The 72,089-nt window shown below is 32.2% G+C and overlaps 1 protein-coding gene and 3 long non-coding RNA genes across 7 annotated transcripts; all 4 read right to left on the reverse strand.

Annotated features, from left to right (window-relative positions):
• Positions 1 to 2,399: 2,399 nt before the first annotated feature.
• Positions 2,400 to 3,515, reverse strand: LOC126888161 (uncharacterized). The gene is made up of 3 exons (XR_007699431.1): positions 3,303 to 3,515; positions 2,749 to 3,205; positions 2,400 to 2,525 (listed from the first exon to the last, which is right to left on the reverse strand). It is a non-coding gene; the product is annotated as an uncharacterized LOC126888161 (long non-coding RNA).
• A 12,921-nt stretch (positions 3,516 to 16,436) lies between these two features.
• Positions 16,437 to 53,958, reverse strand: LOC126888152 (uncharacterized protein K02A2.6-like). 4 transcript variants are annotated; one of them, XM_050656155.1, is made up of 3 exons: positions 27,908 to 28,253; positions 22,844 to 22,977; positions 16,437 to 22,283 (listed from the first exon to the last, which is right to left on the reverse strand). In XM_050656155.1, exon 3 carries the CDS (start codon positions 20,625 to 20,627, stop codon positions 16,602 to 16,604), a length of 4,026 nt encoding a protein of 1,341 aa, XP_050512112.1. In that variant the 5' UTR covers positions 20,628 to 22,283; positions 22,844 to 22,977; positions 27,908 to 28,253; the 3' UTR covers positions 16,437 to 16,601. The 4 variants fall into 4 exon arrangements, with proteins under 4 accessions (XP_050512112.1, XP_050512110.1, XP_050512113.1 ...); XM_050656153.1 differs by having other exon boundaries at positions 22,844 to 22,938; positions 27,908 to 28,247; XM_050656156.1 differs by lacking the exons at positions 22,844 to 22,977; positions 27,908 to 28,253 and adding an exon at positions 53,629 to 53,958 and having other exon boundaries at positions 16,437 to 21,951.
• Positions 53,959 to 56,987: 3,029 nt separating this feature from the next.
• LOC126888162 (uncharacterized) lies at positions 56,988 to 58,152 on the reverse strand. The gene is made up of 2 exons (XR_007699432.1): positions 57,946 to 58,152; positions 56,988 to 57,797 (listed from the first exon to the last, which is right to left on the reverse strand). It is a non-coding gene; the product is annotated as an uncharacterized LOC126888162 (long non-coding RNA).
• A 2,011-nt stretch (positions 58,153 to 60,163) lies between these two features.
• LOC126888164 (uncharacterized) lies at positions 60,164 to 60,546 on the reverse strand. The gene is made up of 2 exons (XR_007699434.1): positions 60,500 to 60,546; positions 60,164 to 60,425 (listed from the first exon to the last, which is right to left on the reverse strand). It is a non-coding gene; the product is annotated as an uncharacterized LOC126888164 (long non-coding RNA).
• Between the last annotated feature and the right edge of the window lie 11,543 nt (positions 60,547 to 72,089).

A 72,089-nucleotide genomic window follows, 5' to 3' on the forward strand; every position in this document is an offset into this window, starting at 1 on the left:
ATCATGACAGTAATTCAAATATATGGCAGTAATAAATCATTTTCAGAGAATTATGGAGTTCGCAGTTTACAGATTAGGACGATGATATGTCTGGTTTCATACAGATATATAAACGTAAATAAATCTAATATTTAAAACCAATTTATCCAAAAGACACTAATACTGTTATCCATTATATTTCTTAATGGTGAATAAATAAAATAAAGGCATACCTTTCCGACAATAATATGGAAATCAGGAAATCATTAGGGGAAGTGCGGGTATTGCCGCCCACTTAAGCAATTTACTGAATTATTCAAAAACTACAGGTCTTGATAAAAACTGTCAACTGTCAAAATACAGTCAGTTTATCTACTTCTAATTATTTAAGCCTTAAAGTATTCATTTATTTTATTTTGCGGAGTATGACATTTATTTTCACAAACCTACACTTGGGCGGAATTATCAGACTATGCGGGTAATAGCGCCCACTGATGGTATAATACCGCCCAGGGTTTACATTGTATAAAAATCAAACACAAAATAATTATTTACGCACAAACAACATCTATATATTTTTTATATAAAAAAACATTCAAAAAAATACTTAAGTAAAAAAACATTTCAAACTACACTCTATTTGCAATAATCGCATATAAAACTTTTGTGATTATCTTAACCACTACATTCTTTATGCGCCCATTTATGGCAAACTCCGCATCTGTACCACATTTCCGATTTTCCATATTCGCCACAATAGATGCACTCTTCTTCTACGTCGCTGCTGGGATCATCGGAACTGTGGTCATTGCAAATCTCCATTTCATCGTGTAGGGATGAACCGCTTGAAGAACTATCATCGAAGACTTTCCTCGTAACACGTTTAATTTTTTTATTAACGTGTTTTACATTTTTTGAAAGTTTTTGCTTTTCTTTCTTTTGTATTTTTCTATTTTCTTTTTGCTCCAGTTCTATTTTTTCTGGAGTTGCCGTCAAAATCTTTGAAATGTCTAATTTTCTACCCCTCTTTTTTAATTTATTTTCAGTTATGACACACAACGGTGTCATTTCTTCAATCGATATATCTCCTTGTCTTTCATTTGTAATTCCTGATTTTGATGTTGAAGGAGTGACATATGCATGAGCTTCGTTGGCTTTTGATGTACTTGGAATAACATTAGGTTCATTTGTTTCCAAGACTGCATCTTTTGAAGGCACTCGATTTGTTTCAGAGGTACAGGGAGTAAGTTCAGTTTCAGGAAGTTGTAGTTCAACAGCGGGAATATTAGAAAGGGTAGAAGGCAAAAAATCTTCGTCCGTGAAAATATTTGGTCTATATGGAACAATACCGCTTATTTCAAAGCCTTTTTGAGCTTTTTCCATGGTAGCTACACGAACGAATGCTCGATTCAAAATTTCAGATACATCAAATGGTGTTATTTTTTTGTGAACATATCGTCTCATATAGAGTGAACATTCATTTGAATAGGCAGATTTTAGCGGCCCAAAAAATGTCAAATCTAGTGGCTGTAGCTTATTGGACGTGTGGGGCGGAAACGATAACATAATGATCCCATTTTCACGGCAAAATTCATAAGCAGCTAAAGAACAATGACTGCTGTGATTATCTAGCAACAGCAATGCTGGGTTGTCGTTCGAAGTAGATGCGTGTTTATTAAAATGTTTAAGCCAAATCAAGAATAATTCTACAGTCATCCAGCCTTTGGCCGAGCATTCATATATGGCACCTACCGGTCCATTGCGTTTAAGCTGTTCCGACATTCGGATTCTAGGATAAATAAACATCGGAGGTATATATATCCCTGATGCACTTACTGAGCAGCACAGAGTTATATTTCGACCTCTCTCCCAACTTACAGCTTTTCCCAGTTGTTTGACACCTTTTGGAGCTACAATTTTGGATGGAACCTGCACCGTGGTAATGCCTGTCTCGTCAACATTAAATATGCGGCAGGCTTGAAAGTTATATTTTGTTAAAACTATATTTAAATTTTTGAAAAAAAGGCCTACACTTTCAGCATTAAAACCCGAAATTCTCCCTAAACTGGTTGCCTCGGGTTTCCTCAAACTAAGATTTGGATGCCGTTTTAAGAAAGCTTGAAGCCAGTCTTTACCGGCCATTTTTTTGTCATCGTTGAAGCAGTGTTTGATATTATTTTTAACCGCAAACTCGTAGACGATTTTTCGTAAATCAGTGGCCGTTAGACCATAGAACATCTTTGCCAAATAGATGCAGCGATCAGCCACTCGCTTTTCTTGTTCAGTGGAAAATATAGGATGACGACCTAGTTGTGCTGCACAAGCATTGTTTGTATTTAACCTATCTTTTAATGTAGAATATGGGATACCTGAAAAAAGAACATTAGAAAATGGATTAAAAAATGAAGATCATATATTACCAAACTCTCTTGCACTTTGCATTTTCCCCTTTCCGCTTCTAACTGCATTTATAGCTTCCTGAAGCTGTTCTGCGCTCCATGTTGCCTTTTTCCGCGAATTCATCATTGTCTTTGGCATTCTTAATCCTAAATTAAAAATGTATAAATCAATGTATAATACCGCCCACTGGAGGGTAATGCCGCCCAAGTTGGGCGAAATTACCCGCCATCGCCATATTTCAAACAAAACAATTGTTAATCGTTATTTCTCAAAATATTGAAAGAAACTGTTTCGATTCATATATATAAGAGGACCGGTTACTAATTAATAAAAAAATCAATAAATTAAGTATAAAAATAAGTTACTCACAAATTATTTTCGAGCTCCTAAAAATTATAGTGGCACCACACAAAACACGTTGACTTCTCTGAAACAACTAAATATGCTTATGGCCGGCGACCTTGTTGCACGGTTCTCTCAGTAGTATCGTGGCGTCATTTCGATGTTGCCAAAGTTACTATTTCTCTATATTTAAGATATTTTATAGAGTGGGCGGTATTTGCCGCTGGGCGGTAATACCCGCAGTTCCCCTAACAATTTTTACTCCATTCAAAACAAATCCAGCTGTAAAATATTTATGTGCCTGAAGGCTTTTGTATGCTTTCATCTGCTGCTTAGAGTAGCAACTGTGACATATCAGACTCCACCAGATATGTATAAATATCTATAATAGTAACTTGATGGACTGCACTTTACTGTAAAATCCAATTCTGACTGAATTGCGTATGGATCTAAATCCCCAATTATTTTCAGCTTCAATAAATATCTAGAACAATAAAAGAAATAATGTTATTGCTTGCAAAATTCATCATTATTGATAAATATCGGGGCAAAATGAACAGTAAAAAAAATGTTTCGCCTACCTTTCTCGCAACATCTGGAGTTTCCAATAATAATTTCCTTAAATAATCAGTTTGCATTGTGGTAAAGTTTATAAAGTTCACAAAAACAGGAAACGAAATCCAAATGAATCCAAAATACGACGATAAACAATGAAAAATCATTGAAAAATAGATGCAAACATAACCTCTTTGTTAGTTTGTGTGCCAACCAGAGGTCACGTGGTTTGGATTGCCTAATTCTCATAGAACTGTCACAACTTTGACCTTGTGGAAGCCAAGGAGCCAAAATATTTTATAATTTCTAGACGCGAGTCACTCAGGGTTACCAGACCTAGGGAATTTTCCCTAAACCTAGGGAATTTTGAGCCAGCTTAGGGAAAAAGGGAATTTTATTCAACTCTATGAAAAATCTAGGGAACTCTTAATATTTGTAAGACGATTTTAAAAAATCTGTTTGATTTTATAAGCTTTATAAAATTGCACATATATTATCTACATGAAAATCGTTTTATTCGCGAATTCGGGGAATCCCAGCGATGCGTCAAAATTTAGAAGTGAAGAGAATATGACAGATATCGATTTTTACAATTATCGATTATTCCCCATTTGTTATCAAGGGCAAACAAACATCAATAAAGTTATGTTATAAATTTATAATTAATCAGGGTTTCTGATTTCTGGGTTGTAGGATTAAATTATTATCCATAATATATTATAAAATCCACGAAGAGATTTCTCTGGGATAGGGTTCTACCATTAACCATAAAAATATTACTAGATTATTAGATAACCATAAATGTTCGATTTTTGATTTGGTGTGTCGCTTGTCAACAATAATCGATTCGAATCGATCAGTGTTTTGATCATTTTTAATTTGAACCATTTCGAACATTTTACAGTTTGGGAGTACAATGCTAGAAGTGTACTATATTTTCCGTACAATGCTAGGATTGTCCAATTTCGGGCTTTGCTCGTAACATATACAAAAAATTACTGGGTCTACTCGCGGAGGACATCCTAAAATTACCCAGAGGCAGTACGCCTGCGCATTAGCTGTTCAGATGAAAAAAGTCGACCTTATCCAATGCCCAGTTTTGTAATGCGCATGCGTATATTGAAAATATATAGGGAATTCTAGGGTAAAAATGGTTGTCAAGTTGTTAGGGAAATCTAGGGAAATTTTGACAAAAATTCTAGGGAATGTTTAAACTACTTTATTTAATGGGTTATAAGTTAAACAATCATAGTATTGAGTAAACTTATATATTTTTATAAAACTTACTAAACATCTTACATACAATAAATCATACAAGTGACAACCATGTTGACTGGCTTGAAGTTAGCCATGTCATGTCTAGCACGCAGCCCCTTGCTACGCTGTTACACAGCTATATATATTAAACACCTTCCCCCTAAGATCGATATCTATAAGGGGTCTTTATATTACGACCAACTCTCGTCTTATAACTGTTAGAAGTCTCAATATTTGGGTTGACTTTATGACTCAATGTAGGTACTGATTTTACATTTGGGCTTGGGCAACTAATGGTTTTATTAACACTATCATTTACGTTAATGTGAGTGGTATCTTTATGAACACTTTGTGACTGAATATCAGGGTACAACTCGGGTTCTAAAATGAGTTCTTTTTCAAGTGTTGTGGTGTATGAATGTTTCATTTGGTGTGAATTCCGTCTAATAATTTTATTGTTATCTTCTTTTTTCACCCAATATGATCTAGGTTCATTGGCCTTTTCTAACACAATTGCTTTACGCCAATAATTATCTTTTGAACTTCTTATTACTACCCTATCTCCCTTTCTAAACTCTACTGGTTTTCTTCGTGCTGTCTTATCATAACGTACTTGTAATTTCTCTTTTTCTTTGCATAAATTCTTATATACTTGTTTCTGGATTGTAGGTTCTAATTTATTAGCTGTAGTTGGTAATTGTCCTCTCAGGATCCTGCTCTGTAAAATTTGAGCTGGAGATGCATCAAGATTTATTATGCAGGTATTATTATATTCCATCACCAAATCTCTAAAATCAACATTTTCCTCATTACTCTTTCTTAAAATTTGTTTGCTTATATTGACTGCTTTTTCTGCAAGTCCATTACTCTGGTGGTAATGTGGAGTGCATGTCATAATTGTAATGTCTTTTTCTCTATAATAATTTTTACATTTTACCGAAGTAAATGGTAGATTATCTGCAATTAAAATTTCTGGATATCCAAATCTACTAAAAGTATCTTGAAATGAGTTGATTACTGAACTGGAGGTTTTATCTTTTAATATTGAAATGTCCAACCAATGCGAAAAATAGTCTACAATTACTAAATATGCTTTTGAACCATACTCTAAAATGTCTGTACCAACTTTATTGAATCTTAGTCTGGGAATGTCATGAGGCATCATTGGTTCTTTAAAATTATTTGGTCTGTATTTCTCACATATCCTGCATTTTTTTATATAGTTTGTCACATCATCATTAAGTCCTGGCCAATAATATATACTCCTGGCTTTGTTTATAGTTTTACTGACTCCTATATGGCCTTTGTGAAGCAATTTTATCATGTCAAGCCTAAGTTTTTTCGGAATAATTATTTTGTCATCAATAAATGCGATGCCAGCTTCAAAATACAGTGAATCTCTTATACCATAGTACTTTTTACACACTTGAGGAACATTTTTTTCTTTTGGCCACCCATTATAATAAAAATCAAAAATTACTGCTAATGCCTCATCCTGGCTAGTAGCTAGTCTTAACTCAGATTGCTTTTCCTGGCTCATAGGTAAATGTTTACTCACTGAGTGGACCATTTCAAACATTTCTGGGTCATGTGTCTCTATATTTAAACTGGACCTAGATAGCATATCAGCAAAATGTATGTCTTTCCCAGGAACAAAATATACATTTAATCTGTACTTGAGAAGTTTAAGCCTTAAACGTTGGAGTCTAACTGATCCAATTTTGGAAATTGGCTTCTTCATAATGGAGATTATAGGTTTGTGATCTGATTGAACGTCAACATCAAAATTATAAATAAAATTGTGAAATTTTTGAGTAGCATAATAAATTGCCAATAGTTCCTTCTCAGTCTGACTATAATTTATTTCACTATCATTCATATTTCGTGATGCACAAGCTACTAATTTTAAAATAGAATCATATTTCTGGAACATACAAACACCTAAACCATTTTTAGATGCATCACATTGTAAAATAATTTTTTGATTAGGATCATAAGGGACTAACGCTGGTGATTTACAAATTATGTTCTTTAAATTATCAAAACATTTTTGATGTGACGGGAGCCACACCCATTCTACATTATTTTTAAGTAATTGACAAAGAGGTTGAATATGTTCAGCCATGTTCGGAATGTACCGTCTAACGTAATTAAATGCGCCCAAAATTCTTTGTAATTCTACTTTACTATTTGGTTTTTCAAGTTTACAAAGTGATTCCACTCTGTCAGGATCTATTTGCATCCCTTTATGTGAAAAAACTTGACCCATAAATCTGACCTCTTCTTGACAATATTGAAATTTGTCCCCATTAAACTTTGCTCCTACTTCTTTAGCCCTTTCTAACACTTTTTTAACAGTTGTATCATGTTCTTCTTTTGTTGTTCCCATAACAATCATATCATCATGACAAATCAATAAATTCTCTATACCTTTAAATTTATCTTCTACTACTTCTTGAAACAGATCTTGGGAATTTGATAATCCATATGGCAATACTTTATATCTGAAAATTCCATAAGAAGTTGCAAAACAGCATTTCCATGATGATGTCTCGTCAAGTTCTAAATGATGATACCCTTCAGAGAGATCAAATACAGAAAATATCTTTTTACCTATCATTTGTGCACAAACATCTTCCAATTTATGTACTACTCTTGGTTTGCGGACTATTTGTTTGTTTAGATCTAATGGGTCTAAGCATAAACGTAACTTACCATTTTGCTTTTCCACAATAACAATGCGGTTTATGCTTGCCCTGGGGTCAATTTCGTTAACTTTGACAATTGCCCCTCTTTTTGTCAACCTATCTAATTCATTTTTTAAATTATCTCTAATTGCGACAGGTACATTTACAGGTGGGTAACTTACTGGCTCAAAATTGTCTACTGTAGTGATCCTATGTTTACCACAAAATTTACCATGACCTCTAAAAACTTCAGGGTTAAGGTTTATAAATTTATCCCTTTCTGCTAATTCTAAAGTACCACAACTCTCAATATTGTTGATCCGTTTAACTAACCCCAAATCAATACATAATTTACCACTTAAAAGAACTCGAGTTGCCCCATTAATAATTGTAAAATCCTCGTAAACATACTTATTTTTATGTTTACAAAATAAATTTACGACACCCATTGTTTTAGCCTGAGTACCCTCAAACCCTTTCAGTACATAATGATTATCCCTAATTTTAAATTGTTTATCAATTTTCTTAAAAATTTTTAATGGAATTATACTTACATCTGCACCTGTGTCAAGTTTTACTTTAATTCTCTTGTTTTCAATTTCTATAATTTCATCCCAAATATTTTGACTACTTACATTTTGGTATACTTTATTGACATTTCCTACAAAACTATCAGCTGATCCATCACTGCTATCTTCATCTATGACATCAATATTCTTCACTCTACACGACTTTGCAAAATGGTTTAAAAGCCCACATTTCTTACATTTCTTTCCATACGCTGGACATTCTCTGGCCCCATGAGTTGATTGACATCTTTTACACTTGAATTTTTCATTGGTATTCGCTTTACTTCTAGAGTTATTATAATTTCTATGGCCCTGGTACCTATCTTTACGAACTTCTCCTATGTCTACATCTTTTCTTTCGGTATGAAATTTCAAATTTTGGTTCTTACTTTGTTCACTAGTTCTACAAAATTCGATGGCTTTTTGTAGGGTAAGTTTGTCCACTCTCAATAGAGCTTCTCTAGTAACTGGATCTCTGATGCCCATTAATATTTTATCTCTCAGAGCTTTATCTTCGGCTGTTTGTTCTGGATCAATTTCATTATAATTACATGTTCGAATCAAATGTCTACAACTAGTAAGAAACTGCTCAAACGACTCTCCTTCTTTCTGGACCCTCATGATAAAATTGTATCTTTCAAATGATTCATTCATCCTTGGATTAACATACTTATCGATTAGTGATATCATCAAGTCATACTTGTTATTTTCGGCTTCTGGGATCTCGAATGTGGACATAATTTTGGCAGACTCAGCCCCAATTATATTTCTTAAAATTGACATTTTCATTTTATCTGCTGACTGGTCTTGTCCCGTTGCTAGTAAATAATCTTCGAAACTAGTCTTCCAGAACTTCCATTCGCTTGCAGCATTTTGATCCTGCAGGTCAAAATCTGGTGGTAATTTTACATTTATTCCCATCACTGCCATTGTAGGTTATGTATGGTACCTCGTGTACAAGTTGCTATAAATTTAGCTTTTCGACTGTAAACTGTAACCCAACTAGCTGTTTGACTGCGCCATGTTTAAACTACTTTATTTAATGGGTTATAAGTTAAACAATCATAGTATTGAGTAAACTTATATATTTTTATAAAACTTACTAAACATCTTACATACAATAAATCATACAAGTGACAACCATGTTGACTGGCTTGAAGTTAGCCATGTCATGTCTAGCACGCAGCCCCTTGCTACGCTGTTACACAGCTATATATATTAAACAGGGAATTTGTTGAATACCCAGTAAAAATAAGCAACGGCAAATCTAGGGGATTTTTGTTATTGTATGATGTAGTTGGAAACAATGTTATATAAGCGTCAGATGTCAACCGTAAGCAAAAATAAGTGTCAAAGAAAAATAAATGTTGATTTTGATGTTTAAGTTATTTGTAGAATTATTGAGTTTTCTTTTAAAATAAAACTGACTAGAAGTACTTCGGTGTTTAATTAACATCCACGCAATTCTGCAAAACATCAGGTTATGGGCCCAGATCACGTGTTTCGTGAGTATTTCGCCAGTAAAAAAGTCAGTGTTGAAGAGCCTGTGTCGGTAGTTTGCCGCGGCCAACGAAAATAAAAAAAAAGAAAAGCTGAAAAAAAGGTGAAAAAGAAGCTCGAGTATATATACATAAAAAAAGAAAAACATAAATCCGAAAAATGGAAAATTCATCGGCTGCGTTGAAACTTAGTGGTGGTGACAACTGGGTAGCCTGGAAATTTCAAACAAGGGTAGTGCTAAAAAGCCGTGGTTATTATGACATAGTAATAGGAAAGTCTGTGAGACCGAGCACTACTGGAGATGACCAAAAGAAATGGGATGCTAGTGATTCAAAAGCACAAGAATTTATAGTAACCAGAATAGAGCAAGGCCCTATGACACACATTTTATCCTGTGAGACCTCGAAAGATATGTGGACAAAGTTGAAGTCTGTCTACGACAAAGAGTCAGAGGTGAGCATTCATTTAATGCAACAAAAGTTTTTTCTCTTGGAGTTTTCATCAGGTAAAAATGTTGCCTCATTCATATCACAGCTTGAAGAGATAAAAAATAAGCTAAAGCAAGCTGGTGAAGAGCTGTCCGATAAAATGATCATGACAAAAATACTTATGGCATTGCCAGAGGAATATAAGCATTTTCGATCCGCATGGGAATCCGTACCATCTGATAAACAAACCCTAGATGAACTTACATCAAGACTACTTATCGAAGAAGAAAGAAGTAAGTCAGCACAGGGCAGCACAGCATTGGCGATGAAAAGTGATACAAGCAGGGAATTTAAAGGGCAAAAGAAAACCAGATTAAAGTGCCATTTTTGTGGCAGAGGTGGCCATATTGCGAAAAATTGCTTTTTCAAGAAGAAAGAGAGAGATAATAATAGCCAGAAAGACATAAAAGTATGCAGTCAATGTAAAAGACGAGGACACAACTTACAAGAGTGTTGGTTTAATAAAAATAAAAATGAAAAACAACAGACAAGCAGAGAAGAAAATAAAATTGACAGTAATGCATTCATGGTATATACTGGGAGTAAGAAAAATAAAAATGAATGGTGCTTGGACACAGGAGCTAGCGAACATATGTGCTGGAATCAAGATCTGTTTGAAGAATTGATAGAGATAAGCTATAAAAAACAAGTAAAAGTCGGAAATGGAGAAAAATTACCAGTTAAAGGTATTGGAAAAATAACTCTATGGGCATTTAATGGTAAGAAATTTATAAAGTCAACCCTGTCAGATGTATTATTTGTGCCAGATTTACAATTTAATTTATTCTCAGCCGGATGTGCCTTAGATAAAGGTTATAAGATGTTTTCAAACAATGAAAAATGTGAATTTTATAATGACAAAGGAGAAATAAGAGCATTGGCAACACGGGATAACAAATTATACAAAATGTTATTCTCACAAGAACAAAACACTGAAACCTTTGCAAATATTTTAATTTCGGAACGCACCCCTAACGAAAACTTGTCTGACGGTCAAGTTCAAGAAAACAGCTGTTTAGTAGATGTATTTTTATCAGAGTGTAATTCTGCAAAAACAACAGAAAGTTTGAGAGTTTGGCACTGCAGACTAGCACATCAAAATACTACATATGTGAGAAACTTTTTAAGGCAAAATAACATTGATTTTATAGACGAAAAATTCGTGTGTGAACAGTGTTTAACAGGTAAACAACACAGAATACCATTCAAGTTAAGTGAATCAAGAGCAAGTGAGCCATTACAATTAGTGCATACAGACGTATGTGGCCCTATGGAAGAAGAGTCTTTAGGGGGAAATAGGTATTTCCTGTTGTTAAAGGATGACTATACAAATTATAGGTACGCGTATTTCATGAAAAATAAATCAGAAGTTAAGAAACACCTTAAAAATTTTATATCATTAGCCGAGAGAGAGACAGGCTGCAAGATGAAAAATTTACGATCAGATAACGGTTTAGAGTTTATGAACCAAGAAATAAAGGAGATGCTTGACTATCAAGGCATAAAACATCAGAGATCAGTAGTGTATACGCCTCAGCAGAACGGTAGGGCTGAGAGGGAAAATAGAACCCTAGTTGAATCAGCCCGAACTATGATACAAGGGCAAAAGTTGAATAAAAACTTGTGGGCAGAGGCCATACATACAGCAGTGTATGTTTTAAACCGAACAGGCCCTAGTAGCATAAAAAATGTGACACCTTATGAATTATGGTACAAAAAGAAAGTCAATAATATTTCTACACTCAAGAGTTTTGGTTCTAGAGTATCAGTGCATGTCCCAAAAGAGAAGAGATTAAAATGGGATGCAAAAAATATGTTTGGTTTCTTTATTGGCTACAGTGAGGATGTAAAAGGTTACAAAATATTTGTCCCAGACAAAAATAAAGTTGAAATTCATCGAGATGTCATATTTTTGCCCGAGAAAACCATAGAAATAAAAAATGGGGAGACAGACATGAATAAAAACATACAGATGATATGTGAGGAGATAAAGTCAGAAGAAGATGACAGTGAAGCAGAAGAACCTCAAAATAATAGAGAAGAAAGCAGTGAGAGTGACCTCGAAACTGATAGCAGTGTTGAAGATGTGAATGAAATAGAGCAGGAGCATGGATATGACCTGAGAAGACATATAAAAAGACCCTCAAGATATGATGATTATGTTCTGGATGATGACGAAATGAGTTTGTTGACTTTTAATGATGATGAAGAACCCCAGACGTATGATGATGCAGTGGCCAGTAGTGAGTGTAAAAATTGGAAGAAAGCTATGCAATCAGAAATAAATGCGTTGCTAGAAAATGAAACATGGGAGTTTGTGCAAAGTAGTGATGGTCAAAAAGTCATTGAGTGCAAGTGGGTGTTCAAGAAAAAGAAAAATGAAAATGGTAAAGTAGTGAAATATAAAGCTCGTGTGGTAGCTAGAGGTTTTCAACAAATTGGTATGTTTTTTAATGATATTTATAGTCCAGTAGCAAAATTACCATCAATAAGGATTTTCTTAGCCATGTGTAATACTTTTGATATGAAAATTCATCAAGTAGATGTTTGTAGTGCATTTCTAAATGGGGATATGAAAGAAAATGTTTTTATTTCACTCCCAAAGGGATTTAAAGAAAAAGAGGGCACTATTTGCAAATTAAGAAAATCCTTATATGGTTTGAAAAGTTCACCTAAAAATTGGAATGACAAATTTCATAATTTGATGCAAAATTTGAGTTTTTCAAGATCTGAATATGAATATTGTCTTTATATTAAAGTAAATGAAAAAGGTAGGATATACATTTTGCTGTATGTTGATGATTTGCTGTTGGCAGGTACAAATGATCAAGAAGTTGAGAAAATAAAATACATTTTAAACAAAAACTTCAAAATGAACGACTTAGGTCAAATAAAACATTTTTTGGGTATGTGCATAACTCAAAATTTGTCTGAAGGCAAAATAAAAATTAATCAAACTGTTTACTTAAAAAATGTTTTGAAGAAATTTGACATGTCAAGCTGCAAACCATCAACAACACCAATGGATAATAATTTTCACCACGATTTTCTCAAACGAAAAAAATCTGAGAGCATAGAGATAGAAAAGAAATGTAGAGTTGCTATAGGATGTTTGATGTATGCAATGTTATGCTCAAGACCAGATTTGTGTATAGCTATAGGTATATTAAGCAGGTATCAAACATGTGCAAGTAACGATTTGTGGGTAGCAATAAAAAGAGTATTGAGATATATTCAAAGCACAGTTACTATGAGTTTGATATACTATAAACATAAATATAAACAGGAAAATTTGATAGTAGGGTACTCAGATTCAGATTGGGCAGGTGACCGTACTGATAGAAAATCTACATCAGGATATGTATTCAAAGTTTTTAATTGCACGGTGTCATGGGCATCACGGAAACAGTCTACAGTCAGTTTGTCCTCTACTGAAGCTGAATATGTTGCACTAAGTGTATGTGTGAGTGAAGCATGTTGGCTAAGATACTTAATGTATGATTTAAAAATAAAACCTGATTATGTAGCGGTTCTAATTCATGCAGACAATCAAAGCGCTATAAGGGTTAGTAGAAATCCGGAATTTCATAAGAGACTAAAACATGTTGATATTAGATTTCATTTTGTACGAGATAAAATTAAGGAAAATATTGTTGTATTAAAATATCTTAATACAAGTGACCAACAGGCTGACATATGTACAAAACCATTAGGTTTAACTCTGTTTAAAAAATTTAGAGAGTTGCTAGGTTTAGAATAAAAAATTAATTTAGATCTAGGAGATTTACCGTTGAGGGGGGGTGTTGAATACCCAGTAAAAATAAGCAACGGCAAATCTAGGGGATTTTTGTTATTGTATGATGTAGTTGGAAACAATGTTATATAAGCGTCAGATGTCAACCGTAAGCAAAAATAAGTGTCAAAGAAAAATAAATGTTGATTTTGATGTTTAAGTTATTTGTAGAATTATTGAGTTTTCTTTTAAAATAAAACTGACTAGAAGTACTTCGGTGTTTAATTAACATCCACGCAATTCTGCAAAACATCAGAATTAAAAAAAAATCATCTGGCAACCCTGGAGTCACTATTTGTTGGCGACCGTGATGTAAAGGCGGCGCCAGATATGCGGTATTTGGCAAATACCGAGCAAATGCTTTCTATTTGCCTATCAGTGTGGATGGGTTGCTTGCTATTTGGCATTGACTAATTTTAGTGCTTGTCGAATATTTGTCGTGTTCCTGTACGTTGTCGGTCTTTTCAACACTTCAAAGTAAACAAATATTCGCCGTTTGAATATTTTTAGTGTCATCCACATATTTTTGTAAGCACAAGTAAGTTTTTTAGGTTAGATTAAAGTTTATAACGTTTATTAAAGTAGTTTAGTTAGTGTCACAGAGTGTAGAAAATAATAAATATGGAGTGGACCAATGAAAGTATTTTACAATTTTTTGATGCATATGAAAATGAACCCATAATATGGAATGCAAATTGCTTCTTTTCTGCTATTTAATAATAAACTTCCACCAGACATAATGACAAAAGCAGCTGAATTTATAAAGGCCGCGTCTCACCATCAAATAATTGACAGTTATTTGATCAAACTTGACTAGTGACACAAACTATACATACTAACTGTCACTTTGTGTCACTAACTGTCAAGTTTGATCAAATAACTGTCAATTATTTGATGGTGAGACGGGGCCTTGAGAAGCTCTGTATCATCCATTATGTACGTTTTTTTGTTCGTTTAGAATATATTTGCTGTTCCCACAGTGGCTCGATATACGAAAAATCTCAAATATGCGGTGCAAGGTGCTTGCCGTTTAACGAACACTTTCATGAGCACTCAAATATTTGATATTTAGCAAGCACTTGTTCAGTATTTGCCAAATACCGCATATCTGGCGCCGCCTTAATCTGGGCCCGGATGCGCAGTCTCTCTTATGCGATTGTCGCATGCGTTCGACGCAAGCAGCAGTCGCAAGCAATTAACGCAGTGGTTGGGGTGGTCTCTCTTGTGCGTTTAGACGCATCAGATAAAACAGGTACGGATAATGTTACAACCCATTCCGCTGTGTTGCCAAATTTTTAATCAGTATCGAAACGCGGCAGATTTAAAAACATGTCAAAATATGTTGTTGCTTTACGCGTTCTAAAAGTGAATCAAATCTATTTTTCCTAATTTGATAGTTGCTTGTATAATATAAAGGCTGTATGACACTATGCATTTTCTTGTATCATTTCTAATATCGTTTCTTGTATACATTTTCTTGTATCATTTCTTGTACGTACATTTGTGCCCTGTATGACACTATGCAAGTTCTTGTATCGAAAACTGTATGAAATTCGGCACGTGATTGGTCGAAATTTTGTTTGTCACCCTGTCACGTTACATTGGTATGGTCATGCCCCGGAATCTTAAGCCGGACTCAAACGACTCGTGTACTTGGCGAATAATCGTCACTTGCGTATACTTGCCATGTCGTCTGAGTGGGTTACTCGTACAATTATTTGTCACTCGTTGCCACTCGTTCGTCTTCCAACTGTTGTCGGTAAAATAGACCCGAGTCAAAGGGATCACGATTATTCGCACACTTGCGAAGTACATACTTGTCTATACTTGCAGAGGCGATCAAACGAAATGTATAAATAATTGGCATTTACTGCGACTATTCATTTAGACCAGTGCATTTAGCACTAAAAACACCGGAATAAATCTATTTTTAAATACACCACCTAGAGACTTGCTCTCCTTTAAAGGGTACATAACCTATTGTGTTGAGTTTAATGCCGGTTTTCCACTGAACGGACAAAACAAAAACAAAACACAAACTCGTGTCGAATAAAACAAAACTGCAACTTTTTGGAAACTTTTTGAAGACTGGCGTGTTTTGCGACAGTTGCAGTTTTGTTTATCGTGTCCCGTTCGGTAGCGGTAAACATCAAAAGGTTTCGACATGTTTTGAAACTGTAGCCTGTTTTAGTCTGTTTAGTGGAAACAGTCGTGTTTTGTTCTCTTGTTTTTATACTTGTAGCCAACAAGGTTAATAATATAATAATAATATAATATTAATATAACCAGCCAGGTTATCAATATTTGTTGAATTGAACCAAATTGTAGGTAAGTAAATAATGTATTTTTTTATATAAATACTATTTACATAAAATAAATGTATATGAATACAGCTGATGTTTCTTATCAAAGAAATAAAGGTAAAATGAATATTTACTTCATCTTATCAGAACCATCCTATAGATTATTGTAACAAGTTAATTTTATTTTATAGCAAAATTAGTTTTAAGTGAAATCTATTTACCATTTATGTAGCCTGTTGTTTTTGTAAGATATTTTTATAAATTATAAATTGTTTTGATCTCATGTACAAAATGTTCAAAAAAGCAAGATGGGTAAATATTGAATTTTGTACATGATATAGTGACCCATATGATCAGATGTAAACAAACTTTTTTCTTTTTTTAGATAGTAATTGAATAGTTCGTTAATAATATTACCATGGTTATTAAATAAATAATATACATTATTCATTGGTTATTTCAGATCATGTCTGAAGGTGGTAAAAAGGAGTGGACTACTGAAGAAATTTGTACCCTCTGTTTAAACTACTTTATTTAATGGGTTATAAGTCAAACAATCATAGTACTGAGTAATCTTTTATATTTTTATAAGACTTACTAAACATCTTACATACAATAAATCATACAAGTGACAACCATGTTGACTGGCTTGAAGTTAGCCATGTCATGTCTAGCACGCAGCCCCTTGCTACGCTGTTACACAGCTATATATATTAAACACCTTCCCCCTAAGATCGATATCTATAAGGGGTCTTTATATTACGACCAACTCTCGTCTTATAACTGTTAGAAGTCTCAATATTTGGGTTGACTTTATGACTCAATGTAGGTACTGATTTTACATTTGGGCTTGGGCAACTAATGGTTTTATTAACACTATCATTTACGTTAATGTGAGTGGTATCTTTATGAACACTTTGTGACTGAATATCAGGGTACAACTCGGGTTCTAAAATGAGTTCTTTTTCAAGTGTTGTGGTGTATGAATGTTTCATTTGGTGTGAATTCCGTCTAATAATTTTATTGTTATCTTCTTTTTTCACCCAATATGATCTAGGTTCATTGGCCTTTTCTAACACAATTGCTTTACGCCAATAATTATCTTTTGAACTTCTTATTACTACCCTATCTCCCTTTCTAAACTCTACTGGTTTTCTTCGTGCTGTCTTATCATAACGTACTTGTAATTTCTCTTTTTCTTTGCATAAATTCTTATATACTTGTTTCTGGATTGTAGGTTCTAATTTATTAGCTGTAGTTGGTAATTGTCCTCTCAGGATCCTGCTCTGTAAAATTTGAGCTGGAGATGCATCAAGATTTATTATGCAGGTATTATTATATTCCATCACCAAATCTCTAAAATCAACATTTTCCTCATTACTCTTTCTTAAAATTTGTTTGCTTATATTGACTGCTTTTTCTGCAAGTCCATTACTCTGGTGGTAATGTGGAGTGCATGTCATAATTGTAATGTCTTTTTCTCTATAATAATTTTTACATTTTACCGAAGTAAATGGTAGATTATCTGCAATTAAAATTTCTGGATATCCAAATCTACTAAAAGTATCTTGAAATGAGTTGGTTACTGAACTGGAGGTTTTATCTTTTAATATTGAAATGTCCAACCAATGCGAAAAATAGTCTACAATTACTAAATATGCTTTTGAACCATACTCTAAAATGTCTGTACCAACTTTATTGAATCTTAGTCTGGGAATGTCATGAGGCATCATTGGTTCTTTAAAATTATTTGGTCTGTATTTCTCACATATCCTGCATTTTTTTATATAGTTTGTCACATCATCATTAAGTCCTGGCCAATAATATATACTCCTGGCTTTGTTTATAGTTTTACTGACTCCTATATGGCCTTTGTGAAGCAATTTTATCATGTCAAGCCTAAGTTTTTTCGGAATAATTATTTTGTCATCAATAAATGCGATGCCAGCTTCAAAATACAGTGAATCTCTTATACCATAGTACTTTTTACACACTTGAGGAACATTTTTTTCTTTTGGCCACCCATTATAATAAAAATCAAAAATTACTGCTAATGCCTCATCCTGGCTAGTAGCTAGTCTTAACTCAGATTGCTTTTCCTGGCTCATAGGTAAATGTTTACTCACTGAGTGGACCATTTCAAACATTTCTGGGTCATGTGTCTCTATATTTAAACTGGACCTAGATAGCATATCAGCAAAATGTATGTCTTTCCCAGGAACAAAATATACATTTAATCTGTACTTGAGAAGTTTAAGCCTTAAACGTTGGAGTCTAACTGATCCAATTTTGGAAATTGGCTTCTTCATAATGGAGATTATAGGTTTGTGATCTGATTGAACGTCAACATCAAAATTATAAATAAAATTGTGAAATTTTTGAGTAGCATAATAAATTGCCAATAGTTCCTTCTCAGTCTGACTATAATTTATTTCACTATCATTCATATTTCGTGATGCACAAGCTACTAATTTTAAAATAGAATCATATTTCTGGAACATACAAACACCTAAACCATTTTTAGATGCATCACATTGTAAAATAATTTTTTGATTAGGATCATAAGGGACTAACGCTGGTGATTTACAAATTATGTTCTTTAAATTATCAAAACATTTTTGATGTGACGGGAGCCACACCCATTCTACATTATTTTTAAGTAATTGACAAAGAGGTTGAATATGTTCAGCCATGTTCGGAATGTACCGTCTAACGTAATTAAATGCGCCCAAAATTCTTTGTAATTCTACTTTACTATTTGGTTTTTCAAGTTTACAAAGTGATTCCACTCTGTCAGGATCTATTTGCATCCCTTTATGTGAAAAAACTTGACCCATAAATCTGACCTCTTCTTGACAATATTGAAATTTGTCCCCATTAAACTTTGCTCCTACTTCTTTAGCCCTTTCTAACACTTTTTTAACAGTTGTATCATGTTCTTCTTTTGTTGTTCCCATAACAATCATATCATCATGACAAATCAATAAATTCTCTATACCTTTAAATTTATCTTCTACTACTTCTTGAAACAGATCTTGGGAATTTGATAATCCATATGGCAATACTTTATATCTGAAAATTCCATAAGAAGTTGCAAAACAGCATTTCCATGATGATGTCTCGTCAAGTTCTAAATGATGATACCCTTCAGAGAGATCAAATACAGAAAATATATTTTTACCTATCATTTGTGCACAAACATCTTCCAATTTATGTACTACTCTTGGTTTGCGGACTATTTGTTTGTTTAGATCTAATGGGTCTAAGCATAAACGTAACTTACCATTTTGCTTTTCCACAATAACAATGCGGTTTATGCTTGCCCTAGGGTCAATTTCGTTAACTTTGACAATTGCCCCTCTTTTTGTCAACCTATCTAATTCATTTTTTAAATTATCTCTAATTGCGACAGGTACATTTACAGGTGGGTAACTTACTGGCTCAAAATTGTCTACTGTAGTGATCCTATGTTTACCACAAAATTTACCATGACCTCTAAAAACTTCAGGGTTAAGGTTTATAAATTTATCCCTTTCTGCTAATTCTAAAGTACCACAACTCTCAATATTGTTGATTCGTTTAACTAACCCCAAATCAATACATAATTTACCACTTAAAAGAACTCGAGTTGCCCCATTAATAATTGTAAAATCCTCGTAAACATACTTATTTTTATGTTTACAAAATAAATTTACGACACCCATTGTTTTAGCCTGAGTACCCTCAAACCCTTTCAGTACATAATGATTATCCCTAATTTTAAATTGTTTATCAATTTTCTTAAAAATTTTTAATGGAATTATACTTACATCTGCACCTGTGTCAAGTTTTACTTTAATTCTCTTGTTTTCAATTTCTATAATTTCATCCCAAATATTTTGACTACTTACATTTTGGTATACTTTATTGACATTTCCTACAAAACTATCAGCTGATCCATCACTGCTATCTTCATCTATGACATCAATATTCTTCACTCTACACGACTTTGCAAAATGGTTTAAAAGCCCACATTTCTTACATTTCTTTCCATACGCTGGACATTCTCTGGCCCCATGAGTTGATTGACATCTTTTACACTTGAATTTTTCATTGGTATTCGCTTTACTTCTAGAGTTATTATAATTTCTATGGCCCTGGTACCTATCTTTACGAACTTCTCCTATGTCTACATCTTTTCTTTCGGTATGAAATTTCAAATTTTGGTTCTTACTTTGTTCACTAGTTCTACAAAATTCGATGGCTTTTTGTAGGGTAAGTTTGTCCACTCTCAATAGAGCTTCTCTAGTAACTGGATCTCTGATGCCCATTAATATTTTGTCTCTCAGAGCTTTATCTTCGGCTGTTTGTTCTGGATCAATTTCATTATAATTACATGTTCGAATCAAATGTCTACAACTAGTAAGAAACTGCTCAAACGACTCTCCTTCTTTCTGGACCCTCATGATAAAATTGTATCTTTCAAATGATTCATTCATCCTTGGATTAACATACTTATCGATTAGTGATATCATCAAGTCATACTTGTTATTTTCGGCTTCTGGGATCTCGAATGTGGACATAATTTTGGCAGACTCAGCCCCAATTATATTTCTTAAAATTGACATTTTCATTTTATCTGCTGACTGGTCTTGTCCCGTTGCTAGTAAATAATCTTCGAAACTAGTCTTCCAGAACTTCCATTCGCTTGCAGCATTTTGATCCTGCAGGTCAAAATCTGGTGGTAATTTTACATTTATTCCCATCACTGCCATTGTAGGTTATGTATGGTACCTCGTGTACAAGTTGCTATAAATTTAGCTTTTCGACTGTAAACTGTAACCCACTTAGCTGTTTGACTGCGCCATGTTTAAACTACTTTATTTAATGGGTTATAAGTCAAACAATCATAGTACTGAGTAAACTTATATATTTTTATAAAACTTACTAAACATCTTACATACAATAAATCATACAAGTGACAACCATGTTGACTGGCTTGAAGTTAGCCATGTCATGTCTAGCACGCAGCCCCTTGCTACGCTGTTACACAGCTATATATATTAAACAACCTACATACAATATAACCACTATAAATTGTAACTAAACAGAACCTTTATTGATATAAATACCTACCTACTTACAAAACACTGACTTTTGTTACAATACTAGTTTTTTATTTGTATTTACACTATAAAATGATAAACTAATTTTACATTTGAGTCCATTGGCAGAAAGTGGTTATGACAATCTGTGTGAATGAGGTGAACTTTGTATGTAAATTAATGCCAAAATAAAATTAGTTGTGAAAAACAAACAATAAACAAACCAGAAATGTTGCAAATTGTACTTAAATCTGAAAACGTCCCCAAGCGTCTTTTTTGCACCTCTATTTTTTCAATGTACTGAATCTAGAAAGTTCATAAAAATAACATGTATGTTTACTTAATAACAGGCAGTAGCTGGTTTGTCTTTAGTGTCATGTGTGGAACACAATGGTGCTAAGTAACAAGTATGTGTTTTATCTCTCCAGGTATTAATGAGAACCATGGACTCAACTGTACCTACATACAATATTGGCTCCGTGCGTCTCCCCTCTACGTACAGTCACGTGATACGCTGTCAGATTTTGTAAGGACGTTTTAACATTGAGTCTTATGGGATTATTTTGTTAAACTTGAATATTTTATTTTGTAGTGATAATAACCGAATACAATTGTTAGAATTCATTAGTTATTAATTTATACTGTAATTTATAGTGCAACAAAATATTTTCTTTTTCGTTAATAAATATTTATTGACATAAACTGCGATAGTGAGGTTATGCATACAAAATCAAACTGATAATCAATATTGGAAAGTGAAGAATTTATAGTGCGTTTTTATTTTCTGTTTATATTAATACATAATATCACTAGCGTGACACGACATTTTTTTAAATGTCTCATTTAAACATACACAAAGCGTCCTTATAAAATTTCAAAAAACCGCCACCATGAGCAGGTCGGTCGATTTTGCTTTGACACTTTGTTAACGCTCGGAGCGAATAACTACCATACCTTTATTAACGTTTAATACCTTGGTTAGCGATCACTTAAACTAATAACCTGTAATTTTGTACCATTTTATCCTTATTTTGAAACCAATATGAGAAACTAAAAACTCTCGCTTTAGAGCATTTTAAATCATTTAATAACAATGGAAGCCAGCGTCTCACACGGTATTACAGTCAATATTTTGTGTGAAATGCTGGCATCTCACACGGTAGCCAAGGTGTTAACCTACCTACTTACATGTACTTACACTATACTTGTTATTCTATTAGTCTACTTGTCTACAAACATGGGAGGCCTATGTCCAGCAGTGGATCTAGAGGGGCTGATGATGATGATGATGATTAGTCTATATCACTTCTCTGTAATTCCAAGTTCCTGAAAATAAAACAGAAGGCAATTTTAATACAATGCATATAGAGAGTGAATATCGAGGTTAGGGAGTTGAACTAACTCAAAATGTAAAGTGATTTTCTTATTAAATTTGTAAAAGTATTTCTAAGAATACACAAATAGCATTTTGCAACTAAGAAAAAAATAATATTAATTACTGAAAAATATTGAATTAACATTACTTTTAGTAGAATGCAGTAATTAATCACATCATAGTTTTTGAGAAATTAACTCATAAAAGAAAGCAATTTTGATTTGTTGTAAACACCACATGAATGTAATTTAAAAATTTGGTTGTATGTTAATTTTTTACAATAATTATTAAAATTTATTGACCACCATTTTAAGGGTACATTTTTGGACATAGTTATTAATTTAAAAAGTCCACCGAACCCACTGCAGGAAACAGAGATTTTAGTTATCGAGGTCTATAAAACACAAAATATTTGTCATATACCTACTTACCAACAAAGTTCTTTTTTATCTTATGTCTCTGTGGATTAAAGTAAAAATATTTATTATAAATAAAATAATTATTTACCCACCTAATGACATTAATGTTATCTTCAATGTTGCTGTACTTCGTAATTATCCTTTTCAAAAGTTGATGTCTTTGTCGAGTCTGTCTATACTCCCAATCCTAGAACGAAAAAACAAATCAATTTTCTTTTAATGAAAACTAAAAATCAATAAAGAGATATGGTATGCATAGAGACCTATAATTTAAACTTGAATGGTATGAATTAAGAAGTCAATAAATAAAACTGATGATAACATGCTATACACTCTATGTTTTGCGTATGATCAGATTCTTACGGCCTAGGGTTATAACGATATTGAATATTATATGACGCACAAAATCTTAGAAGAGTACCTTATTGGAATATGTTTTTGTAATGTTCATATAAACCAACCTTTAGGTTGTTATTTAAAATCTTTTTAAAGTAGGTTGTTGTTGAATAAATAAAAAGCAGTTTTTATGAAAAGTCACAAAATCTCTAGTTCTTTCTTAAATTTAAATATATAAAATCTAATAGGTTATGTGGCCCCAGATCATACTTAACTACTGCGTATATTCAGTTTAAATGTATCGGTGTGTCCGAAAAGCAAGAAAGTATATTTAAAGACTTTTCCGGTGTGTCCGAGGATAAGGGTTGTCCCAGTAAAAAGAAAGAACTAGAGTGGCGTGTGTCGCCGTGAAATTTGAAGCTGAAATAATGGGTGACGAAATAGATATATCCACAGTTAGTAAATTTGATGGCGTTAACTTTCAACGGTGGAAGTTCCAACTGAAATGTGACTTAAGGGCCAAAGGTATATATGGAGTTATTGATGGCTCGTTAATCAAACCAGAAGTAGCAGGAGACGAATTACAGGCATGGTTTAAAAAGGATGCCCAGGCTATGTTCACTTTAACATCTGCAGTGAGTTTAAATCAGATTACTTTAATTGAAAGTTGTAATACTGCTAAAGAAATTATGGAGACCCTTGAGTCTATTTATGATCAGAAATCAGAATCAAATAAAATGATGTTGCATGAACGGTTTCATCAATATAAGATGCGTAGCCTAGATACTATCGCTCAACACATAGCAAAAGTGCAGAATCTTGCTAAGCAAATTAAACAAGCAGGTGATGATGTGAGTGATATTGCTATTATGACAAAAATACTGAGTACATTGCCCCAAAAGTACAGAAATGTTAGACAGGCATGGTTGTCCGTAGACAGTGCTAAACAAACTATAGGTAACCTCACCGCAAGACTGTTAGATGAAGAAATGAACTTAACTGCATATGAAGAGACAGAACAAGCACTGGCAACAATGTCATTCAAAGGAAAATATGATCAGAAAGGTCAAGAAAGGGGTGTAATATGTTTTGGATGTAGAAAGCGGGGGCACATTGTCAAATTTTGCAGAGAGAAAAAGAATGAACAAGAAAACAGTAGTAGCAGGTCATATAGAAGTCATAATCGAGGCAGAGCTGGCTTTAGTAACTACAGAAAAGGTTACAAAAAGAATGACAGAGCACAAGCTGGCAACTCTATAGAAAATCAGCATGGTGGTTCTTCGAGTAGCGCATATTATAATGTTAATAATGAGAGTGCATTCAACATAGAAGAAAAACAGCTAGAAAAAGTGGATACAAGTGATGATTGGATTATGGACAGTGGTGCATCAGCACATATGTGTTACAGGGAAGAATATTTTTTTAATATTGACAGAACTTTTACATCACAGGTATCACTTGGCAATAATCAAACACTACCAGTACAAGGTAAGGGAACTATTAAAATAGAGAAGTTAATCAATGGACAATGGTTTAAATCCACTATAAATGATGTGCTATATATCCCACAGTTGAGAAAGAATTTATTTTCAGAAGGTGTTTTGACAAACAAAGGTATGAGTGTAATTAAGATTAACAATGAAGCTAAAGTATATGAAAATGAGAATCTAGCAGCAGTTGGTATAAAGGATAGAAACAACACATATAAAATGATGTTTCGCACACTAATATATAATGCATGTGTGACTACAGTAGATGATTTAAAGATATGGCATGAAAGATTGGGACATGTTAATAAGAAATATTTAGAAGAAATGGTAAAAATGAACTTAATCAAAGGTGTTACAGAAAAGAAACAAGATTTTGTGTGTGAAGGTTGTTTGATGGGAAAACAAAACAAGAAGACTTTTAAAGAGAGACCACACACTAAGTTACCTTCTGGAAAAAGAATATTCAGTGATATTTGTGGACCTATGCAAACTGAATCTATGCAAGGAGCACGCTACTTTGTAACATTCAAAGATGAGTACACAGGGTATAGAGTAGCATATTTTATTCGACATAAAGCAGATGTACTAGATTGTTTCAAAGTATATAACAGAAAAATTAAGGCAAAGTATGGCTACTCTGTTGAAAAACTGCATACAGATCATGGTACTGAGTATACAAATAATGCTTTCAAAGAGTATTTAGAACAAGAAAGTATAGAGTCAGAAACCACAGCATCATACACTCCAGGGCAAAATGGCAGATCTGAGCGAGATAGTAGATTGATTGTAGAAATGGTTCGATGTATGTTATACCAATCTGGAGTAGATAAGAGGCTATGGGCAGAGGCAGTTAATACTGCCATCTACATTTGCAACAGAATTACAAGCAAACAGACACCAGGTTCTACAGCTTATGAACAGTGGACAGGGCAGAAACCTGTATTTGACCACATGAAAGTGTTTGGGTGTGATGCGTATGTACATATTCCTGACCAGAAAAGAAGGCAACTAGATGCAAAGAGTGAGAAGGTTATATTTGTTGGATATGACAAAAACTCCACAAATTATAGATTATTCAACCCAACAACACAGAAAATAGTGATATCTAGAAATGTGTTTTTCAATGAGAAAATGTACAGTGCAAAGAAACACAATGTGATCAAGATAGCAACAGAAGATGATGTGACAATTTTTGAAATACATGAAAATGAACTTGAAGAGAGACAAGAAGAACAAATAAACGTTAATAATGAAGAATAAAAGAGACCACAACGAAATAGACGTTTACCAGCCAGATTAAATGATTTTGAGGTAAATTTTACTGAAATTGATATACCAGAGATATGAAGAAGCAGTGTCAAGTAGTGACAAAGAAAAATGGAAAACTGCCATAAATGAAGAGTTTGATGCACTAGTGAAAAATGAAACATGGACTATGGTTAAGAAGCAAGAGATGCAGTTCGATATACAAACAGCATTTTTATATGGACATCTTGACGATGACATTTTTATGTCACCACCTCAGGAGCTGAAGTGTGAACTCGGACTAGTGTGCAAGTTAGATAAGTCGTTGTACGGTTTAAAACAATCACCACGGTGTTGGAATCGAAAATTCTACTCGTTCTTGGCTAACTACGGTTTTCAAAAATCATCAGCTGATCAGTGTGTTTATACTGGATATGTAGACAAAAGTGATCTTAATCATTTACGTTGATGACGGTTTGTTATTTTCTGAGAAAAAGTTAGCAATAGAGACAGTTTTGTGCGCGTTAAAATACTCTTTTGAAGTGACCGTGATGGTTGGGAACTATTTTGTCGGACTAGAAATTACAAGAAACTTAGAGGCTGGTACAATATTAAGTCAAGCAAGGTATACAAAACAAATAATAGATAGATTTGGTCAACACAATGCAAATCCTGTAAGTATACCAGAAGATGTAAGTACTGACTTAACAGCCATAGTGTCAAGACCTGACATTGCACATGTGGTGGGAGTAATCAGCCGCTATAATTATGGCATGAGTTATTGTTACTACAAATACAATGAAGTTAACATGCATGGATACAGTGACGCAAATTATGCAGGTGATATAGAAACTGGTCGTTCCATCACTGACTACGTTTTGGACACTGGACAAGTAAGAGATAGACAATCAGAGTGCAATAAAGTGGACATTTGTTATATTTTTTTTATTTAAAAGGTTTGTTTATGGGTTGAACAACTTAACAAAAAGGTGGGAGTATTGGAATATGTTTTTGTAATGTTCATATAAACCAACCTTTAGGTTGTTATTTAAAATCTTTTTAAAGTAGGTTGTTGTTGAATAAATAAAAAGCAGTTTTATGAAAAGTCAAATCTCTAGTTCTTTCTTAAATTAAATATATAAAATCTAATATACCTGCACTGGGGTTTGGAAATGAATACCAACAAAACGGAATATATGTGTGTTTGAGGTATACAGCAGGATCTATCGTTGGAAAATGAAATAACTATTAATCACTGTCAGGAATATAAATACTTGGGTCTTAAAATTACACAAGATGGAACATTGGACAAGAATAGCCAAGAAAAGTGCACGCAAGGAAGGAAAGCTATGGCATTATTAAACACAATCCTATGGGACCAAAAGTATCTCCAAAGAAAATAAACATAACATCTATAACATCTATAACAGCATTGTAACATATAGCAGCGAATTTTGATCACTAAAAGAAAAATCCGAAAAGATGCTCAGTGAAACTGAAATGGACTTCTGGAGAAGAGCTGCTCGTATATCAAGAATACATAAAATCAGAAATACAAGAATATTGGAGATAATGGATACGATATACAATACAATTCATACAATAATTAACAATATAAAAACAAAGCAACTAAGATGTTTTAAGCCACTACAACGTACGGAAGACGACAGATTACCTACGAAAAGCTGGATAGAAGAAATTCATAGGGAAATGGGAAACTATACATATAGAGAAAGAGGCTTGAAGGAAGATGTGTTACGATCAATGAACTGTCAACACTGATGGAATGGCCCCGTCCCATTCCAACAGTGAAGCGAGATAGGCGCCAACATACAAGAGAGAGGTTCTAGCACTTCTAGAGAGACATGAGAGAGACAGAGAATTTTCAGGTAAAATTTTGTTACAACTACAACGTACCTGACTAGCACTGTCCGATTATCTTCCCTCCTTTACCTGATTATCTTCTATCTCATCCTGGCGCCATTAACTTCGTTTTATGGCGATTCCATCAGTGTTGACAGTTCGTTGGTTACGATACAGAAAAAGGCGATTATATAATATATAAAAAATTGTATTTTCACCTACCGATATTCAATTTCAGCAATTCCGGCACTATCCAGTAATGAAAATATGTTCAGTTCAGTAGTATTCAGTACAAACCATGTACAAACCGCCAAATTATCTATTTATGCCGGGCCGGGAAATTGCAAATTCTCACAACAAAATGGCGTCCTAAAAACACAAAGTCAATGTCAATTGTCAAAAATGTAAATTTTCTTCACGGTACAATCAAAATACTTTATTGTACCATGGGTAAATTTTAGTTTCAGAAACAGCAGCGCCCAAGGTTCATAAATAGACAGGTTGCATGGTAACTTTCCACCAATGAGCGTCGAGAATCTAATGGCGGGAGTGACGTCACCCAGAATGCTGCATTCAAATTCATTCACTTCACTCATTGAAATGAACTCGGAAAGTAGTAGGAATGTATTGAAAATGTGTATATTTAAAAAAAATACGTTTGGATTTTTAATGACTATTTATTTCATATATTCTTTAAAAAATGTGGTAGATACCTGTAGAGTTACAAAAATCATAGAATATAATTGCAATTAAATATATGCAGTAGAATAGCATTACTAGTTAATTAAAGCAGAAGGAGATTCTTTCTTGTGTATATATGGGACTAAGGGCCGGTACTTTATGTCCCGGTTAAACCTCGGTTAGCTAACCGGGGTTTAATCGGGACAGAAAAGTACTTCATAGAGCCTCTTGCGTTGTAATAAAAGCAATTATAATTATCATTATAATTATTTATGAATATAATAATAAGTATAATTGCGTTTATGTCTATGTTATGCATATATTTCTGTCCCGATTAAACCCCGGTTAACTAACCGGCTGTTAACGGAGACATAAAGTACCGGCCCTAAATCATTCAAATATCCTAGGGCCCGGTCTTTTCACCTCCGAATAAATATGCTCTTATCTGGCAGTTAGCTATCTGGAGGATAAATATTTATTCGCCAGATAAAATGTACCCGTCTTTTCACGTCAATTTATGTTCCAGTTAGTTATCCGGTAGATAAGCTTAAAAGTAAGTTTGGATTCGGAACACACCTGATTTTTGTGTTTATTTTTATAATTTCAGCTTTAACTTAACCTAACATAATTAGATTCACATAATCAAGCCAAGATGATTTTCTCGATGTAATTTCCATTTTGGAAGAAGGAAATGTAAGTAAATCAAAGAATTACAACTTAAAATAAGAAGTATATAAAGTCATAGTCATAAAGTTTAGAAATACATTTCCATATTTTAATCAAACAATATTGTTTTAGAAAGAAAACATTGATTATAGTGAAAAAGTTTACTGGAGAACTTGAACAAGAGAGGTAAATAAATTTTAAATTAGTGGAAAACTGTTGATTTGTATGTAAAGAAGACAAAGACAAGTTTAAATAAAGACAAGCTAGCTAATGAAACAGATGCAGTGGTAATTTTGTTTACATAATTAATAATTTTAACATATTATATTATTAATATCTATTAACTGTTCAATGATGTAAAAATTTGTTAATGTGGGGAAAACTTTTATTTAAATTCAATACTATATTTCTGTAGTGGTAAGGCAAAAATTTGATTTTATGTCCGATTTTAGCCAGAATGAGATTATTTGCTTGATATGCTATTTAGTAAAATTTCTTCAAGATGGTGGAGTTTGGTATGTGTATGATGAAGGTAAAAACCCCTTTGTTCCACATATCTTTTGTATAAAAGTTATGTCCCCTTTTAACTTACTTAGTAGAACCCCGATTATCTGGGTGGGCTTTCTATTACTCAAGTTGCATTTTTGAGGTTTTATCAAAATAGCGTCATCGTAAATCACTTGACTCTATATGATGAAAGAGAGACTCATAATGAAAGATTTATTTTTTTCTGTTATCTCTTTATAGTAGGTACATAATAATATCTATGTATACACATACATATTATGTATGTGTATATATTATGTATGTGTATACGTACGTATTATACATAATATGAAATACATGTTCGGATTATCTGTGCTTTTCAATTATCAGTGCCACCTTTGGTCCCGAGGAGCACGGATAATCGGGGTTCTACTGTATTAGGTAGGCCAGAACTTGATATATTACTTGATTTCTTATGTTGATTACTTTTCGTTTTTGGGTTGGCAAAACATGATTCAAACTTTCAAAATGCTCTCCTGAAAAATTAGGCTAGATGGACATATCAATCATCGTCAAAACGCTACAGATTTATAATCCATCCAACTGGTATATTGAATAGTAAACTAGGGAAATAACCAACTAAGTATATCAAAACACAATATTTTTAAAGATTGGATAATTTACATTACATGGTAACTTGAAGAATCCCAATAACAAGAATAAAACCTAATTTTAATATTTGTTAGTAGATACCTTTCACTTTTCTAAATAAAAAAATTAGTTACAGATATGACAAACATCTAGAAGATTCAATCCTCCGTTCTTAAAGAAAAAAGCTAGTTCTAGTAGTAAGCTACCAATAATAAACTAGAGAATGTATTACAAGAAAGAACAACGCTAATACTAAACATACCTCAATTGCTTCAGATAGAAAAAGAGGACGAAAAGGTACAACACAAGCGTGCTAGAGAAAATGAAAGGGCAGAAGAGAGACACAAAAATTCATTGATTTATTAAATTTAAAAATTAAATTATACAAAGGACAATTAAATAAAGAATAAAAAATGATACATGTATATTATTGATCCTTCTATTTCCCCATAAAGCATGTTACTGACCAGGAGGTATACTATAATAGATATATTACATCTCATAGTGCTCACTATAATAATGAGTGAGCCTGCATAAACGGAACCATAATATACATTATAGTTCCATGTATGCAGCCTCACTCGTTACTATAGTGAGTGATATGAGATATATTTTAGTATAGATCCCCGTGCATGACAAGCTTAACACAAAAATTTTTATAAGGTTATCAAACATCTTCAGTAAATTCAATAATTTAGCTTATTCCTGGTCTATACTTAGCAATTCATTTTCAAAATTGTCTTCATTTTCATTTCTCTCTCTATGTTATAAATATATTGCTTCAGTGTAAGATAGGACAATTGAATCAATTTAATTGTTTTGTTTTCTGCCATATACAAAAAGGGCGATATGTATTTCTGGACTCATCAGTGGACAATCAGAATCTCCAAGTAACAACCCATTGCTATGATCTGAATTTAAACAGCAATAATACAGAATTATTTATATTTGGCACAAAAAATATTACGCTACCTACATTCAATACCACGTATGAGGATTTTTAGGTGAAACGAGTTAGAGGTTGATTCTGAGTATATTGCGCACACTTTACTGAATGATTCTAATCACAAGTACGAGAAATAATGTTTTCTCGTACTTGGGAATATACTCAGAATCAACCTCTAACTTGTTTCACCTAAAAATCTTCATACGTGGTATTAGAATGTAGGTAGCGATTAGTAAGAAGGTACCTATTTAAAACATATCCAGGGAGTATTACGAAATTGTCAGAATATAAAATCAGTCTTCCTATATTCTATAGATTTATTGAAAATTTTGAGAATTTCATGATACACCCAGTATGTTTTGGATACTTAACTCTGCAGCTTTTTTTTCAAGGTAGGTATCTACTGTTTTGGAGCATACTTAATTCTAGTTACTATATCAATACCTTTCATTTTGGAATCGTAAAATATTTGGCAATTCAAAGAAATCATTATTTTAAAAATGAGAAAACTAAACAATTTTTTAACAAAACTAGAGGTAAAACTTTTACCAATTTCATGTTTCACAGATTATTCTAGTGGGTAACTTTAAGATAGATACTTATGCAAGATGGGATAAAAAACTATTTTATTTTTTACAACTTATTTTCCTTTGTAAATGAAACTTATTTTCCTTTGTTGAGTAGGTACACAATAATTCATAACTATTATAATTTTTTCAAATTATAACCCATCTTTAATTTAATATCTAATAACTTGGCTTAAAAAATTACAGTAGGTAGGTATGTATAAAAACAAAATAACATAAAATTTGTGATTGAGAATTTTTAGAAAGAACAAAATTTTACTTTTGCAATAAATTCAATCAGACCTACAAGATTTTAGGTTATATTTTTAGTTTCGTGGCAATCAGAAACCATGAAATATACGAAAATCAAAGTTTATCTTCCAGATAACTTCTTATTCGGTACTTTATTCGCCAGTTAAATATTTGATATTTAACGTCAATTATTTATCTGCCGGATAACTTTATTCCAGAGTGAAAAGACGCTACTTTTTTTATGTCAGATAAACTTCCCGTTAACTATTTATTCGGAGGTGAAAAGACCGGGCCTAGGTATATTAATAATGGGTTGAATACAATTTACTTTTTTTAAATGATTTTGAGTAGGTATATAATAATTTTGAATTGGGGATAATGCATGTAGTACATTATTATAAATTCCTCCTAACATGTAAACCATGGTGAAAAAGAGATTTAACTAAAGATTTATGTATCAAAATTAGTAGTTTTTCCCTTAAGTTTAACATAAGAGCATCTGATTACGTTAGGTACTGGATTATAATATCTAAAACTATTAAAAAATTATGATTCCATTCAATAGGTACCTGTGAAGTTTTACATTAACAGTAAATTATAAAAAAATACAATTTATAAGAGCATCTGATTACGTTAGGTACTGGATTATAATATCTAAAACTATTAAAAAATTATGATTCCATTCAATAGGTACCTGTGAAGTTTTACATTAACAGTAAATTATAAAAAAATACAATTTCAGTGCAATAAAGGGAATTTTCCCCATTTTATATATTCATTTAATTTATAATTGTTTATTCAAACTATCTTCAGACAGCTGCAATATTGATTATAATTTTATATGAAAGAATTACATATAATAGATCTATTATCTATAGACTTAATTAGATATATTGTTCAATAAGTCTAAGCAGATTGTAACCTACACAGATGATGTAAACTTGATGTGAAGAACCGCAAGAGACATTACAGAACTGTAATGTCTCTATACAAGAATGGGACAACATCAAGTTTAGGCAGTGTTACCAATGGCTGAGCATGGAAAGATGCACCTCCATGTCAAAAATTATGCGATTTTATGCGCTCTGTCGTAAAACGTAAAAACTATTTTAAAATTTACTGCGCATGCGCAGAAACTCAAAAGTCTTAACATGTCAAAGCATTTTTTTGACAAATGACATTAAATATTTTTGTAAATAAATATTTACGAATAACCTATCAAATTTTTACATGTAATAAGATCTTAGACCCAGATAAAAATTAAAATCATTAAAAAGGGTAAAAAGTTGAATTTAATTATTTTGTCATTTAAAAAATACCATAATCCATAATAATCATCTTATAATTATGAAAATGCAATTATTAGAAATACTACTTATTTTAGGAGTTGTTAAAATACTTTTGCATATTATGGGTATAAAATGGGGAATTTATGGACAATGTATTATTAGGGAATAGTGGACTAGTCCTCAACTACCTAAAATGACACCATTAGAAGATTCACCAAGAATTGTGATTGAAAGAACATTTGGTATTTTGAAGAGATTTCCCATTTTAACGTGTGTAATAAGAAGCAAGTTACCATTTTTTCAAAGAATAATACGAGCTTGTTGAGTTTTACATAATATTGCATTAGTTAATAGAGGAAACATTGCAATACTGACAAATAAGGGTGCTGTTGATATTGATATAGAACATTTTCAACCAGAAGCAAATCTACACTAAAATCACAATAAAGATGCACTAGAAATAAACAAACCAAGACACGTTGAATGTTACGAGAAGCACTCCCGGATCACGATTTACAATGTATAAACTTTGTAAATCATTATTTGGGATTTACAATGTATTCACATTGTAAATTATGATTTGGGAGTGCTCCTCGTAACATTCAACGTGTCTTGGTTTGTATTAGTGATGTAACAAATGTCATTTTTTTAACATTCGTGAATACGATTGTGAATATCGGCTAACGACATTCGTGAATGCGGATGCGAATGCAAATGTTGAGTTTTTTTTAAATTTGTTTCTATTTTTGCAGGGGTTTATTTTATAATGAAAAATTAATTGATATTTAGTGAAAATCAATGTGAATCTTAAAGCTTTATTGCATAATAGCAAATAATAAAATAAAGTGAAGACTGATAATGTACCTAGAAGTAAGTACCTTCTCTAAATAAATAAAGATGAAAAGTGAATAGATTTTGAAAAATATGAGAATATTCGCGAATGCGAATACGAATATTTGTTACATCACTAGTTTGTTTATATCTGGTGCATCTTTATTGTGATTCTAGTATAGTGCAACTAAATTTTGTGTGTTTGTTTTAAAATATTATTCACCATTCAAGACAAGCTTACTGTTGTAATTTTATTTTTACTGGACTGCAGTTTGTTAATAATTTTATAAATAAATATATTATGTAGTGGCTGATTTTAAGTATTTTATTATTATTAGCAGTTTATAAATACATAATTGATATTGGTGTTTGACTTTACGTATCATTTAAAATATATTACATCTCTTTTGAAAAAGTAATATTTTGATTAAAAACTTTACAGATTCTACTTTATAAAGGATTAAAATTTCAAAAATAAATACTTAAACAATATTTGTTTTATTGTGTTACCTGTTTATATTATTAATACCACTTCATATAACTGTTGAATTGAACTCTGTAATTCTGTTGTAATACCTGTTGAAGTAATTTTAAATCCATAATTTTAACAAATCCTAAAATTTTCCACAATGCCTGAAGCATATTTGTGTAAAAATATTTATTTCTATACAAAAATGTCAAATATATTGAGTTTAATAAATAAGTTATAAAGATATTATGTCTGATCATTGTAATTATTAAGCACTTTAAAATCATTTAAAAATTCCTTTTTGCAAACTTTTTAATAACTCCAGTTTCAATAAAATGTTCTTTTTATATTTGTTTGAGTCAAAACATTAATAATATATATCAGAGAATCAACTTTAATTTACGAGTTATTTTTAATAAACAAAATTAAAACAGAACATGATAAAACTATGATCAAAGATAATCATAATCCCATCCATAATTAAAAATGTGATAAATAATATAAGTGAAGTTAGACATATTCATATTTAGACACATTTGACAAATTTGTCACATACGTTACGTCTGTATTTTCTTTTACGTTTTACAAGAAAAAAGAAGACGAGGATTCTTCTTATAAACTGACGCTTGTCATCATAGGCGTAACCAGGGGGTGGTTTTGGGGGTTATAACCCCCCCCCATTGGGATGTACTTTGAGCTCTATACGCTTAACACCATAGCCCTCAGAGACCTTCCAGTAGTTGTAACACCCCCCTTTCAGGTAGTGGTAACCCCCCCCCCCCTTAGGATCATCCTGGTTACGCCTATGCTTGTCATTGGTTTTTTCGTTTTTTCTCTTGCTTTGCTGGATTGTGCGAAATTATGCGATTTTATGCAGGATGCGAAAATTATGCGCCGGCCCTTAAATTATGCGCAAATCGCATAATTATGCGCCGATTGGCAACACTGAGTTTAGGGCAACCAAACATAACCAATTTGTAGTTGACATTTGAGGTAATCTAAAAACACTGACAGTGTTGCCATGTTGTAAAATATTTCTTACTGTAACATCTAAAATTCAAAATTGAATAGAACACAATATATAATTTAAAAATCGAAAACAAATGTAAAGTGCACTTTACATCAACAGTAAATTGAACAAGAAATTGACAAAGTTATTCAAGGTCAAATTTGACTTATACAAAACACCCAATTTTGCCGTGAATAAAAAGAAAATAAAGAAATTTGACAAAATAAAACATATCCAATTGTTCTATTTCATCAAATTCCTTTATTTTCTTTTACAAACCATACATTTTGTACACGTTAAATTTGGCCTTGAATAACTTTGTCAATTTCTTGTTCAATTGTTGATGTAAAGTGGACATTAGATATAAATCAGAAAATATATTAAAAGCATTAAAATTATATAAAAATCAATAGTGGCAATAGTTAATAGAAACACTAAACAATGTGAAGATTTCTAAACTGTAACTAATAAAATATCTAAAATACTAAATAGTAATAAAAAGAAACTAACTTAAACTGTAGACTGTAAACTCTAACTAATAAAATATCTAAAATACTAAATAGTAATAAAAAGAAACTAACTTAAATGAATTAACTAACCTATGAAATAAACATCTAAATTATAAAAAAAAACATTTTAAACAAGGTCTAAATTCATATGTCTAAATTATAAACAGATATGGCAACACTGTTCACAAAATTCATGCTGTTGCATGGCCGTTGCCCTAAACTTTATGTTGTCCCAAGAATGTCCTTTACTATACAATACAGCAGAAAGAAAATCCAGTAAGTAAGTAGGTACTTAATACAACCACATTAAAATGTATCTTAACACTTATAAAAGAGTTTTGGGTTTAAGTTATTATATTAAAAACACTTAATGATATCTACAGATACATTATATCTCAAGATATAAACACAAATTAAAACACTAACGATATTTAATAACAAAATATAGCCTCCAGACCACGTATCCTATTATATTTACAAACAATTCGTAAAATTGATCGTCTGGGTGACGTCACGATGACAATATTTCATTTGTCAATGTCAAAGTTACCATACAACCTATGGTATTCGCTCCGAGCGTTAACAAAGTGTCAAAGCAAAATCGACCGACCTGCTCATGGTGGCGGTTTTTTGAAATTTTATAAGGACGCTTTGTGTATGTTTAAATGAGACATTTAAAAAAATGTCGTGTCACGCTAGTGATATTATGTATTAATATAAACAGCAAATAAAAACGCACTATAAATTCTTCACTTTCCAATATTGATTATCAGTTTGATTTTGTATGCATAACCTCACTATCGCAGTTTATGTCAATAAATATTTATTAACGAAAAAGAAAATATTTTGTTGCACTATAAATTACAGTATAAATTAATAACTAATGAATTCTAACAATTGTATTCGGTTATTATCACTACAAAATAAAATATTCAAGTTTAACAAAATAATCCCATAAGACTCAATGTTAAAACGTCCTTACAAAATCTGACAGCGTATCACGTGACTGTACGTAGAGGGGAGACGCACGGAGCCAATAGGGACCTTGAGCGGCGCCCCTATTGGCCATGAGCCGATGGGTAGAGGGGATTTGACAGCTTTCGCCAGCGCTGTTAGTGGCAGTTTTGTGCATTTATCTGATAAATTTAAATGGCGCGCCATGGGTAGAGGAGAGGAGATTTGACGGTTATCGCCAGCGCTGTTAGTGCAGCGTTGCCACATTTAGTAGGTTTCTACTTTTTTGGTAAATTTTTGATATTTTTTAAAAAATTCTAGTAGGCAATATTTTTTAATAGATTTTTGGTATATTTCAACATTTTCTTATGACAAAAATAAAATTTGCTTTTTAATAGTATTTACCCCATTTCTAAATTAATTTTTAGACATTTTGTTACAATTTCCCAATTTCATTACCGAAAATAAGATTCAGGGGTGGGATTCTGTGTACAATCGCTAACACCGCCGACCGCTTTCTATCAATGTCAATATATTTGAATTTTTAGTTTTAATTCAAATATTTTCTTGTTTTACTAAGTGCCACTTCAGCATCAACTAGCAAAACTAGCAAATAATTCAATTAAAGCTAAAAATTCAAATATTTTCACGACAATTGACATCGATAGAAAGCGAAGTGTAGATATCTACAGTGCACGGAATCTAGCCCCAGGACATAGATGATGAATATTAAACAGAAATGAAACTGGATTCTGGTGTAACAAACTTGCAGATTTCAAGTATAGCAGTGCAATCAGTACCTATTTCAGGTGTTATTGAAGAGTTCTGGCATTCGGTGAGCCTGTTAGAAGCTAACGATGGAAAACTAAAATAACTAGTTATAATATATGTAACTTTGCAAAACAACAAATATTGTGTTTGCGTGTTTCTAATGTAAAATGCGAAATAATGGTTTGAAAAATATGATCCAGACATGCAGATGTTAAAATCAGCGGATGACAAAATATTATATACAAATATTAAATATAAAACTGATAAAAATTAATAATAGTTGGTCATTTTGTTCCCCAGTTAAAATATAAAAAAGTTTGGTTTTTGTTTACAAACAGTCATATTAATTTCTAGTTAAACTCCCTCTGTGGCTCAGTGGTAAGAGCGCCTACCTTTGGATCGAAAGGACCGACTGGTCGCGAGTTCGAATCTCACCAGGGTAGAGAATTTTTCGTTTATTATAAATTAATAAATGAACATAGTTTCTATCATTGTGGGATCGGTACCCACCGGAGGGACCGCAGACGTTCGGATACAATTAGCGTCTCTGCAAAGACAATGACATCGACTTTGCAAAGTAACAAGACACTTACTCAACACACACACTACACATAAAGTCGACTTTACATTACATGATTTATCATGTGATTTGTCATATGATTTGGTCATGGAGTGAAATTTACATGTTTACACTGTGTGATTTGTCATATGATTTTGCATTGTTTATACGCTGTGAGCTTGTACGTAGAGGGGATATTTATAAATTCGCGAGCGCCAGTAGTGGCGAGTTTGTAAACGTTTACCGGAAATTTGACATAAATGTCAAAGTAATTAATTTAAAATAAAATTAAAAACATTAATTATAAAAAATATTAGTTGGTCAAAGCTGTGGTATATATTTTTACCTTAAATATACTTACGTTTTAAATACTGAATTTACGTTTTTTTAATGTTCCGTAATATGTAATTATAAATTATTCTTAGCGCCATCAACACGATAATTGTGAAAGTATCCGAAGTAAGAAATTAATATTTCATCAATAGAACGTCAAAATGATTAGCAAAATCTTAAAAAAATCTATTATAATTTAATTACTTTTTACCGTTGTAAATATTAAGCGATAACAATTAAATAATAAATTTAAAAATTACCGGTGAAAGTTGAATTAGTAATCCGCCAGGAGCGACACCAGCGAAGCTCAGAGCGTATACGGCTCGTTTTGTCATAAGCATTGTCATGCGGCTCGTCATGGGAAAAATCATATGACAAATCACATGATAAATCATGTAGTGCAAAGTCGACTTTACACTAGCTACCTAATTGGTAAAATCCACTGTGCCATCACCATGCCAATGCCCATTAGTTGTCGAGGCATTAGCTAAATAAAAAAAATTCTAGTTAGTCAGCTGTTATTTTTATTATAAAAAGTCCTAAATTATATACAAATATATTAATAAAGTTTTATAGTATATTTTAGTTTTTGATAAGTAGATTTTAGTAAGCTAAACTTACAGTAGATTTTCTAAATAAAATGTGGCAACGCTGTGCTGTGTTAGTGGCAGTTGGCAGTTTTGTTTTGTGCATTTGATAAACTTCATAAACTGAAATGGCGGATAATATGGATTTTTCAAAAAAGAAAACAAGATATTGCAGCTGTTGTATTGATTCATGTAAAAATACTGAATATAACAGTACTGGATGCATTTATTATATTCGGAAACATTGCGTACATGTCCTGCATCTACTAAATCCTTTCCTTGTTTGGTGTTGCTGATTGAAATTGGATATCATGGGAAATAAGACTTGAATCCAGTATAATAGGTTTGTTCCAACATGAACTTTTGGACGGCCCAAAAACCGTCACGAAACTGCTTGTACCGTTTGTTGTGCGCATGTTCGTAATTGTATCGCCCAGTTATCGTCCCATGACGGTAATCATATATTTGTCATTTTTGTTGGTGACAGCTTGTGTGCTTTTAGTCGATCAAAGGCTCAAAAAATTTAAAGAATTAAATCCTAGTGCTCAAGTCAGTCCAACCAGCACATTATGCATTTGCCCGATTACTGAAATGATCATCACGAAACCGTCACCGAAAGATCACAAATCTTGTTGGAACAGTGGGAAGGACGATCCGATGACGATCATATTTTTGTTGGAACGGATTTTCTTTACTGCGCAGGATCGTTACCGTTTCCTGACGGTTCTCGGTCGTGTTGGAACAAACCTAATGTTTAATATCCATTTTGATAGAATTCAAACAAATTACAATTCATACAAATTACAAATTTTAATAAGCAAATCAGTAAGCACACAAAAATAAACAGAGGTAACATTTAAAATGTTAAATAATTCATTTAAACGTATTCTTTTTCTCAATGGTCTCTTGCGTAAGCAGTCATCCAGTCGCACGAACTTATATATTAAATATTAAAATTATAATAAATAAAATAAAAAAACATAATTAATTTTACTATTAATTCTGTGTATTCATTTAGTAATCAGGTTACAATAATATTTCAGTTCATAATTTGTGTCTTTCTAGATAAGTATCTATTTTTCTCGTTTTGTATATTTCACATACATAAATTTTATCAGAAAAGTATAAGTTTCAAACCGCGAGAGAGCGCTACCGTCGAAACTCACAGCCAATGGGGGCTATGCTGTATCCTTTACGTAAAGTGATTACGTACATGTGTAAAGTTCAGAATTACGTACATCAGATTACAGTCGTCAAAACATAAGTGTATAAAGTGGTATGATGTATCAAAAAAATTACGTATCATGTTATTTAGGGTTCCGTCATGTCCTGACTGTCAGTTAATTCATGTTAACCCAACTTTTTGCTTGTTTTTAAGTTTAATGTTTATATTTTGAAAAGATGAATTTTGTAAATCGGTTATTTATGTACTTAAATGCTGTGGCAGAAAGACATAATTTAAATCTAGAGTGACTTCAGTTACGAGATGGATTAGGAGACAACCAGTAATCCGTTTTTATGAGATATTTCAGTGCCAAAAACTATTACTGTGATATAAAATTAAATAAAACATTGTAATTACTACTAGATTAACATTCTTATATTTTTTATGTTTAGTGATAATGTTTAAAATTTAATGGACTAAGCTCATGTTGTAAGTTTTTATGCTTCTTTAATACAATGTTTTTTTGTCTTAATTTCATTGTATTTACTGAGAAAAGAATTATAAATTTATTTTAGACTTGATGAAACAAATAAATTTTGCGAAAGCTTGATATTAATACATTCACTGACACAACTGCATATGAAGTCACTCCTTAAGAAGATGTGATTACATGTGAAGTGTGTCCGTTAATGTGTCTACAGAGTTTTTTTTTTATTCTGCCCCGTAACTTAATGACTGCAACCTCAAAATACAGATAACAGACTAAGAATTCAGCTTTTTCACCCATTTAGTGAAGATGTTTTGTTTACAAATCAACATTATCAGTTTATCTACATTTCTGTATGCTATACCGACTAGAGGTGTATGCTAGCTTGGGAAAAGATCACTACAGGAGCAATGCAACCAATTTGTGACAATAATGTTAGAAGACCTAACGATTCCAGAGCAACAACTAACACATCCAAGGAGGAAGCTACAGCTACCTGAGGAAAGGAATGCGGAATGTTTCAAACAATCAATGTTTAGAGTTTTTCAAATAAGGAAAGGTTAACGCAGACCTATTCTAACTTGGCTATACTGTACTGATGATAGCTAATGAGTCAGAGACATGTGTCTGTCTTCACATAGTATATCTTAAACATACTGTATTTTTTCCATCCTTGTTGTGAGACGTGCTGATATATACTTCCTACTTGATTTTACTGTCAACTCGCACTGACCATGAGGAAGTGGTTCAAGCACTTCAAAAAATAAAGGAATCAGAGGATATTACTGGGGAAATGTGGAAGCCATTAGGAGAAGCAGGAATAAGTTGGCTAATACGTTTATTTAATAGAATTATGGAAGTTGGACAAATGCTAAACGAATGGAGAAGCAGTATATTTGTATCCGTTTATAAAAACAAAAAAAAAATCAATAATGAACAAACTACAGAGTCATAAAACTACTTAGACACTTTATGAAAATATGGGAGAGGCACAGTAAGTACTCAGTTCTTATTTATACTCCTTAGTTTTGGATTAGTAAACAAGGGAACTGCATAGACCTGGATAATGCGTACCAAAAAAAAGTTGATTAATAGCTAGCTGAAAATTATTTGTTAATAGATTAACAGTGTCTAGTCAGACAAACTTTGATGTATGGGAATAGGGGAAGTATTAATTGTGGAATAAGTTAAAAATTTGGAACGTCAGACTTTGAAAACGTTCCATGTATTTTGTCGGACAGAACTTCCAATTGGTTTATTTCCATTTCATTACTCTCATGCAAAAATCAGACTGGTGTTTATAACCAACTGGGCATTTTAATGAGTGGAACAAGAAGAACATGTCAAATGACAGGAATCATGTTGGTTAGTAATATCAGTCTGCTTTTTGCATGAGAGTTTAATGAAAAGGTAACAAATCAATTGGATGTTCTGTCTGACAAAATACACGGAAGTTTTAGTAACCTACGTTCCAAATTTTTAAACTGTTCCACAATTAAAACTTCCAGTGTTTGCGTACATCAAAGTTTGTCTGACTAGACACCGTTAAGCTATAGGGCTTTTCATTCACAGTCATTTGTTTCGAGCTTCTGTCATATGCCGTATAATCCGTGTATAGGGCTTTTCATCGATTGTCATTTGTTTCGAGCTTCTGTCATGTGTCATATTATATTAATATATCTACGTCATATGTCTTTGGTTTGTATCATTGGTATATGCCAATAACGTATGACATAGATATATTAATATTATGTGACACATGACAGAAGCTCGAAACAAATGACTGTGAATGAAAAGCCCTATATTAATATTATATAACATATGACAGGAACTCGAAACAAATGACAATTGATGAAAAGCCCTATTAGCAAATTTTCAGCTTGCTATTAATCAACTTTTTTTTGGTACGTGGGATCCAGGCCTAGCAGGGTAAGGGTGCACTCACTAAGGAGACCAAAGGATGGTATCCTCTCCTAGAACAGAGTATCCTACTACTCTTCATTTTCGTGAACGATCTCATCGCATTAACCTTTCAGTGCTAACGTGAAGTATTTTGACATAAGTGCTAACGTCCGTCTCTGGGACCGTATGTTTATACATGCCCTAGTGCTGTAAATTTTACAAATTTTTTAAATTTAATTACTTCAAGGGTCTTATTAAATACTTTTTTATTTAAAATAAATGCAGTTTTATTTAAAAATTATAGTTATAAACATTTATTTTGTCAAAAATAATTTTTTAACAAAAACAAGCAACTATTCTAAAAAGTGAGAAAAAAAGCCCTAAAATCTTAATATAAACAAAAAATTTGCTGAGTTGCTTTTAAACTAAAGATGAAATTATCCACTTATAAAAACCATACTTAAGCAATTCTAATAATACGAAGTAACTTTAAACTTAAAAAAGTCAATCTTTTTCTGAACATTCCACACATATACCCTTTATGTGTTCTAAGCACATACATTTTTATTACACGAGTAACAACTGTACTTTGTTTTTCGACTTTTCGTAGTTCATTTCTATTTCTAAAAAGTAAAAAAATAATATTTTATTCACTAAAAATACAACACTAAAAGTTACAATCCTTACCTTTAGTACAGCCGCAAAAGCTAACATCCGTCTCTGAGACCGAAATCTTGTGTAACGAACGAACTATACCTCGTCCAATTTACTTACCGTTGCACGTAATCCGCGCCATAACCTGTGACACGATACCAACACGAAATATCTAGGCGGTAGGTGTGTTCCCCTTTAGAATCATTTTGATTCTAAAAAAGAACACACCCACCGCCTAAATATTTCGTGTTGGTATCGTGTCACAGGCTATGGCGCGGATGACGTGCAACGGTAAGTAAATTGGACGAGGTATATGTATCTACGTTCAACAATATTTTAATACTGACAACGGTTAGGTAAAATATGAAGCTATTGAATGACCTAGCCCGAATATCGGAATAGATTGTTAATAATCGGTATGAATAGGTTAGCTCCGTCTATGAGACCATGCGTTAGCACTGAAAGGTTAACATAATGCATCGGGCGATCCATGATATGGTACGAGGGATACCAGGGAGTGAGGGTCGGCGCCTCGTTGTGAGCACAACTTTACATTTCCTGGTACTTACTGTATCCTGATGATGTAGTGTTACGCCCGGTTTCATAATCAACTTAAAGTGAACATTAACTAAAGTTCACTTTAACGTTGACATTTACCCATATGAATTGCATTGACAAGGGTACCAACTTAAAACTTAAAGTCCACTTTAACTGATTATGAAACCGGGCATTAGTAGGAAATAGTGAAAGCTACTTAGAACAAAAACAAAAATTCATTTTATGATATAATATATTGAAGTACTAAACAACTAAAAAATCACTTAAAAATTAAACACTAAACCAATTAAACTAAAAATCAAATAAAGTCTATCACACAAACAACTTGGTTTCACAAATAAAAATAACAATATTTATTAATATAACATAAACATTTTCACATAACCAAACTAAACGGCAAGTAATTTTTGTTTAGAAAAGTTTAAAATTACGTTTACGCGTGCGTTTACCTAAAAGAAATTACATACGAAGGTAGGCAACCCCTTGGATATCATTGATACAGCATACCGATTTTACACACAAGATTACAGCCTGTAATTCGAGTTTACCGTACGTAATCAGTTTACGTAAATGATACAGCATAGCCCCCTATAGGGCTTTTTATCGATTGTCATTTGTTTCGAGCTTCTGTCATGTGTCACATAATATTAATATATCTACGTCATACGTCTGTGGTTTGTATTAGGTTTGTTCCAACATGAACTTTTGGACGGTCCAGAAACCGTCACGAAACTACTTGTACCGTTTGTTGTGCGCATGTTCGTAATTGTATCGCCCAGTTATCGTCCCATGACGGTAATAATTGTTATTTTTGTTGGTGACAGCTTGTGTGCTTTTAGTCGATCAAAGGCTCAAAAACTTTAAAGAATTAAATCCTAGTGCGCAAGTCAGTCCAACCAGCACATTATGCATTTGCCCGATTACTGAAATGATCATCACGAAACCGTCACCGAAAGATCACAATTCTTATTGGAACAGTGGGAAGGACGATCCGATGACGATCATATTTTTGTTGGAACGGATTTTGTTTACTGCGCAGAAGCGTTACCGTTTCGTGACGGTTCTAGGTCGTGTTGGAACAAACCTATTATTGTATATACCTACCTTAGAGTATGGAAATTTTTTTACCCTCTCCCTGGAGTGACCGCAACGAGAACGAAACTGAAGCCAAAACTAAGTTAGAACCAAACACGAGTGCCAGTGGCGTATCGCGTAGGCCAGAAGAAACTATATAAAACTACATAATTAAATAATATTGCTCGTAGGTTTAGTTCAATTTTCTATTTTTATTAATTACACAATATTATGCATGGCTTACATAGAAAGATTGAAACAAATAACAGTATTCGGAATGGGACGTTTCGATGCCGCCGGTTCATCGCCGGCCGTTTCGATGCCGCCGGTTCATCGCCAGTCCATTTCATCGCCGTCATATCTCGCATTTCCTAGAATTCCTAATTAATACTAAAAATAACTAATAATTGTAACTGTCGAAAATTCGGAAATATATCAGATAACGATTAATTGACTGGCGATGAATCGGCCGGCATCGGCATCGAACTGGCGGCATCGAAACGGCGGCGATGAAACGTCCTAGACCCACAGTATTTTAGTATGTTGAACTTTTATACCCACTCAAAATAAAACAGGATTAGGAATTAGGGGATGTGACGAAAGCAAACTTTTTGAATTATTGATTTATGATAAGTGCACTTTACATCAACAATAAATTGACCAAGTTATTCAAGGCCAAATTTGACGTGTTCTCAAAGCACAATTTGACATCCATATTTGTTCGTTATTAACTTGACGTCAATAAATTCGTGAATTTCTTGAAATGTCCACTTTACATCAACAATAAATTGAACAATAAATTGACAAAGTTATTCCAGGCCAAATTTGACGAGTACAAAATGTATGTTTGTAAAAGAAAATGAAGGAATTTGATGAAATAGAACAATTGGATATGTTTTATTTTGTCAAATTTCTTTATTTTCTTTTTAATCACGGCAAAATTTAATGTAGAATTGTGTTTTGTATAATTCAAATTTGACCTTGAATAACTTGTTGTCAATTTCTTGTCCAATTATTGTTGATGTAAAGTGGACTAAAGCAAAATTTTCTTGTCCTCAAAAAAATTGAAGGAACTTGGAATAAATGTTGTAAAAATGTCAATATTTTCAGTAGTACCAATGCAATGATTTTTTTATTAGAAGCTTTTGAATGTCGTTAGTTTCTTTGTTTGAGTAAAGTGTTTGATTTGAAACAGAATAGAATAGAACAGATTAATAAAATAGAGAGATAGATTAGAATAGATATATAGTATAGAATAAACTTGAAATAGAATAGAGTAGAATATAATAGAATAGATGTAATATATATGTAGATACTTACTAATAAAGTATTTGATTTAAAACAGAATAGAGTAGAATGTAACAGATTAAATGGAATATATAGATAGATTAGAATAGATATATAGTATAGAATAAAGTAAAATATAATATAATAGGTGAAATGATTGTGAAAAGCAATAGTTTTAAGTACCTACTATCGGTATTACAGAGTAATGGAGAAATAGATGGAGATGCATGCAGTAGAATTAGGGCTGGATGGATGAAGTGGAAAGAAGCGAGTGGTGTGTTGTGTGACAGAAAAATTCCAATGAAGCTGAAGGGAAAATTCTATAAAACAGCCATAAGACCGGCTATGATGCACGGAACTGAATGTTGGGCAGTGAAAAAGAAAGCGGAACAACGAATGCATGTGGTGGAAATGAGAATGCTTAGATGGATGAGTGGAGTGACAAAGAAGGATAAAATTAGAAATGAGTATATTAGGGGAAGTCTAGGTGTGGCACCAATTGATGCCAAAATGAGAGAGCATGGTTAAGATGGTTTGGTCATGTTCAACATCGAGACGTTAATCACCCAATACGAAGAATAGCTGAAGTGCAGATTCCTGGAAGGAGTAGGAGAGGAAGACCAAAGAAGACGATAAGGCAGGACATGTTGGTAAAGGGGATTAACATTGATATGACTCAAGATAGAATTGTGTGAAGAAATGCAATTAGGGAAGCCGACACTGCATAGGAATAAGGCAAAGAGAATGATGATGATGATAATAGGTGTAATGTGTAGATACTTATATAGAATAGGTTTGAAATAGAGTAGAATATAATAGAATAAAGAGACTATATACATCCCTAATAGCACAAGGATGTCCTTCACGGACTTTAGGGAGGTCCGTTTTCGTCCTATTTTGGTCCAAATGTCGTGCTACCGAATGTCCGTTGGACGTCCACTTAAGGTCCGAAGGGACATACTTTGGACCTTAACAGGACGTCCTATTTTGGTCCAAATGCCACGTTGCCAAACGTCCACCTAACGTCCGAGGGGACATTCAGTGAATGTCAATTGGACCTTCATAGGACGTCCCAGTTTGGTCCAATGTCTTGCTGCCGAACGTCCATCTAACGTCCTGAGAGGACCTCCGGTGGACGTCTAGCATCGATATTTAGACTTGTGAAGAATGTATGGTGGGAAATAAAAAATAAATTTTTAAGGAACTTATATTACATCTTATATTAAATTACAATTATTGGATATTACATTATTTACATTAAATTACAATACACTTCTCCAAGAAATTAACGCACCACCTTAAAAATAGGGCATTTTTGATGTCTCGAATTTTATAAACCTGTTGTCCCATCTGAGTGATTTTTTTATAATATAGCCTAGGCTATAGGTTACATCCTTAAGCTTGTCATGCACTGGGAGCTATACTGTAATATATGTATATTATATCATATCGCTCTCTATAGTAATGAGTGAGCTTGCAGACAGGGAACTAATGGTTCCGTATGTGCAGTCTCACTCATTACTCATTACTATAGAGAGCGATGTGATATAATATATATTACAGTATAGCTCCCCGTGCATGACAAGCATAAGGCAGTAACCTATAGCCTCAGGCTATATTATTATAAAAAAATCACTTAGATGGGACAACAGGTTTAGGAAATTCGAGACATCAAAAATGCCTAATTTTTAAGGTGGTGCGTAATGCACTGTATATATAGGTAAACTTATATACAGGCTGTAACAAAAATAAAATTTTTGTGTTTATTTAGTTGGCTATCTATTATAGTGTACAATCATCTAGAATATTTTGAACAAACTAAAAACACGAATATATCATCGAAAAATTAATAAAAAGGTCTTAAAATGCTTGGTTATATATTAAGATCTAGTTAAACAGAAACCAAAAACTGGATATTTTCTACAGAACGTAGATTATGAATTTTTAAGCCAGCTAATCCCATTTATTATACAGGGTGTCCCGAAAAGATTGGTCGTAAATTAAATCACATATTCTGGGACCAAAAATAATTTGAATGAATCTAACTTACCTTAGTACAAATATGCACACAAAAAAAGTTACAGCCCTTTGAAGATACAAAATAAAAATTGATTTTTTCGAATATATTGAAAACTATTAAAGATTTTTTATTGAAAATGGACATGAAGCAATATTATTGCAGTAACATCTTAAAGAAAAATTATAGTGAAATTTGTGCACCCCATAAAAATTTTATGGGGGTTTTGTTCCCTTTAACCCCCCCAAACTTTTGGGTACGTTCCAATTAAATTATTTCTGCGGTACCATTAGTTAAACACTGTGTTTTTAAAACTTTTTTACCTCTTTCTATTTTTTCGATAAAGCTCTTTTTATCAAGATATGGCTTCTTTTTAAAATGGTTCAAAATATACCTAAAAATGTAAATCATAAATAAATTTTCATATTATTAGTCTCTACAATAGTACTTAACCATATACAAATATGTGGTGGATTTGACAAATATTCAAAATATCACGATAAAAACTGACTTCAAAAAAGTACTAAGAGGCCAAAAAGTTTTAAAAACATTGTGTTTAATAGTACCACAATAATAATTCAATTGTAACTTACACAAAAGTTTGGGGGGGTTTAAACGAACAAAACCCCCATAAAATTTGTATGGGGTGTCGGGTGTCCAAATTTCACTATACAGTGGAACCTTGATTATCTGTCTCTCTATTAACTGTCACCTCTGTTAACCGTTTTGTAAGAGAGACTAAAAACTTTTTTTACAGTCACCTCCTGTTTTCATATGATATTTTTTGACATGTTTTGTAGTAAATTCAATTATCTATTTACTACAAAACATGTCAAAATTTACATGTGAAAACAGAGATGACCCTAAAAATGGTTTTTCGTCTCCTACAAAATTCATGAAAAAGCAGATAGGAGGTATTGTCACATCACCGACGATATACCAGAAGTATATGTGGCCATACCAAATAATACATCCTTGATAAATATAAACATTTTTATTGCACAAAATCTTGTCATATATTTTTTTCCATAATCATCACTACGATGATGATTCATTTGTATTGAATTGTACATTGCAATTCTCTGATGTTTGGGAAAAAGGGCTTAAGTCAGAATTGCACATCAATAATGTTTTGATGATTTCTGGACCAGAAAAATCGGCTCTTTTTATTGGTACATACAGTTTAAGTCTGCAACACTTTTTTTATGGTCCAGAAATCATCAAAACATTATTGATGTGCAATTCTGACTTAAGCCCTTTTTGCCAAACATCAGAGAATTACAATCTGGTCATAACTGACCAATGAGCAATTTTAATTTAACCTAAATTACTACTGTTCCTTAAAATGAAGAGCTTACCCCATAGCGTCTCTTATCTAATCTAACAAGATCGTGCACTATTCTAACATACACAGGCACACAAGCACTACGCTCTGCTTTTCACTATCACCTATCACTCAAACTAGTTCAAAAGGCTTTGTCCTCTTCAATCTTCTAGTTTGTCCAGTAGTAGATATGAGGAGCTGGATTTCCTCAATATTCTCATACTTATGAAGTTGTTGTTGCTCATGACTTCCTGCTATCTTCTTGATGACTATATTATCCAGGTTCCATTCCTAGGTCTTGATATTTGTTTATAAAGTAATATCTTATTATGCATCGACAATGTGGAGTTTCTTCCAACTAGTCAATACACTTTTTATAGGTATCTTTCATAGCCACAACAAGGCTATAATACGTTTCCTTCCTGGTTTTTTTGTAGACCACTTTCAGCTGATTCTAAAAAATTAAAATGAATGGTAATTTTTCTATTCTTTACAATTAAAAATCAAAAGAAATAGGTATTTACAGGTAATAATATGCATAAAGACAAAGCAATATTTCTGTATTCCTAAAGAATACAGAAAATTGAAAACGTTTTTATAATACTTACATAATTGTTTAAACAAAAGAGACCCAGCCAGAGCAAAACGCAAAACTAACAGACAGAACTGCAAAAAAAAAGCCACTAATTTCCATTTTTCCACCCCCTTATCTTATATGCATTTTCCAATCAAAATTTTTAGGTTGTCACGAACATGAAAGACTGAACCTCAACAAATAATAATAAACAAAAAGCTCTACTTCCACTTCCCGCCAAATGGACACAGGTTTGTGACACTGAATTCACGCCAAATAAAATGAAAAAATAGAACAATTTTCTTTTTCGTCAATGGGGGCTATGCTGTATCCTTTACGTAAAGTGATTACGTACATGTGTAAAGTTCAGAATTACCTACATCAGATTACAGTCGTCAAAACATAAGTGTATAAAGTGGTATGATGTATGAAAAAAATTACGTATCATGTTATTTAGGGTTCTGTCATGTCCTGACTGTCAGTTAATTCATGTTAACCCAACTTTTTGCTTGTTTTTAAGTTTAATGTTTATATTTTGAAAAGATGAATTTTGTAAATCGGTTATTTATGTACTTAAATGCTGTGGCAGAAAGACATAATTTAAATCTAGAGTGACTTCAGTTACGAGATGGATTACGAGACAACCAGTAATCCGTTTTTATGAGATATTTCAGTGCCAAAAACTATTACTGTGATATAAAATTAAATAAAACATTGTAATTACTACTAGATTAACAATCTTATATTTTTATGTTTAGTGATAATGTTTAAAATTTAATGGACTAAGCTCATGTTGTAAGTTTTTATGCTTCTTTAATACAATGCTTTTTTGTCTTAATTTCATTGTATTTACTGAGAAAAGAATTATAAATTTATTTTAGACTTGATGAAACAAATAAATTTTGCGAAAGCTTGATATTAATACATTCACTGACACAACTGCATATGAAGTCACTCCTTAAGAAGATGTGATTACATGTGAAGTGTGTCCGTTAATGTGTCTACAGAGTTTTTTTTTTTATTCTGCCCCGTAACTTAATGACTGCAACCTCAAAATACAGATAACAGACACTAAGAATTCAGCTTTTTCACCCATTTAGTGAAGATGTTTTGTTTACAAATCAACATTATCAGTTTATCTACATTTCTGTATGCTATACCGCTATACCTACTAGAGGTGTATGCTAGCTTGGGAAAAGATCACTACAGGAGCAATGCAACCAATTTGTGACAATAATGTCAGAAGATCCTAACGATTCCAGAGCAACAACTAACACATCCAAGGAGGAAGCTACAGCTACCTGAGGAAAGGAATGTTTCAAACAATCAATGTTTAGAGTTTTTCAAACAAGGAAAGGTTAACGTAGACCTATTCTAACTTGGCTATACTGTACTGATGATAGCTAATGAGTCAGAGACATGTGTCTGCCTTCACATAGTATATCTTAAACATACTGTATTTTTTCCATCCTTGTTGTGAGACGTGCTGATATATACTTCCTACTTGATTTTACTGTCAACTCGCACTGACCATGAGGAAGTGGCTCAAGCACTTCAAAAAATAAAGGAATCAGGATATTCCTGGGGAAATGTGGAAGCCATTAGAAGAGGCAGGAATAAGTTGGCTAATACGTTTATTTAATAGAATTATGGAAGTTGGACAAATGCTAAACGAATGGAGAAGCAGTATATTTGTACCCATTTATAAAAACAAAAAAAAAATACAATAATGAACAAACTACAGTCATAAAACTACTTAGACACTTCATGAAAATATGGGAGAGGCACAGTAAGTACTCGGTTCTTATTTATACTTATTAGTTTTGGATCGGTAAACAAGGGAACTGCATAGACCTGGATAATGCGTACCAAAAAAAAGTTGATTAAAATAGCTAGCTGAAAATTATTTGTTAATAGATTAACAGTGTCTAGTCAGACAAACTTTGATGTATGGGAACAGGGGAAGTATTAATTGTGGAATAAGTTAAAAATTTGGAACGTCAGACTTTGAAAACGTTTTATGTATTTTGTCGGACAGAACTTCCAATTGATTTGTTTCCATTTCATTACTCTCATGCAAAAATCAGACTGGTGTTTATCACCAACTGGGCATTTTAATGAGTGGAACAAGAAGAACATGTCAAATGACAGGAATCATGTTGGTTAGTAATATCAGTCTGATTTTTGCATGAGAGTTTAATGAAAGGGTAACAAATCAATTGGATGTTCTGTCTGACAAAATACAAGGGAGTTTTAGTAATCTACGTTCCAAATTTTTAAACTGTTCCACAATTAAAACTTCCAGTGTTTGCGTACATCAAAGTTTGTCCGACTAGACACCGTTAAGCTATGGCTTTTCATTCACAGTCATTTGTTTTGAGCTTCTGTCATATGCCGTATAATCCGTGTATAGGGCTTTTCATCGATTGTCATTTGTTTCGAGCTTCTGTCATGTGTCATATTATATTAATATATCTACGTCATATGTCTTTGGTTTGTATCATTGGTATATGCCAATAACGTATGATGTAGATATATTATGAGACACAGGACAGAAGCTCGAAACAAATGACTGTGAATGAAAAGCCCTATATTAATATTATATATAACATGACAGGAACTCGAAACAAATGACAATTGATGAAAAGCCCTATTAGCAAATTTTCAGCTTGCTGTTAATCAACTTTTTTTGATACGTGGGATCCAGGCCTAGCAGGGTAAGGGTGCACTCACTAATGAGACCAAAGGATGGTATCCTCGCCTAGAACAGAGTATCCTACTACTCTTCATTTTCGTGAACGATCTCATCGCATTTAACATAATGCATCGGGTGATCCATGATATGGTAGGAGGGATACCAGGGAGTGAGGGTTGGCGCTTCGTTGTGAGCACAACTTTACATTCCCTGGTACTTACTGTATCCTGATGATGTATGTACTGTTAGTAATTAGTAGGAAATAGTGAAAGCTACTTAGAACAAAACCAAAAATTCATTTTATGATATAATATATTGAAGTACTAAACAACTAAAAAATCACTTAAAAATTAAACACTAAACCAATTAAACTAAAAATCAAATACAAGTCTATCACACAAACAACTTGGTTTCACAAATAAAAATAACAATATTTATTAATATAACATAAACATTTTCACATAACCAAACTAAACGGCAAGTAATTTTTGTTTAGAAAAGTTTAAAATTACGTTTACGCGTGCGTTTACCTAAAAGAAATTACATAGGAAGGTAGGCAACCCCTTGGATAACATTGATACAGCATACCGATTTTACACACAAGATTACAGTCTGTAATTTGAGTTTACCGTACGTAATCACTTTACGTAAAGTGCACTTTACATCAACAATAAATTGAACAATAAATTGACCAAGTTATTCAAGGCCAAATTTGACGTGTTCTCAAAGCACAATTTGACATCCAGATTTGTTCGTTATTAACTTGACGTCAATAAATTCGTGAATTTCTTGAAAGCAAAATTTTCTTGTCCTCAAAAAAATTGAAGGAACTTGGAATAAATGTTGTAAAAATGTCAATATTTTCAGTAGTACCAATGCAATGATTTTTTTATTAGAAGCTTTTGAATGTCGTTAGTTTCTTTGTTTGAGTAAAGTGTTTGATTTGAAACAGAATAGAATAGAACAGATTAATAAAATAGAGAGATTGATTAGAATAGATATATAGTATAGAATAAACTTGAAATAGAATAGAGTAGAATAGATGTAATATATATGTAGATACTTACTAATAAAGTATTTGATTTAAAACAGAATAGAGTAGACTGTAACAGATTAAATGAAATATATAGATAGATTAGAATAGATATATAGTATAGAATAAAGTAAAATATAATATAATAGGTGAAATGATTGTGAAAAGCAATAGTTTTAAGTACCTACTATCGGTATTACAGAGTAATGGAGAAATAGATGGAGATGCATGCAGTAGAATTAGGGCTGGATGGATGAAGTGGAAAGAAGCGAGTGGTGTGTTGTGTGACAGAAAAATTCCAATGAAGCTGAAGGGAAAATTCTATAAAACAGCCATAAGACCGGCTATGATGCACGGAACTGAATATGTTGGGCAGTGAAAAAGAAAGCGGAACAACGAATGCATGTGGTGGAAATGAGAATGCTTAGATGGATGAGTGGAGTGACAAAGAAGGATAAAATTAGAAATGAGTATATTAGGGGAAGTCTAGGTGTGGCACCAATTGATGCCAAAATGAGAGAGCATAGGTTAAGATGGTTTGGTCATGTTCAACATCGAGACGTTAATCACCCAATACGAAGAATAGCTGAAGTGCAGATTCCTGGAAGGAGTAGGAGAGGAAGACCAAAGAAGACGATAAGGCAGGACATGTTGGTAAAGGGGATTAACATTGATATGACTCAAGATAGAATTGTGTGGAGAAATGCAATTAGGGAAGCCAACACTGCATAGGGATAAGGCAAAGAGAATGATGATGATGATAATAGGTGTAATGTGTAGATACTTATATAGAATAGGTTTGAAATAGAGTAGAATATAATAGAATAAAGAGACTATATACATCCCTAATAGCACAAGGATGTCCTTCACGGACTTTAGGGAGGTCCGTTTTCGTCCAAGGAACGTCCTATTTTGGTCCAAATGTCGTGCTACCGAATGTCCGTTGGACGTCCATTTAAGGTCCGAAGGGACGTACTTTGGACCTTAACAGGACGTCCTATTTTGGTCCAAATGCCACGTTGCCAAACGTCCAATGGACGTCCACCTAACGTCCGAGGGGACGTTCAGTGAACGTCAATTGGACCTTCATAGGACGTCCCAGTTTGGTCCAATGTCTTGCTGCCGAACGTCCATCTAACGTCCTGAGAGGACCTCCGGTGGACGTCTAGCATCGATATTTAGACCTGTGGAGAATGTATGGTGGGAAATAAAAAATAAATTTTTAAGGAACTTATATTACATCTTATATTAAATTACAATTATTGGATATTACATTATTTACATTAAATTACAATACACTTCTCCAAGAAATTAACGCACCACCTTAACAATAGGGCATTTTTGATGTCTCGAATTTTCTAAACCTGTTGTCCCATCTGAGTGATTTTTTTATAATATAGCCTAGGCTATAGGTTACATCCTTAAGCTTGTCATGCACTGGGAGCTATACTGTAATATATGTATATTATATCATATCGCTCTCTATAGTAATGAGTGAGCCTGCAGACAGGGAACTAATGGTTCCGTATGTGCAGGCTCACTCATTACTATAGAGAGCGATGTGATATAATATATATTACAGTATAGCTCCCCGTGCATGACAAGCATAAGGCAGTAACCTATAGCCTCAGGCTATATTATTATAAAAAAATCACTTAGATGGGACAACAGGTTTAAGAAATTCGAGACATCAAAAATGCCCAATTTTTAAGGTGGTGCGTAATGCACTGTATATATAGGTAAACGTATATACAGGCTGTAACAAAAATAAAATTTTTGTGTTTATTTAGTTGGCTATCTATTATAGTGTACAATCATCTAGAATATTTTGAACAAACTAAAAACACGAATATATCATCGAAAAATTAATAAAAAGGTCTTAAAATGCTTGGTTAGATATTAAGATCTAGTTAAAAAGAAACCAAAAACTGGATATTTTCTACAGAACGTAGATTATGAATTTTTAAGCCAGCTAATCCCATTTATTATACAGGGTGTCCTGAAAAGATTGGTCGTAAATTAAATCACATATTCTGGGACCAAAAATAATTTGAATCAACCTAACTTACCTTAGTACAAATATGCACACAAAAAAAGTTACAGCCCTTTGAAGATACAAAATAAAAATTGATTTTTTCGAATATATCGAAAACTATTAAAGATTTTTTATTGAAAATGGACATGAAGCAATATTATTGCAGTAACATCTTAAAGAAAAATTATAGTGAAATTTGTGCACCCCATAAAAATTTTATGGGGGTTTTGTTCCCTTTAACCCCCCCAAACTTTTGGGTACGTTCCAATTAAATTATTTCTGCGGTACCATTAGTTAAACACTATGTTTTTAAAACTTTTTTACCTCTTTCTATTTTTTCGATAAAGTTCTTTTTATCAAGATATGGCTTCTTTTTAAAATGGTTCAAAATATACCTACAATCGTACTTAACCATATAGAAATATGTGGTGGATTTGACAAATATTCAAAATATCACGATAAAAACTGACTTCAAAAAAGTACTAAGAGGCAAAAAAGTTTTAAAAACATTGTGTTTAATAGTACCACAATAATAATTCAATTGTAACTTACACAAAAGTTTGGGGGGGTTTAAACGAACAAAACCCCCATAAAATTTGTATGGGGTGTCGGGTGTCCAAATTTCACTATACAGTGGAACCTTGATTATCTGTCTCTCTATTAACTGTCACCTCTGTTAACCGTTTTGTAAGAGAGACTAAAAACTTTTTTTACAGTCACCTCCTGTTTTCATATGATATTTTTTGACATGTTTTGTAGTAAATTCAATTATCTATTTACTACAAAACATGTCAAAATTTACATGTGAAAACAGAGATGACCCTAAAAATGGTTTTTCGTCTCCTACAAAATTCATGAAAAAACAGATAGGAGGTATTGTCACATCACCGACGATATACCAGAAGTATATGTGGCCATACCAAATAATACATCCTTGATAAATATAAACATTTTTATTGCACAAAATCTTGTCATATATTTTTTTCCATAATCATCACTACGATGATGATTCATTTGTATTGAATTGTACATTGCAATTCTCTGATGTTTGGGAAAAAGGGCTTAAGTGAGAATTGCACATCGATAATGTTTTGATGATTTCTGGACCAGAAAAATCGGCTCTTTTTATTGGTACATACAGTTTAAGTCTGCAACACTTTTTTTATGGTCCAGAAATCATCAAAACATTATTGATGCGCAATTCTGACTTAAGCCCTTTTTGCCAAACATCAGAGAATTACAATCTGGTCATAACTGACCAATGAGCAATTTTAATTTAACCTAAATTACTACTGTTCCTTAAAATGAAGAGCTTACCCCATAGCGTCTCTTATCTAATCTAACAAGATCGTGCACTATTCTAACATACACAGGCACACAAGCACTACGCTCTGCTTTTCACTATCACCTATCACTCAAACTAGTTCAAAAGGCTTTGTCCTCTTCAATCTTCTAGTTTGTCCAGTAGTAGATATGAGGAGCTGGATTTCCTCAATATTCTCATACTTATGAAGTTGTTGTTGCTCATGACTTCCTGCTATCTTCTTGATGACTATATTATCCAGGTTCCATTCCTAGGTCTTGATATTTGTTTATAAAGTAATATCTTATTATGCATCGACAATGTGGAGTTTCTTCCAACTAGTCAATACACTTTTTATAGGTATCTTTCTTTTGCCTTTCATAGCCACAACAAGGCTATAATACGTTTCCTTCCTGGTTTTTTTGTAGACCACTTTCAGCTGATTCTAAAAAATTAAAATGAATGGTAATTTTTCTATTCTTTACAATTAAAAATCAAAAGAAATAGGTACTATTATTTACAGGTAATAATATGCATAAATAATTCGTTTCCTAAAGAATACAGAAAATTGAAAACGTTTTTATAATACTTACATAATTGTTTAAACAAAAGAGACCCAGCCAGAGCAAAACGCAAAACTAACAGACAGAACTGCAAAAAAAAGCCACTAATTTCCATTTTTCCACCCCCTTATCTTATATGCATTTTCCAATCAAAATTTTTAGGTTGTCATGAACATGAAAGACTCAACCTCAACAAATAATAAACAAAAAGCTCTACTTCCATTTCCCGCCAAATGGACACAGGTTGGTGACACTGAATTCACGCCAAATAAAATGAAAAAATAGAACAATTTTCTTTTTCGTCAATTTCTTCACGTGAAGTTTATAACGAACAAACATAGATGTCAAAGTGTGCTTTTACACGTCAAATTTGGCCTTGAATAACTTGGTCAATTTCTTGTCCAATTTATTGTTGATGTAAAGTGGACTTAATGGATACAGCATAGCCCCCAATTTCTTCACGTGAAGTTTATAACTATGGAGACCTACACAGAGGAGAGGAATCGAGATAGGACGACCTTGAAATTTTTGTACACAATTTTGCCTGTTTGCTTGGTTTCTCGCTAGGGCGGCGGTGGCGTAGAAATAGATGCTACTTTTGCATTGGAGTGAATGTGAAAATTTCGAAAATAATTAATTATTCGTAGTTAATATAAGATTATTGGTTTTGGTGGTTAATATTATTTAAATATGAGTGCCAAGAAAGCTTACACTAAAAGAACTTGCTTCGTACCGGGATTTATATCGAGTTATCGTTCCGATAAAAAATTCAAAAGGGAACTTAATGAAGTTAATAAAGACTTTTTATAAAGATTTGTCTTTATGTTATTTATAACGTTCGTGGATTAAACCTATTCGTTTGTATGTTATTTCCTTCGGTGTAAATAAAATTTGTGCCTATTATTGGTTTTTATTTTAACCTGAAAATTATAGTGATAATAGTAGGACGATCTTGAAAGTTTTTCTGTCGAAACAATGCATTTTTTGAGACAAAATATTTCACAAAAATTAACATTAATTTTATAAAAGTCAGACTATCGTCTGCGTAGTTTATAGACATATATTTTTATTAACTAAATTTAAACATCTGATGGGTAAGCTTTCAGAATATAGATAAATGAAGTATTCAAAAGAAAAAGCAGTTTAAATTTTGATAAAAAGAATAATTAAAAAAAATTTATCAATAAACTTCAAATTATTTAAATAACTTTTTAAAAACAATTACGTACAGTTAAGTCAATTTTTTCAACTAACAAACTTTTTGATATCAGTTACAAAGATATTAAAAAATTAATTTGCAGTTGAAATACCATTGGTATATAAATGTGGCAGTTAGATAATGTGACAAAATATTTCCGCTTCAAAATAAGCTGTCCTACATATTAAAGTAATGACAAATTTAAATTTGATGTCACATCTCCATCTACAATGGTATATAAAGAATACACTTTTTACCACACGTCGATATGTTATAAGGTTAAAATAATTTATTTTTGGCATAAAACATATTCAGCTACAATCCACCAACAAATTAATGTCTAATTACGCTAAAAACAATAATAAAATTAGTTAAATAATAAATAAGTCCATAAGAGCTAATGTATTTGTAGCACCTATTCGAACACTTGCGCCTCTAGCGGCGATTGCTGAAAGTTGAATTAGAGGTTGAAAAGTTAGCCCACAAACGATGCATTGCGTTTCCACTCCTTCTTACAGGTCTCCATATTTATAACGAACAAACTTAGACGTCAAAGTGTGCTTTTACACGTCAAATTTGGCCTTGAATAACTTGGTCTATGGGCAAGGTTAATAGATTAGGGCGTAGGTTGTCTCATAACTGTAGACCAATCAAAGGCTGGCTTTTTAAAGGCGGGAATACGTCATCCGTACGACAATTTTAAAATTGCCATAAGAGTCAATGCTAATAAAAGGTTCGAAAACTTAGGTTTTGCAATATATTTTGAGATTTTCTTGGGTATAGGTATATTAAGTGGTTCTTATATTGGTAATTATATCAATTTTTCCCTTAAAAATCAATAGTCTGCTAACAAAAAACTAGAATTCATTTAACACTTATTATGTGTGTTTTAAATGGAGAAAACAATTTAATTAGCACAAAAATCCAAAAAAATAGAAGAAAAAGTTTAAAATCAAAAATACTAATATGTAGGTACTTACTCATTATGTTTTTCGTGGAATGTGCAGCACTTTTATCATTTTTGGTGGTATGCAACAACAAAAGAACAAATAATATAAATAATTTATTATTAGGTTAAAATATAAAAAAGACATAACATAATATTAACATATTCAGACACGAGGAAATGTTTGTTACCTATTTTCTTATGTTTAGAGGCCCATTTATCTTGTAACATTTTATTATCCATTATTGTTTGATAATGTTAAGGTATTTGGGAAATGTCCAAAAGCATTATTTTGTTTCCATCTGGTTCAGGAATTTTGGAGTTGCTTTTACATATAGCTATGCTACAAATGTTACCACCACTCATCTAAAAAATGTTTTATTATTATAACATACAAAACTACATATTATTATGTGTAATATTATAATTTTTAAACTAACTTTACACGGTTACGAAAACACACTTCACAAGTCATTACTGCCTTTGATAGGACCCAAATAAGTAATTATAGTAATATTGTCCTTATATGCTTAAAAACTCAACAAATATTAAACAAATAAACGATATTACAAGAAAATTCCACAAAAATATACGGAAATATAACCACAAACAACTGTCAAACTTGACTTTGTCGTACGAGTGACGTAGGCATTCCCCTCCCTCTCGCTTCCGCCCACATAGTTATGAGATAACCTAACCCCTATCTATGAACCTTGGTCTATTTCTTGTCCAATTAGGGATTCCAATGAACTGTCAGTGGTGGCCGGTGGATGGCTAAACTGACATGGCCATAGACATAGTTAAGGGGGGTGGTCATGGCGTATCTAATGTTTACATTGAATATTGACAAATTTGTAAAGAATATCCTGTTTGGTTTTGGTTTTTTGTTAATTGTGTAGCGAAATTTGTGAAATTGTGATAGCAAATTAAATATGAAGTGGTTTAAACATTGGATACGCCTATGGATGACAGTTTCGCCATCCAGCAGCCATATTATATCACGTGATTTGGAATGCCTAATTTATTGTTGATGTAAAGTGGACTATAGATATCTTTATTTCACATAGGTCGCAAAATTTCGGCTCCAATACTATATTTAAATAGGATTTATTTTTTCGAATTCTGAGAAAAAAGTTACAGGGGTGAAAAACTAAGAGACAATTTAGTGTGATTTTTATTTTCAAAGATCTCATTCAAAAGAAACTTTTTATTTATTCTGAGGGACTTTCAGCCCTCGGTAATAATTTAGTCTTTCATTCTACGTTTAAATTTTTCAAAAGTATTACTTTTTTCAGTATAGGGCTTTTCATTCACAGTCATTTGTTTCGAGATTCTGTCATGTGTCACATAATATTAATATATTTACGTCATACGTTATTGGTATATAACAATGATACAAACTAGAGACGTATGACGTAGATATATTAATATTAAGTGACACATGACAGAAGCTCGAAACAAATGGCAATCGATGAAAAGCCCTATAGGGCTTTTCATTCACAGTCATTTGTTTCGAGCTTCTGTCGTGTGTTACATAATATTAATATATCTACGTCATACGTTATTGGTATATAACAATGATACAAACTAGAGACGTATGACGTAGATATATTAATATTATGTGACACATGACAGAAGCTCGAAACAAATGGCAATCGATGAAAAGCCCTCATAGGGCTTTTCATTCACAGTCATTTGTTTCGAGCTTCTGTCATGTGTCACATAATATTAATATATCTACGACATACGTTATTGGTATATACCTTAGAGCATGGAAAATTTTTTCTTTCTCTGGAGATCTAACACGCAATCTGTTATTCGAACGAAAGTGAATGCTTATTTTAATACGGTTGGTTCTCATTGAGATTTGACATCACTTGTTTTATTAGTGATTTTTGTGCGATTTCTGAGTGAAAACTAGCAATTTTTTTAACTCTTTATAGTGGTGATGTGTTCGGCTTACGGTTGTAAAAGCGACAGCAGCAGGAAATAAGTGCGAATTACATTTTACAGGTAAATAAATATTTCTGTTATGTGTGCGTAGATGAAAATTCAATAAATACTGCTATATTCTTAGATATTGCCTCTTAAATGGTTAATAATTTGAAAATTAACACTTCAATGTACCTTATTACATAATTAAAATTACATGGTTAAGTTATAAAATGAGAAAAATTTACATGTAAAATTAAAAGTAACATAAAAAATCACCATTTTACCAGTGGTGTATGTACGAAACGGTACGAAATAAATGAAATTATAAAATATATTGTGACAACTTCGAAAATGGAATTAATAGCGTATATTGTTATTACATATTATTGACTTTTTTGTTGTTAAACATTTTATTGCTTGATTTTATTTTGTTTATATGTAAAAAAATTATTTAAGAGCACAGGCGCAAATATTTTACGGCTATCTCTACTTTTCTTTTTTTACACGGCAAATTATATGTAGTAAAGTTTTCACTGGTATCGATACGTACATAATAAACATTACTTGACAATGACATTGTCACCATTAACTTGAGATGACTTTTGAATGTTCTTGCGATAACTGTTACTTGTATCATCGCTTAAATTATTAATTCAATTAATTAATATGATAATTTTTCACTAACTATGTATTCAGTGATTATAATAATTTATATACTATGCCATAAAAGATAATACTTAATCGAAAAAAGAGGAAAAGTGATTTTTTTAATAATATATTGTTACTATGGAACGCTTAGATAAATTTTGAATATCTTTAACAACAAAATGCTTATATCACAATATATATCCTGGTGTAGTCTCTGCTTGGGATCTTCCATAAATAATAAACAATAAATAACTTTTTATTAATTTCACGTCTTAAATTCTTTAGCCAATACATTATCAATATTATTTAATAAACAACTCAAGATAACGAGCGATACACAATTATTGGATCAAAGCTAGCCGTGCAAAAAATTACGTATGTCTTGTTTTAATCTGAATTTTTATCAATTAATTTTGATTAACGTTATAAAACATAAAAAATCAGTCAAAGCCTTTAACACAGAACTTTCATCTAAAATAAAAAGAATTAACACAATTATAAGTAACAATAATAAATAAAATCAAACAGGATGCTGTATATGTCCACCACCAACATCTCTACATAACCTACCTTTTCTTGTTAAGTTGACGTGCACTGCAAAGTTGACGTAAACTGGAAAGTAGTATATCTGAATTAAGAACAGACATGCACTGTATATCTATCTCTGTCGTTGAGAGCCACCTATGGTGACAATAATTTTGGATCAAACGTTATTATTATTTGTAAAGCCGTGTCAAATATCTAAAATTGCCGCTGTCTTGTCAGCACATTCTGTTCGACTGAGTGCGTTGTACGACAAAGATAGCGAATATTCAATTTGGAAAATATTACCACTGACATGGTGTTCATTTTTTTCCAATAGGGCTTTTCATAGATTGTCATTTATTTCGAGCTTCTGTCATGTGTCACATAATATTAATATATCTACGTCATACGTCTTTGGTTTGTATTATTATTATATACCAATAAAGTATGTCGTAGATATATTAATATTATGTGACACATGACAGAAGCTCGAAACAAATGACTGTGATGATGTTCGCATCATGTTCTAAGCATATCCTACCAACATTCGTCGGAGTATATTCTTTTTAGTATATGTGTAGTACAAGCATAGCATCTACCTTAAAAAACATTCTAAATTTCATGTTCTTTGTATATACTTAAAAGTATATTCTCGTACCGAATATACTAAGTATATTCGTGTACGTAGGATCTCGGAATATTCGTAAAAGTTTATTCTTAGAATATACCTTTATCGAATATTCTTAACACATACTTATAAGTACATTCTTAACACATACTTATAAGTAGATACTTTTAAAATATCTTAAAAATAATTTGTATGTATAGGAAGTATAATATTAGCCTTACATATTATCAACTTCGTTATTTTTTAGAATACATAATTAATAAAATTTATGTATGTAGGTAGTATTGGACGAATTTCATTTCAAAATTTTTGTAGGGTAAAAAAGTTTAAACATTAATTGTATTAACGTTTACATAGATACTATTAAAAATTCGTTTTCATAATTAAAATGACTTTACCATTTCGAGTTTATCATGAATCATTAGTATTTTTACATCCTTGGAATTTGAATTCAGGTACATTCAATTCAATAGACTATTTCGCAGAACCAAAACGTGCCAAACTGCACAACCAAAGCAACCAAAGGATTTGGCGTTGCCAACCGTCGAGTAAGCCTTTTCCGTCAACTTACCTTAAAAATTCCCACTTTTATAAAAAAAACTTCCCTCCTGTTTACAAAATCTGAGAAGATATGTTGAATTATTTTCAAATATTTTGATTTTTTCTTAATATTTTACAATTTGGACTGGAACAATAATTCCCTTTTGAGTTAACTTTTTCCCTTTATCACCGTTTATGTTGAAAATTCCCGCAAAAAGGGAAATTTCTCTCCGTTTGGCAACACTGACCACCGATTTTGTTATTCCACAATACATTCATAACCCCCCCCCCCCCCATATTCTGACCATTTCTATTCTTACCTGAATGGATCAGGGATAGGAAAAAACCGTAAAATATGAAAAAGAAAACAGGCATTATTTCATTATTTGTATCATCTATGGATCTATACTATGCAGTGTTAAGGATGAAGGCGAATGATGTAGTACTAGGACTAAAGAACATACATAATCTGTTTATTTTGTTTGCGGTGCTTCAAAATACATATATAATCTATTTTGATAACTCAATATTACTTAAATAGGTAAGTACATATAAGTATTAGGTATATAAATTTTAGTTACTTATTATGCATAGTTTAGTTTAGCTAAATATTATATAATGATTTATATAAATAAGTACTTACTTTTTAAGAGGATCGGAACGTATTTTCGGCTGCAATGCAATTCAAATGGGGATTCATTTTTTTCGAATCCTGAGAAAACTAATAAGTATTTTTGAAAAATTTAAACGCAGAATGAAAGATCACGTTATTAGCGAGGGCCGAAAGTCCCTGAGAACTTCTATAATGTTTATTTTAATAAGTTACAGGGGTGAAAATCTAAGAGAAAATTTAGTGTGATTTTTAATTTCAAATATATCATTCAAAATAAAATTTATATTTATTTTAAGGGACTTTCGGCCCTCGGTAATAATTTAGTCTTTCATTCTGCGTTTAAAATTTTCAAAAATATTTATTGGTTTTTTCAGGATTTGAAAAAAATAAACACAATGCCGTGGTAAAATTTTCCAAATCTATCTTTGTCTTACAACGCACTCAGCCGAATATAATATTGTCAGCATATATTGTCAGTCAGACACTGACAATCAGTGACAATTTTAAATATTTGACATTGCATCGGGAATATGTTGAGTTATTGATTAAATATTATTGAAATATAGTGTATTTGATAAATAATTGATTTAAGACGTGAACTTAATAAAAAGTTATTTATTGTGTACTATTTGTGGGAGATCCAAGCAGAGAATACATCAGGATAATATATTCTGTGATACAAGTATTTTGTTGTTAAAGATGTTCAAAATTGTAAGCTTTCCATAACAATATATTATTAAAAAATCACTTTAACACTTTTCCTCTTTTCTCGATTGAGTATTAGTCTTTGTTGTACAAATAAATTATTACAATCACTGAATACATAGTTAGTGAAAAAATTATCACATTTATTAACTGAATTAATAATTTCCAATTATAAAAATAACAGTTATCCAAGAACATTCAAAACCCATCTCTTGAAATTAATAATGACATTTTCAAGTAGAATGACATTCTAGTAATGTTTACATATCCATACCAGTGTGAATTTTACTACGCGTAATTTGCCGTGTAAAGACAGAAAAAGTAGGGATACACGTAAAATATTTGCGAATTATGTACCCATAGCCTTAAGTAATATTGTAGAATGTAGGTACTAACTACATTCTCATTTGCAATTAAAATATGTAAATAGATATTTGGTAGAACCAGTAGAACCTAAGATGAGATTAGGTGATGCTGAAAACATACTTCTAAGCAATATAGCACTTGATAGCACTTTCTTAGAATATTCTTAAAAATATAATATTCTTCCCATACAAAGATGTGCGGTAGTACGTTCTTAGTATATAAATAGAAGGTTTATAGCACTTCCTTGGAATATTCTAAAAAGTACCTTCTTGGTATAAACTAAAAAGATGTGCGGTAGTATGTTCTAAGTATACACATAGAAGGTTTATAGCATGTCCCTGGAATGTTCTAAAAAGAACATTCTTGGTATATACTGAAAAGAAGTGCGGTAGTACATTCTAAGTATATACATAGAACGTTTAAGTACTGTAATGTAGTATATACTCAGTATCTGCTCTGCACATTCGCAATGGTAATTACGCACATTCTCAGTATATACTTTTTCTGAAAAGTATGTTCTATGAATCTACTAAGAACATGAAATTGTTATGTGGGTACTTACCTGCGCAGAAAGATTGTGCCAGTTATTCCCTATCCTTTGACGTCTCTCTTTTTTTTATTTCTCTATGATCTGTGTATGACACTATACATTTTTTTGACATATCAGAAACGATTAGAAATGATACAAGAAAATGCATAGTGTCATACAGCCTTATATAGGGCTTTTCATCGATTGTCATTTGTTTCGAGCTTCTGTCATGTGTCACATAATATTAATATATCTACGTCATACGTCTTAGGTTTGTATCATTGGTTACATCAATAACGTATGACGTAGATATATTAATATTATGTGACACATGACAGAAGCTCAAAACAAATGACTGTGAATGAAAAGCCCTATTCCGGTTAGTTATCCGGTAGATAAGTTTTAAAAGTAAAAAAAAAAAAATCAATGGGAAAATCCCAATAGTTGGCTGTATACCATAGTTTAAAAAACCAATACAGAAGTAAAAACTTCGAGATGTATTCTGGTATAAAATCGTTTATTTAAAAACTATAAAATGTCATCGATTGCAGAACGTTTTCGTTCTAAACAGAACATCTTCAGTGCATCCTGCCTTTCAAAATACTCGGCAGGATGCACTGAAGATGTTCTGTTTAGAACGAAAACGTTCTGCAATCGATGACATTTTATAGTTATTAAATAAACGATTTTATACCAGAATACATCTCGAAGTTTTTACTTCTGTATTGGTTTCTTTAAAAGTAAGTTTGGATTCCGAACACACCTGATTTTTGTGTTTATTTTTATAATTTCAGCTTTAACTTAACCTAACCTAACATATTTAGATTCAAAGATGATTTTATCGTTTTTATTTCCATTTTGGAAGAAGGAATGAAGGAAATATAAGTAAATTAAAGAATTACAACTTAAAAAAATAAGTATACAAAGTCATAAGGTTTAGAAATACATTTCCATATTTTAATCAGACAACAATATTGGCTTAGAAAGAAAACATTGATTATGCTGAAAAATTTACTGGAGAGCTTGAACAAGAGGTAAATTCATTTTAAGTTAGTGGAAAACTGTTGATTTGTATGTAAACTAGAAGACAAAGACAAGTTTAAATAAAGACAATCTAGCTAATGAAACAGATGCAGTGGTAATTTTGTTTACATAATAATTATATGTACATATTATATGATTCACTGTTCACTGTTCAATGATGTAAAAATTTGTTAATGTGGGGAAAACTTTTATATAAATTCATTACTATATTTCTGTAGTGGTATGGCAAAACTTGATATTGTGTCTGATTTTAGCTAGAATGAGATTATTTGCTTGATATGCTATTTAGTAACATTTCTTCAAGTTGGTAGAGTTTGGTATGTGTATGATGAAGGTAAAACCCCCTTTGTCCCACATATCTTTTGTATAAAAGATATGTCCCCTTTTAACTTACACTAGAACCCCGATTATCCGGGTGCAGATTATCCATGCTATGATTTTCTATTACATACCCAAGTTGCATTTTTGAGGTTTTATCATCGTAAATCACTTGACGGAAACTCTATATGACGAAAGAGAGACTCATAATGAAAGATTTATTTTTTTCTGTTATCTTTTTATGGTAGGTACATATGTATGTGTATATGTACAGTTACGGCCAGTGAATAGTTTACAGGCTGGCTTATCTAGGAGCCGATTTTTTAAATTTTTACCTCTGTTTAAATGCACCACTTGCGTCAAAGTGACGTTGCCAGTGGTGTACCTAGAATAGGTTGATTAAATTTAAAAAATCAAAATAATAAAAATAAATTTTACAAAATTTATCAAAATGGAAAATATAGAAAGAAGTTTTTTTGAATAAAATGGATTATGGTCTTAATATTATTTAGTTTCTTATTTTATTCTTCAACACTCACGAAATTTTTGACAAGCATTGCCTTTTTGAGATTTTTTGACTTTGACATTTATCAAATCCGTACGACACTGCAATTTTACAGTATTACAATATAAAAATTAAAGTGTAAACTATTCATTGACCGTAACTGTACATATGTATTATACATAAGAAATACATGTTCGAATTATCCCTGCTTTTCAATACACCTTCGGTCCCGAGGAGGACGGATAATCGGGGTTCTGCTGTATTAGGTAGGGCAGAACTTGATATATTACTTGATTTCTTATGTTGATTACTTTTCGTTTTTGAGTTGGCAAAACATGATTCAAACTTTCCAAATTCTCTCCTGAAAAATTTGACTAGATGGACATATCAATCATTGTCAAAACTCTCCAGATTTATAATCCATCCAACTGATATATTGAATAGTAAACTAGGGCTAAAAACCAACTATGTATATCAAAACACAATATTTTTAAAGATTGGATAATTTACATGGAAGAATCCCAATAACAGGAATAAAACCTAATTTGGATGCCTCAGAAGTCAAACGGTGTAAGTCACATTCTCCCTAAAAATGACTTATGGGATATAACACTTATTATTATACAAGGTGTCTCAAAAGTAGTGGAACAGTCGAATATTTCGCGAACTAAACATTGGATCAAAAAACTGAAACATACGTTTTCAATAATTTTCAAAAATCTATCCAATGACACCAAACACCAACCCCCACTACACCCACTGGAGGTGGGGTGGGGGTAACTTTAAAATCTCAAATGGAAACTCCCAGTTTTTCTTGCAGATTTTAATTCGTTGCGTAAAAGTAAGCAACTTTTATTCAAGACAATTTTTCGAACTGTGGATAGATGGCGCTATAATTGGGAAAAACGATTTATCCTGATACTAGGGATGGCGGTTTTTGACAAAACACCGGTTTTCGGTTATACCGGTTTTTTTTGCTTACGGTTTAACCTGGCGGTTATAACCGGCCAAAAAAAACCGGTTTTTGGAAAAACCGGTTTTCGGTTTTTTTAATCCAATAGGTTACAAAGTTACATTTACAATACACTTTAGTTTGCGATACTCCATTCGACTCTATATCAATATGATCAAAATTAGTACTAACGAAAAAACGTATTACTTTTAACACGTTTGTATATTTGTATAATAGGTACATTTTAACTCATTTAATACTTCCTGTATGAATGTATCGTTTTGAAAACGTAGCGAAATTTTTGGAGATTCGTATTCGTAATCAGTAATTCGATATTCATAGTCAGAGCATTATTTTTGGTAATCAGAAAAAGTCATTCACCCACTTTCAATGTCAAGAGTCAACTGTGAAAAATAGATGATGTTTGTGTCTAATTCAACCAGATCACTTCTTATGTAAATATTATGATTACAAATACCTTTTCAAGGATATATTATAATAAAACTTAATAATTGTTTCTGGCTGATGTGAGATTGCACTTTCAGTTTGCTTCTGTATTTTATAAAATAAAATAAAATTTGAATTATGGTTTGGTTTGGAATAATTACTTGAGAATAATAATTATGATTGGGATCCAAAATAATACCTAACCTAATCCTAATCACCGTAAAAACCTAATAACCGGTTTTTACTTTAAAAAGAAAAAACCGGTTATAACCGGGACAAAAAACAACCGGTAAAACCGGTTATTGCGAAGTAAAAAAACCGGTTTTAGATTTAAACCGGTAGGTTTTTCCCATCCCTACCTGATACCATAGGTAAATTATAGAAACGGTCTAATATCTCACGAAATACACATCCAAATGAGAAACTAAAAAACACATTTTTAATATTTTTCGAAAACCTTTCGAATAATACCAAACGTGACCCTCCAACCCACCCCCTGGCGGTGGGGTGGGGGGTAACTTTAAAATCTTAAATAGCAACCCCCACTTTTTATTACAGATTTGGATCCGTCACGAAAAATTAAGCAAATTTATTCGAAACATTTTTTAGAATTGTTAATAGATGGCGCTTTAATTGAAAAAATACGATTTATTAGCGCCATCTATCAGAAATTTTAAAAAATGTTTCGAATAAATGTTGCTTAATTTTTTATGACGAATCCGAATCTGCAATAAAAAGTGGGGTTTGCTATTTAAGATTTTAAAGTTACCCCCACCCCACCTCCAGGGGGTGGGTTGGAGGGTCATGTTTGGTGTTATTCGATAGGTTTTCGAAAAAGATTAAAAATCTGTTTTTTGGTTTCTCATTTGGAAGTGTATTTCATGAGAATTAGACCGTTTCTATAATTTACCTATGCTATCAAGATAAATCGTTTTTCCCAATTATAGCGCCATCTATCGACAGTTCGAAAAAATGTCTTGAATAAAAGTTACCTACTTTTACGTAACGAATCCAAATTTGCAAACAAAACTGGGGGTTTCTATTTGAGATTTTAAAGTTGCCCCCCACCCCACCTCCAGGGGATGTAGTGGGGATTAGTGTTTGGTGTCATTGGATAGATTTTTGAAAATGATTGAACACGTATTTTTCAGTTTTTCGATCCGATGTTTAGTTCGCGAAATATTCGACCGTTCCACTACTTTTGGGACACCCTATATATACATAGAAATATTATTATTTCCTTGTTTGTATTTATGAATATGTTACCCAGGTTATGATAAATAAAGACAGTTTACAGTCGGAAAAATTTGAGAATACCCATGAACGATCACATCAATCACATATATTCAGATTACTAATAATCTATCTCTCTCGTTTGTTATTTATGGAAAAAAACAGCAAATACAAAATATGTGATTGACTGATTGATGTGATCTTTCATGGGTATACGCTCTGAGCTCCGCTGGTGTCGCTCCTGGCGGATTACTAATTCAACTTTCACCGGTAGTTTTTAAATTTATTATTTGTTATCGCTTAATATTTACAACGCTAAAAAGTAATTAAATTGTAACAGATTTTTTTAAGATTTTGCTGATCATTTTGACGTTCTATTGATGAAATATTAATTTCTTACTTCGGATATTTTCACAATTATCGTGTAGATGTCGCTAAGATTAATAGATTAATTTATAATTACATATTACGGAACATTAAAAAAACGTAAATTCAGTATTTGAAACGTAAGTATATTTAAGGTAAAAATATATACCACAGCTTTGACCAACTAATATTTTTTATAATTAATGTTTTTAATTTTAATTTTAAATTAATCACTTTGACATTTATGTCAAATTTCCGGTAAACGTTTATAGACTTGCCACTACCGGCTTTCGCGAATTTATAAATATCCCCTCTACGTACGGGCTCACAGCGTATAGGGGAGAGATTAAATGTCCAGCAAACGACGGCAATGTTGCCAGATTCCTTTTAGCGGGAATTTTAAAATTTTATAGCAGGTTTGTTTTAAATTTGACAGTTCTGTTTTCTCAAGTCAAAAATCTTAACCTTACTTTTACAAGTGATTAGGATTATTATTATTATTTTATTTACATGTAAATTGAAACAATAAATATTGTGCTGTGTCATAATTTCAAACTCATTATGTTGCAGTCTTTTCCAGTTGATAAAATTGCAATTCAAAAACTTTTAGGTAGGTACGTGTAACTTCCACATTATTATTTAATTTTTAAGTATTAAGGTTGATGTTGATATCAAA

This window comes from Diabrotica virgifera, chromosome 7, assembly GCF_917563875.1.
Source record: "Diabrotica virgifera virgifera chromosome 7, PGI_DIABVI_V3a".
Classification (NCBI taxonomy): Eukaryota; Metazoa; Arthropoda; class Insecta; order Coleoptera; family Chrysomelidae; genus Diabrotica; species Diabrotica virgifera.

Bases quoted from the DNA above. Each gene is read 5' to 3' on its own strand.
- LOC126888152 (XM_050656156.1), bottom strand. From the start codon at position 20,627: ATGGCAGTGATGGGAATAAATGTAAAATTACCACCAGATTTTGACCTG.